Source organism: Apis mellifera, linkage group LG12, assembly GCF_003254395.2.
Source record: "Apis mellifera strain DH4 linkage group LG12, Amel_HAv3.1, whole genome shotgun sequence".
NCBI classification, from domain to species: Eukaryota; Metazoa; Arthropoda; class Insecta; order Hymenoptera; family Apidae; genus Apis; species Apis mellifera.
This window is the reverse complement of record NC_037649.1, coordinates 11324145-11396233: the sequence shown is the minus strand read 5'-3', so window position 1 is coordinate 11396233 and position 72089 is coordinate 11324145. Positions and strand designations below refer to the sequence as shown.

General features: G+C 35.2%; 5 protein-coding genes, 1 long non-coding RNA gene and 1 other non-coding gene across 17 annotated transcripts; 4 read left to right on the top strand and 3 right to left on the bottom strand.

Moving 5' to 3' along the window:
* Positions 1-8574: 8574 nt before the first annotated feature.
* Positions 8575-10223, bottom strand: LOC408386 (eukaryotic translation initiation factor 3 subunit G). The gene is made up of 3 exons (XM_391934.7): positions 10088-10223; positions 9261-9722; positions 8575-9173 (listed from the first exon to the last, which is right to left on the bottom strand). Exons 2-3 carry the CDS (start codon positions 9703-9705, stop codon positions 8761-8763), a joined length of 858 nt encoding a protein of 285 aa, XP_391934.3. The 5' UTR covers positions 9706-9722; positions 10088-10223; the 3' UTR covers positions 8575-8760.
* A 35-nt stretch (positions 10224-10258) lies between these two features.
* LOC410383 (calcium homeostasis endoplasmic reticulum protein) lies at positions 10259-16207 on the top strand. 3 transcript variants are annotated; one of them, XM_006566848.3, is made up of 8 exons: positions 10259-10430; positions 10941-11111; positions 11780-12381; positions 12458-12529; positions 12733-13129; positions 13210-13613; positions 13690-14055; positions 14138-16207. In XM_006566848.3, the coding sequence occupies exons 3-8, from the start codon at positions 11984-11986 to the stop codon at positions 14430-14432; spliced, it is 1932 nt and encodes a 643-aa protein (XP_006566911.1). In that variant the 5' UTR covers positions 10259-10430; positions 10941-11111; positions 11780-11983; the 3' UTR covers positions 14433-16207. The 3 variants fall into 3 exon arrangements, with proteins under 3 accessions (XP_006566911.1, XP_393863.3, XP_016771064.1); XM_393863.6 differs by having other exon boundaries at positions 10261-10430; positions 11718-12381; XM_016915575.2 differs by lacking the exon at positions 10259-10430 and adding an exon at positions 10506-10526 and having other exon boundaries at positions 11718-12381.
* A 5389-nt stretch (positions 16208-21596) lies between these two features.
* On the top strand, positions 21597-56227 carry LOC726204 (transcription factor cwo). 6 transcript variants are annotated; one of them, XM_016915518.2, is made up of 6 exons: positions 21597-21624; positions 23709-23820; positions 43241-43370; positions 54039-54222; positions 54303-54542; positions 54667-56227. In XM_016915518.2, exons 1-6 carry the CDS (start codon positions 21612-21614, stop codon positions 55248-55250), a joined length of 1263 nt encoding a protein of 420 aa, XP_016771007.1. In that variant the 5' UTR covers positions 21597-21611; the 3' UTR covers positions 55251-56227. The 6 variants fall into 6 exon arrangements, with proteins under 6 accessions (XP_016771007.1, XP_006566912.2, XP_001121958.1 ...); XM_006566849.3 differs by lacking the exon at positions 21597-21624 and adding an exon at positions 23170-23467; XM_001121958.5 differs by lacking the exon at positions 21597-21624 and adding an exon at positions 23172-23467 and having other exon boundaries at positions 23709-24350.
* Positions 25347-25456, top strand: Mir3781 (microRNA 3781). The gene has a single exon (NR_039479.1). It is a non-coding gene; the product is annotated as a microRNA 3781 (primary transcript).
* On the bottom strand, positions 47671-52640 carry LOC107965353. The gene is made up of 2 exons (XR_003305901.1): positions 51651-52640; positions 47671-49001 (listed from the first exon to the last, which is right to left on the bottom strand). It is a non-coding gene; the product is annotated as an uncharacterized LOC107965353 (long non-coding RNA).
* A 1601-nt stretch (positions 56228-57828) lies between the features above and the next one.
* On the bottom strand, positions 57829-64158 carry Ef-1a-f1 (translation elongation factor eEF-1 alpha chain). 3 transcript variants are annotated; one of them, XM_006566843.3, is made up of 4 exons: positions 64005-64158; positions 59895-60734; positions 59185-59678; positions 57829-58286 (listed from the first exon to the last, which is right to left on the bottom strand). In XM_006566843.3, exons 2-4 carry the CDS (start codon positions 60715-60717, stop codon positions 58218-58220), a joined length of 1386 nt encoding a protein of 461 aa, XP_006566906.1. In that variant the 5' UTR covers positions 60718-60734; positions 64005-64158; the 3' UTR covers positions 57829-58217.
* A 687-nt stretch (positions 64159-64845) lies between these two features.
* Positions 64846-68628, top strand: LOC410381 (popeye domain-containing protein 3-like). Of its 2 annotated transcripts, XM_393861.7 has the most exons (8): positions 64846-64959; positions 65851-66074; positions 66193-66327; positions 66426-66607; positions 66924-67163; positions 67228-67380; positions 67493-67637; positions 67761-68628. In XM_393861.7, the coding sequence occupies exons 2-8, from the start codon at positions 66020-66022 to the stop codon at positions 67931-67933; spliced, it is 1083 nt and encodes a 360-aa protein (XP_393861.2). In that variant the 5' UTR covers positions 64846-64959; positions 65851-66019; the 3' UTR covers positions 67934-68628. The 2 variants fall into 2 exon arrangements, with proteins under 2 accessions (XP_393861.2, XP_016771008.1); XM_016915519.2 differs by lacking the exon at positions 64846-64959 and having other exon boundaries at positions 65691-66074.
* Positions 68629-72089: the final 3461 nt, after the last annotated feature.

Sequence of the window (72089 nt, the reverse complement as noted above, 5' to 3'; positions counted from 1 at the left end):
GAAAGGGAAAGAAGGAGACAGGGAGAGAGAGAGAGAGAGACGAACGACGGAATAAACGAAATATAATCGGCGGTGGTGGAAAAGTGGTGGAAAACTGGAGAGTTTAGCCGACTAAATGAAATCCAAGTTGGAGGGCAGTCGGCTTAATAACGGAAATCTGGAGGGTGCCGATTCAGCTCGCCCCCGTCGCGCGAGCGAAGAAAGGAAGGAAAACCGCCAACTCCGTTGGGCGCGCTTCCCACCACCCCCTTTCTCTTCGCTCACCATCAATTATTATCGCGTTTCGCACGGGTTCGCAGGGCTGACGCCGACGTCGTAGGCGCCCCACGATTGGGCGTCGGAACGCTCCGCGTCTCCATGGCGACCGACCCCCTTCGACGAGGGTTGGCCAAAGGTGGAGGGGACGAATAACTCGCGAAAACACGTAAATTAAACGCACTATGGGGGTTGATGGGGCGGAATGGGGCCGAGTGGGTGTCTCAGACCGTGAAACATAGCCGTCATAAGCGGATATTAAAACGCGTTTCCGGGATAGGGAGGAGGAGGAGGAGGAGGAAGAAAAGAAAGAGAAAGGCACCGAAATCGTAATCGCTCTTTTTCTTCTTTTCTTTTTTTTTTTTTTTTCCCCTCTCAAATAAACGAAATTATAGATTCGACGAAAGGAGGAGTCGTACGCTAGGTGGAAAAGGAGAAAGAGAGAGAGAGAGAAATAGGAGAGAAATGTAAGAAGGTGAGAAAGGAAAGAAGGAAGGACCGCGCGAGGAGGACGCGTCCCGAACTCGCGCTACAACTTTCCCTATATGCGTTATTTCGTTTCGACGTCGCCGGTTTTTCCGCGTATCGCGCGCGCTGCTACGCCGAGGTATGAAACCAGGCCAATTACCTTGTCAATTACCTCGATTGATGGCCGTCGCCATATCGATTTCACGAGCGATTCGCGAGAGAGAGAGAGAGATACCGCTTACCTTCTTACTAGTCGATCGGATCCCCGCTCCCGGCCCGGAGTAAGCGATAATTCTTGCTTTTGCCACCGGATCCCGAACGCGCCTGCCATCCGGACCGGATCCCCGAGCATTTCTCGCTCGCGCTCCTACGGATACGCGTTTCTGCGCGTATCCTCGAGACTAAGATTTAGCGTCGTATCCGCCGTAAGTCACGGGCCTTAAAGTCTCGGGAAAAACTGTATCGGCTTCCTTCCCACCTGTGGGGACGCTTCGTAATCGTAACGGAGGGATTGGATATTCTCTCCTTAACGAGAGACGGGAGCACAGGTGCGCGGGTTTTCGGTAACGGTAACGGAGGAACAGGCGCATAGATTATCGTGGAGAAGTTGTCGTGTCTGTCGGGGATGATCGACGGGGACGGACGGACGGTGGAACGGGCCCTCCGCCAGCTGACTGCCAACGAATCAAAGCGTTGCAAGGTGTCTCGTTGTCGACGTTGTCCTCACCCTCGTTGCAACTTGCAAATACCGAGATGGCGAGACGTTATTTATTTCCTCTCTCGATCCCGATCTCTTTCGCGCCGTTTCCTCCGACGAAACGGTGTGCGTTTCCTACCTGTTATCCTCCTCGCGACGTCGAACGAGAGGAAATTCCTCGTCCTCTCCGTCCGTCCCCGTGCACGAGGTGAAATTCGTTCGAAACGAACGTTCTGAACGAGTGGGCGCGAAGAAAGAGAGCGCGAACGTACGAGACGTTTGCATTTCGAAGAAAATATGGACGGACGATGGATGGAGTGGAAATGGTCGGCGAGCGACGTAAAAACGCATCGGAGATATAAGCAGTGTTGGAACGTTTAACGCGCGTTGACCACATGGTTCGTGGGCCAAGTTTACGAAGCATCGCCGCCGCCGCCGGCTCGTCGAGGACGAGGACGAGGAGGAATGGGAAGTTAAAGGGTAGCAGTTACACGCATTCCACCTCTCCTAATGCCGAAACTTTAAACGGACGAGAAGCACGCGGCGGGATACCCGTTCGCCGTTTGCGGCGTCGATTCCTCCCGAATTAGTCTTCTTCCACGTTGACGATTTAATATTATTCGTCCCCCTCCGTTCTTGTCCTTGCTTTCTTTTCTCGCGTACAATAATCGGTCGAATTTTCACGGGGCGTTTCTCACGTGGGTGGAAATCCGAAAATTATTCATCGATGAGCGACGGTAAGAGGATGATTTCGATTCGAGCGAGATTATATTGGTATTAATTCGATTGTTATTTACAGCGAGAATGTGACGCAAAGGAGAAGATTTGGAAGGGGTTATTGAAGGAATATCCGTTTACTCGAGTTTGGACGCGGAAAGGGACGGGGTACACGTTCTAGATGGTAGGAATGAAAAATCGGCGTGTCGGGGCATTCCGCGGGGTGCGGTGCGCGCGCGGAACCACGATGGCCGGTATCCGCACGAAATGGCGGTTCCTTTGTGAGGCCCGGTCCCGAGCGGTGATCGCCCAGGGTTTTTACCCCGTTGGAATCCACCAAACACTTTTACGTACGCGCTCGGCCCATTGAAATGCAACTCGCGCCCTCGTCCGCTTCGTTCCCTACGCCCAACTCGACCCCCTCCCACGCTCGATACCTCCTTGCCTCCGAGATCGTTGCTCGATAAACCGTTAATCTGCCTTCCTTTCTTCCTCGCGATCGATCCTTACGTTTTTCTCGATCGGGACCGACGTATCCGACCGAACGGATAAACGCTTCGAAATGGCAACAGGAGACGGAGGATCGTCCACTTTTTACCGCTTTTCTCCAACTTTTCCTAATAATTCTCCTTTCGCCAATTCGATGCAACTCTAAAATTCGCTCGTTGATAAAATGTTGGAAAGGATCGACGCGCGTTTTCAACGAAAAAAACGAGTTTTCTTTCTTTCCCTTCGAGTTTGCTCCTCGAGGAACCCGGCTTTTTCCCGCCGCGGAACGAGAGGAGTCGCTTCGAAACCTAGACATACGGTTTTCTGCTACGAAGCAGAAAAGGTTGGTCGCGAAAAAGCGACTCGCGGTACGAGTCCTGGACACAATAGAGGGGAAAAAAGTTTATAGGTCGTAAAATAGGTGAGGTAGGTGGGCTCGGGTAGGTGGACGATCGCACGCGGCATCCTGAGAATTCGTTCGTATATTTTCGCGTCGAAACGGACCGAATTTTATCGCCGGCCGAAGCGAAATACGGCAACGATCCATCGAGCGGACGTAATCGAGGATGTATCTCGAGGTTTGCTCGATAAAAATCGAGAAATAACGATAGACGATTCCTGAAGAGAGAGTTACAACAAGTTGGTATTACATTGCCGATAGATGGATAGATTGTCGTTTATTTTCGTTATTTCTCGTGGAAAGAAGGCGCGTGGATTACCCGGAGTTGATTATCGGAGGGAAAAACACGACTGGTCGCAACGTCATCGGAGAAAATCGAAGCGGCGACGATTAGCGGCGCGAGAGAAAACGGGTGGACCGTTTAAAGCGGAATGCGCCGATCGATCGACGCGTATGAGAACCTTGGCCCGATTCCCGCGTGCCGCGTTTTCCTTCTTTTTCCCTTTTTTCCATCCGCTGGACGGATCCATCCGATAAAACTAGTTTCGTTTATAGGCAGGTGGTGATCGTGCGTGTCGTCGTCGATACGCGTTGCGGAAACGGTTTGCGATCCCGGTTTGGGGTAAGGAAAGGGAGTGACGAGCGCGTACGTTGGAAGGATAGACGCGTTCGTTAACCACGGACATAAGGTGTCTATACGTAGGTGACACGTGTTACGAAAATACACACACGGTGGAGACAGCGAGATAAAATTAGAAGAGGAGAGAAAAGCGCGCCCGTCGAAACGTTTGTTTTACGGTCCCGCCCGGTTCCACGACATTCGCCGCAATTTTTCTTCCCAACGTCCGCTAACGGAACCGGGAGAGAACGCACCGATTCGGTGAACAGGGGAGATCTCCTCCTCCTCCTTCTTCTTCTTCTCCTCCTCGTTCCGGGAACGTGTATTAATAATAAGCAAATTTCGACGAAGCGAACAACGATTCGATTCTCTCCTCTTTCTTTTTATTAATCGCTCTGGTGTTTGGATGGCAAATGTCCGATGTATGAATAAGTCGTTGCGCGGATTTGAGAAAGAATGGCAACGCGATCGATTGATGGTTTGATCGGATCGTGGAGCTCGTAAATTGGCTCCCTTCGCTTTTTACTTTTTGGAAGGGAACGGGACGACGCCGCGGCGACGCCTCTGAATGAGTTATCGCGGCAAAGCCTTGAAACCCACGCTCAATTATCTTAATGAGCAGAAACGCCAATAACGCGCAACATTTTCAGGGCTACGTCTTATTTTTAAACCTGTTCACGAATTTGCGAATGCCAATCGTCGTCCCTAAATGATACGGCCGTTCTTTAAAGGAAGTGTCAATGAGAAAATGCTTGGAAGACGGAGAAGAATTTCGAAAACGCGGGGAGAAAAAGCACGGGGAGGAGAAAAATGCTGCGACGCAAAATAATCGAAAGAATGCATAGCTCCTTTATGACAGACGCAGGGGCAAATATTCCGATTAAATCGATGTTTTTCTTTGTAACGGTATCCCAAGATGCGCAAGAATTGCGTACACGTAATGCACCGCCTATCTCGTGCATCCGCGTTTTAATACCTTCCATCTCGAGTTTTTCTCTTCAATTTCACCACGCATGAAATTTCGTTTCGTTCTGCTTCGATCCGTCCGGTATTTCCCTCGCGCCGTTATTAATTCTGATTAGACGCAATCGATTCCGTATCGATTGTCATCCGTTCGTAGAATCGACGATGCGCGAATATATGGAAACGATATGGAAAATCGTATTCGTATTGCGTCGATCGTAAAAATTTCAAATTTTTTGAAAGAGCGAATCGACAGGATCGAGACAAAATTTTTCAAATCGAGATTGGGAAAAGTGGAACTTTCGTTTATATCGATTGCGACGAGTTGCAAAAATTTGACTTTTCTTTTTAAAAATAGAAAGGGAACACGGAAATCTGGAAAGGCGTCGATCCGTTAAGATTCCAAAGACGAAAAACTATTTTCGGTGGAATCACGTGCGAACCACAATGCCGCAAAAGTCCCCGAGCTTTCCCTTTCCCGCATCGGTTAACTTAGATTCCTCAACGAGCCACCCATCAAAATGATAAACTTCTCTCCTCCCAGACGAGGAAAAAGAAACCGAGACGAGCGGCTCGGTGTATTTATTTTCGTATTATACTTTTTCCCGCGACGCCTCGAGTGGATAATGCTACAAACATCTCGTATGTATCTCGGATAGATAACGAGAAGCGTGAGTGAAACTTGCTTACTTTGCCATCGGCCGATGCTATAAATTTAATAAATATACCTGCTCGTCTTTGACGGAATGATTAAAGATCCTATTTTGTTTTTCCCGTTTTCTAAGATTACCATATTCTTTAACACTTGGAATAATCCTTCCTTTTTCTCTAAAAAATATTCCCTTTCCTTAATTTTTCAAACATCTCTGTCGAAAATAGATTCTTACGTTACGCGATATTTCTTAAACATGTATTTTAAATTATTATCGCATTCCTTCTTTTAATCATCTAAATCATAAACAAAATATATTTTGCCGATAAGTTAGGTATTCGAAAAATTTTTTCGGATCAGCGCCATCTCGCGTTTGGATCACCGAAGCTCCGACTTGTTATTAGCATAGCAGAATACGCAAGGAGGTATTCGAATCCTTGTGACGTCATAGACAAGGAAAGTAACATTGTGCGAGAAGGACAGAGAGCATTTCCCCCACCTCGAGGATCGTACGTGAAAAATTCACTAATTACTCGTTTTCTATGCAAAATTTCTGCACATTTAAGCTTGCAAATTATAGCTAGGACTTCGGACTGATTTCTCGTATCAATTTTAATGTAAAATTCTTCTTAATTAATTATTTATTAATAATTAATGCATCGTACTTTCTTCTACGTCGAAAATGCTATATGGAAAATTCATTAATTACTCGTTTTTCGCTTAAAAATTTGATACTTTCAAACTTGCATCTTATAACTAGAACTTCGAGCTAATTTCTTGTATCAATTTTAATGAAAAATTCATTTCTATTAATTATTTATTAAGAATTAATGTGTTATATCGAGCTAACGTATCATTAATACGTAATTTTTTATTGATCTTTCATTGATATGGAATTTCTTTTTTGTAAACATTATTATATGCATTTGAAACATTGCTTCCTCTTCTATTTTCATGTATAAATTTTATTTATAATTTTCCTATTGTTTGTAAATGAATAATAAATTAAAAAAATTGTTCATTACTTTGCTACGAAATGAATATTCATAACTGATGAATTTTTCATAATAATCATTGATAAATAATTAATGAAAATAAATTTTATATTGTAATTCATACGAGAAATTTATCTGAAGTTCTAATTTAAAGATGCGAATTTAAAAATATCAAATTATAAATTTTTAATATGGCGTTCTCGATAGATTAAAACATTACGCGTTAATCGTTAATAAATAATTAATAAAAATGAATTTTTCATTAAAATTGGTACGAGAAATTTGTTTGAAGTTCTAGCTTCAAGATAAGAGTTTAAAATTGCCTAAATTTTAAATAGAAAATGAATTATTGACGAATTTTTCGTATTCTAGAATTGACGATGGAGATGGTTTTCTATCCTTTTCACACAATAATGTTCTCCTTATCTGTGAATACCTTCTTACATATTCTGCTATGCTAATAAAAAGAAGCTGCGATGATCCAAACGCGAGATGGCGTTGATCTCTGACATTTTTCGAATCTTGTATATCTTATAGGCGAAATATATTCTGTTAATTTTTTTCAATCCGAAACGAGTAGAATATATATACGTTAATTATAATCTGGAAATTATATGTAATGGGAATAGGAATAATGAACAAAACATATTCTCGAAGAAATAAATGTGATTGGAAATGGATGCTATTGTACATGCTATACGTGTAAGTAAAAATATATCAATACGTGCTATAATATTTTTTTGATTAGGTTATGAATATACGATTAAAATTAATTTTTGATTATAAATAAATCTCACACAAATTTAGCAAAAATTCATTCATTCGTTCGTCCATTTATTATTGAGAATCAATGCAATAAAAATTATGTCATATATAATTGCTGAAATCATAAACATACGTATGCAAAAATTGAAAAATATTCTGGATCCTTACAATATATTTTTGAAGGTACGTCTAATTTTTAATTTATAGTAAATTAATTTAAAAATATAAAAAGAAAAAGTAATTAATTTAAGTAATTAATTTGAAAACATTGTATTCTGATTTTTAGGTTTTACTTGTAATATAACATAATGGATAAAACTAAGATTATATAAGACAATTAGAATATGGTGATTTCCTTGCATCATTTATATTTTCATTAGATTATGACGATTTAGATTTCAACCAAAATTTATCATTAATAAATTAGTATAAGATATTGTGGAATCAATCAGAAAAAATATAAAATTTTTAACTTGAAAGAATTTTTGATATGATGAATCATTGGCTTTTTTATATAACATAGATATCAGAAATAGAAATGATAATAAAAATGATTATATTTCATTTCAAAATCACAATGAATATGATGATTTTGAAAATTGAGATATAATAATCTTGACAATTTTGATTTTGATAAAAGTTTACGTATAATGAATTATAAATAAAGTATTCTCTTTTTTGATGAGAAACATCTTTGAGAGATAAAATCAGTTCTTAATGTTTCAGCATTCTTATATTTTTTTTAAATTTGCATGAGAATTTTATTAATGTTAATAAACAAGATAATAAACTTTTAAAAATTGAGTAAATTTTTAAATAAGTTTTTTATATCAGTAATATTGGGTAAGACACTCATTGTATGAGATATATAAATATATCTAAAAAAAAAAAATTAAAAGATATAAATTATTTTTTTTACTAATTAATTAGTAACGCCATCTCTTCGAAATATATTAAAACATATGGAATATCATTATTGATGATAAAGTAAATTTTACTAAGGTCTTTGATTAATACCGCCATCTCTTTGAAAAATGCTGAAATTTCTTTTCTTTAAATTTGAATATTTTGAGAAAAGATGTCACCTCTTATCAAGGACCATTAAAAAAAAATGTATTCTACTATCGATAATATTTACGATATGTTTGAGCATTTTGTTAAGAGATAGCGCTATTATATAAGTTCTATAAAAATTGGTTTGTATCTTTTTATATATATTACATGCAACTTGGATATTACGATGTGATTTAAGATCGGATCATCGACTCTATGTTTCATATTTTAATAAAATTTCAATTGCTTTTGAAACAAAAAGGAAAATCTAAGATATTTGGAATGAATATTATCATCTAATGAATAAATAAAAAATTTTATGACAATTTTATATTATTTATTTATCACAAGAATATTAAGGAATAGAAATTACATTTTTACAATAGTGAATACAAGAACTTGAATTAATAAAAATGGCAATGAATTATGATATCAGGAAACAAAAAAATTATTCTAATTCAATGAAATATAATTTAATAAAAATTTTATTAATACTATCAATAAAAATTCTTATGAATATATTTACTGTATTCATTCTTAATACATAATACATCAAAAATTGAAATAGTGTACATTGTAATATACTGTTCCTGATGTAGAGATTAAATAATTGTGTATTTTCTATATTTTTACATGTTGTGAAATCCAGATAATAAGAATTATTGAATTGAATATTTAAAATATTTTTTAATTATTTTGCTGCTGTGGTTTTGACCAATCTACATTCAAAATAAGATGATCGTAACCATAACCATTGAGTGTAGCAATAGCTTTTGCAGCTTCCATCCTATATTTGAAATGTACATATGCAAATCCTTTGCAAAGATTAGTTTGTTTGTCTTTAGCAAGATAAAACTTCAGTACAGATCCAAATGGCTTAACCAATTCATCCAAATCTGCATCGGTAGTACTTTCTGACAAATTAGAAATACGAATAGCGGTAGTATCGTCACGTCTTTGCATTTGCATAGAATCTCCACGTTTGCTTCCTCCATCACGCATACCAGGTGGTATGTATTTACTACCTTGAGGTTTCAATTCTGTCATTGTTCCAGGAGCACCAGTATTAACAAGTGGTTTCTTATCATCTGGTACTTTACCTGCAAATTAATTCACATTTTCCATGTATAAAATGGATAAATTTTAAATAATTTTTTACAAATAGTATTCATAATGATAAAAAATACCTCCAGCAAGAACAGTATCTTTATAAGGACATTTGGATGTCCAATGATCTCCATTGCAATTACGACATTTAACTACACCTTTGTCTCCCATATTCTTTAACTTTTCAAGAGTATCTTCTTCAACCTTATTTTCTTCTTCTTTACTGGAAATAAATTGCATAAAGACATCTTCACCGCCAACTGTAGTAGCAGGATTAGGTCCAGGTCTATCATCTGCAGAATCTCCAAATTTGGCCCAATTTTTACGAGCAGCTATAGTTTTTGAAACTACACGTCTTTCTATCTTGTATGTACGAACAACTTTGACTTTTTTGTTGTCTTGATTATATTTATATTCAGTAAGAATTTTAAACCCATTTTCATAGGATTCTGAAGGTGGAGGTAATGCTCCTCCTTCTTCTTCAACCTCATCAGCCCAACTAGATTTTACTTCTGCCACAGGCATTCCAGAAATTTATTCAACTAACATAAACAAAAATTAATATAAATAATATTTTTATATATTGTCTAATAATGAATGAAAAATTATATAGATTAAAAATTATTTTTAATATATGACAGACGCGATACAAGGTTAAATATTAAATTAAAATTAATAAATAAAACAAGAATATTGATGATATTAAAAAATTATTTAATCATAGTGTATAAAAAAAATAATTAAAATTTAATAAATAAACAATAAATAAAAATAATATAACAAAAATTGATTAATGTTGTATGAACATAATAACAAAAAATATGTTTAAGCTACAAGATTATAAAATTAATGTGCAAATAGAAATTTGGTGATCCATTTTAAATATATTTTGCTTATAAATACTTACCGTTCAAAATTATTGCACAGAGAATCAACGTGAATATGATATATATAAAAAATTAACAAGAAAGTAAATTCTATAGTGTAAATGAAAATGAGCCGAAATGGAGGAATTTCCGCATGTGATTGAATTGGTTTGTCAGCGGCTCTGGCGGTGATCTTTTGAAGCATGAATACTCCGAAATTAATGGCGACGTCTAGCGTTGTCGTATTCAGTGTAAAAAAATAATGTTTTCCGGATCCGTACAACGATCGTGTACGGAAAAGTATTAACAAAAGTAAATATAAACGTAATTGAATTCAGTGTGAAAGTAAAAGAGTAATCGCGATAATGGACCAGGCACCTGCAGGTAAGGAAAGAATGTTGTGATTTGGCGATTTGGCCAAGCGCGGTCTTGCACATTCCCACTCCGGGCGAGCATAACGTTCCATCTTTTTTATTAACCGTAATATCTATGATCTATCGTTCTAGCATTTTAGTTAGTCAGAATTGAGGATTTGAGAGTTTCCACACAATGGAAATAATGAGATATGTTTAAAAAAGACAAAATGTAGATTCTAAATAGTAGGTTATGTAAACCTGTGCAACGTATTAGGCTACCATTAAAAAGCTATTCACTCGACGAGTTAAATTCTCCTCAAGCGAATCTCCGTAGATATATTTACAAAGTGATAAGTTACAAAACAGATTCAATATTTCAGGTTACGATGGGCTGATTTAGGACTGCATACTTTAAAAATAAGAGATCCTATTTCAGTACTGTATTTAAATATTGCCTTTTATATCGTAATAATTGTATAAGTAACTCATTGTTGTTAGGGTATCATACTAATTCTTTTCATTTTGGTATAATACCCAGATACAGAGTTACGGAACATCATAGACAAACTGGCTCAGTTCGTGGCTCGCAATGGACCAGAGTTCGAGCAGATGACAAAAAACAAGCAGAAGGACAACCCAAAATTTGGTTTCCTGTTCGGTGGAGAGCACTTCAACTACTATCAATACAAAGTGACTACAGAGCAAGCCAGTAAGTGGGATACAGCCCCTTAACAGCTACAACAATTGAGAAGCATAATGGCCATGCTTTATTCGACGAACAAGGAATGACTTTGAAAAAGAGATACGGGTGAAAGGGTCTGAATTCGTCATAGTGAACATACAAAACTATTATTCATCGAATATGAGCACTTGATTTCAAGATTTTGGGATTACTATTTATTAAGCAGAATGCTTTAGCTAAAGACATATTCTATTTCTTGGCAATGGTGATTTTAAGAAGATGTAGTTTTAAGATTCTTACTGGAGCTTATCTAATATGGACTACATTATTGATATATTGCTTCAATCTATGTGGGAAGTATAACCCACTAATACCCTGTAATACCCTAGTACTGTAAAAAAAAAAGTAAAAAATACATGTATATATATATATATAAATATAATACAGGGAAAGATTATAGTGCTCCTAAAAGACTTACCGAATTTTCAATATAATTCTCTCATAAATGCCAAGAATTTTATTATGCACTGGTAGAAGATAAGACTCAACAGAAATTGGACTATTTGTATACTTTTTCAATATCCATTGAAGGAATCAAACATCTTACAATAATTCACCGTCATTCGTTTACAGTTTTAAAGCAAAAAGGAATAAATCCAATGCAAAATGCAGACCCACGTTTAAACGTTTCGCAGCAGCAGCAAACAGCCGTTACCGTCGCGCAGCCACTGAATAACGTCAATCTTGCACCTGGCCTAAATACTCAAAACAATGGATTAAACCCGGTTGTGGGAATTGGACCAGTGGGAAATCAAGGTGGTCCGGTTATACCTGGAGTACCAGGACAAATTGGAGGGCCAGGAAATGCAGGACCGCCAATTGGACCAGTTCCTGGTGCTATGGGAGGTGTGAATCCATCTATTGGTGGTGTGAATCAACCGGTTAACATTGGAGGACCTCCTGGATGGCTTCAAAATGAGTTGGCAAACCTTCAGTCACAGCAGACCACGTTACAGGAACAAGTTAGACAATCAGAACAAAATTTGGCTGCGCAACATGCTGCATTGATGGCACAACAACAAGGAAGGGTTGAGGATGCTGTGAGACAAGCTCAAGAAACAGCTTTACAAAATAGTGCACAAAGCACAAATACAGATCTTACTGCATTTGATGCAGTATTACAGCCTATTATTGATAGCTGCACAAAGGATAGCATAAGTGCAGGAAAAGCCTGGATACTCCAAAATTCGGTTACTCCGCAAAGTAATCAAGTCGTTGCGGATCACTTGCTGAAAAAGTAAAAATTATATTCGATTTTAATAATATAATATTAAAAATATACATATATATTAATTTCTATTTATCTTTTTCAGAGTGATTCAGGCAACAAATTTTAGTCATAAACTTCACATCATCTATTTGGTCAACGATGTCTTACATCATTGGTAAGTATAATTATTATTTGTAAATACAAATTTTTTATTTTGCAATATTTGTAGAGATCGAATTTTTTAAATTAAAGTATATTTTACTGATTGAATGCAAGATTTAATACTTCAATTTCAGTATAAATAATATTTGTAATTATAAAGTTTGATAATTTTTACGAAATTAGTCGTGCACGGTATTTAATTTTAAACTTCTTTAGTGCAAGAAAAAAATCTATGGATCTTCGCAAGGCGATGGAAAGTGTTGTTGTTCCCATGTTCTGTAACACTTCACTAGCTGCATCAGAAGAACAACTTAATAAATTAAATAAACTATTAAGTTTGTGGGAGTCAAAAAATAATTACTTTGATGAAGGAATTATAGATAAATTGAAACAACCAAGTACATCTTGGTCTGAGTATCAGGCTAATTTGGTTGCACAACATGCCAGCGCTATTACACCAATTACTACATCAACAAAACAAACTTTTGATAATTATCAAGCACAACATCAAGCATTTGTTACACATGCTTTAAGACAAATTCAAAATATCGAGCAACAAAAAATTGCAATTGATCAACAATTGAAAGCTCCTCCACCACCACCACCACAATTGGTAAGTTCATTTTATCTCTTATACATATTTTACATATATGTATATATAACATATAGTATAAAATTTGTTTTGTTTTACAGAATCAACAGAATATGTCTATGCCACCTAGTCATTCCGGTCCTCCAGCTCCAATAAGCACAGATGTAAATTTCAGTCAACCACCACCTGGATGGGGTGTACCACCTGGAAATGAACCTCCACCGTTTTCAAATGTTCCATTGCCAGACTTTTCAAAACCTCCACCTGGATTTGGTCCACCACCTGTTATACACGAGCCCTCTGTGGAAGATTTAATGCCTAGTATGCCTTATTACGAACTTCCTGCTGGCTTGATGGTGCCGTTAATCAAATTGGAAGATGCTGAATATAAACCTTTGGATCCAGAAGCTATTAGACTACCACCTCCTGCCCCTCCAAGCGAACGACTAGTAGCTGCTGTCGAAGCATTTTATGCACCACCAAATCATGACTCTCCACGGGACAGGTAAGATATAATGCAAATATAGACTAATATTTAAAATTTTTAAATTTTATATTATAATATTATATTATAATTACAGTGACGGTTGGGAAAAATTAGGTTTATACGAGTATTACAAAGCAAAGAATGCCGCACGTAAACGTAAAGAAGAAGATATAATAGCTGGTATAAGACAAAAATCAAAATCGCCATCACCAATTCTAAGGCCAAGATCTAAAAGTCCTAGTCCACCAAAGAAACGATATCGAAGTAAATCGCGAAGTAGATCACGCTCAAGATCTAGAGGTAGAAGTAGATCTAGATCTCCCGCTGCCAATCATAGACGTAACAGTCGTAACAGCAATCATAATAACAGAAGCAGAAGAAGGAGAAATAGCAACAAGGATCGAAGTCCTGATAGGAGAATGGATAGGCAAGATAGAAGTCCAACTCCGCCCAGTTTTCTGTAAGTATTAATATTAATAGAAAATACTAATAGAAAATAATATGTATAAAAGTTCGATTTTTGAAAGAATTAATTTTTCTAGCGGATCAACTTACAGTAAAGCTCCTCAAGAAATTAGCCTCGACGAAAGTAACAAAGGTCATCAGTTGCTCAAAAAGATGGGTTGGGGAGGTGCGGGACTTGGTGCCAATGAACAGGGTATTGAAGCTCCAATATCGGGAGGTGAAATTAGAGATAAAAATGATCAGTATAAAGGCGTCGGTATTAATCTAAATGATCCATATGAGAACTTTAGAAAGAGTAAGGGTCAAGCATTTATAACTAGAATGAAAGCGAGAGCGGAAGAACGTGCCGAGGAAAGAGGCGAACGGGACTGAATATAATCGAGATAAACAATTAATTTGTCTATAACCGTTTCGATGAAATATAATTATCGCATGCAGCATGAATTCGCATGCTCCCACAATTATAATCGACACAAGTTTTCAACAATCAATCTTTTTCAATCAATCATAACACATGTAATGTTTTTATTCGGTGATTTTAATATTTTTTTCAATCGCTATTAGGCTAACGAATAGTTTATATCCATTTCCCCATCGCGTTATATCAATATTATATAATAATTGTTTATTATTGAAATTGCAAAGTTGTAACTATATATGTTTTAGAATTTTATATTCTCGTTAAAAATAACGATCAATTATTTCATATTTTTAAATATTTCAAAAAAACAAAAAATAATCTAAATACCGTGTCGATCATTCGTGGGTGCAAACCATTTATCTGTATATTTCCAAGTGAGGAAAATACTACGAGTGAATGATGAAAGAAAAGAAGAATTGTTTATAAAAATAATTATGTACTTGTCAATTTATAATTAAGACAAGCGATATATAAGTTTATCATATATGCACCAGAAATATTTTATGGTGCATAATACAAAAAAAAAAAATATACGATTTTATGCATCTCTTGTACATTATGTACAAAACTACTACTCGATTTTCGGCAAGATTAATGATAACACATGATTTATCTATTACTAATTTGATAATTGATAAAAATAACAACCAAAAGATTAATCAAAGTCGACCAATCGCACGGTTTACGTCCATCGCGAATTAAATATGCAACATTATATATTATATTCCACATAACATCTACTAAAATTAATTCTGATCCAATGTAAAACAGTGATAAACTAATTTGCTAAATGTCTGTATAAGAGAATAAGAGGACCTTCATTGTGCAGTCATCATTCGCACGTGGAAAAAAAAAATGGAACTAAAAAAAGTACTTGTATTTAGTAAGTTAATATAATAAATGACTATATTGGATACATAAAAATAAATTGATAAATAAATACTGTATGTTCAAACACAATGATAGAAAAATTATAGAAAAAGAACGAGGAAAAGAAAGGAAGAAATATTGATTAAAATTAACAACTCTTCAATTTAAGAAAATCTCAACATCCGATGGTATTGTTAATTGCCTTCTTGAACTCCCCCAGCGGCAGTAGATATTGAAACCGAATAAATCCAACGTCAAACCGGTTTCACAGCGATAAGAGTCAGAAGTTACATGCTTGGTGGCGTAAACAAAGCCACTATGTATTCTTAATAGTTATCTTACAAAGTCGTCTTCAATTTTAATATTCTTTTTATAATTATGTTTTTTAAGTATTTTTTTATCCATATACATTTATATTAAAGTGTAATATGTTTTTATAGATTTTAACATATTAATGAGATGTTGGGATTTATTAGATTGGAAAGCGATAATTTATGGTTTTTAAAACGATTGCGTATTTTAATTTTGATTCAATAATCGCTTTTCTTCTTTCAAATACATCATTATATATAGTCGTATAATATCATTTCATAACATTTTTCAAAAGTTTTAAAGATAATTAGCTCTCGAGAACCGTAAACATTAAGATCAACGATGATTCTGCAATATCCAGCGCCCTTCTTGAGAAATAATTTCGTTGATGGCAAAGGTCGATGATAAAATGCAATAATAAACGAAAAAAGCAAACTGGAATTAATAAATTAAAACATTTGGTTTATAGGAGAATATTTTCTGTTGTACAATCTATGTAGATGGTATTATTGTATCAATATTCAGATATAGTTGTGTCAATGCACTTGATAGTTATATTATTCCAAAAAGAAAAAAATCAAAATAATTTTGATCTTATAACAATGCTATAATTAAACACAGTTCAATTCATTTTTTAAAAACTACGACCATATGTTATGAAAATCAAGATAAATGCAATAAGAAAGAATTACTAAAAAAAAAACGCGTTTTTTTACGAATCGATGCATTGCTTATTTTGAATCGAATGATTCGGCTATATTTAAAAAAATCGAATTCGTATATTTTACATATACATATACATTATATATAAATTGATATAGCACATTTAAACAAAAAATAATACTGAAACTAAAAAGTATATAAGATAAAAAATAGATTACGTTAATAATATTGGCATGCATCCACTGGATATACATATTTGTTGTAAAGTATTATTCTTAGAATATGTTCTTAAAAAGAAATAATTACCAGAATAAGTGAATTAATATATTTAAAAAGTGTATATATATGCATATATATATATACATATATATACATATACTGTATATATGTATATATGTATATACATATATACATATATATATATATTTATTTTTTCATTTCTTTTAAATTAATATTTTATCTATATGAAATTTGAAATCAATTTTTTTAATTTATGCTCGTTCATTCCGTTCTAAATATGCTAGTAAAAGATGAAATACTGGTTATTCATGAAACAAGAATTTAATTTTTTGAATTGTAAAATATGAATATTGATAACACATATAATTGTATATCGTATACAATTTGAACTTCGAAAACAATATTTTACACAAATGGAATTTATTAAATATTTTACTTCGTATTATCTAGGAATATCAACTTTAACAAAAAGTAACAGATTATGAAATTCCATATTGTGCTTTGATTTTTTCTGCTTAAGATATATATATATAAAAAAATCTAATTAATAATAAAATTATAGTTTTTGTCAGATGTCATTTTGATCATCATAATTTTTGTATTACTAAACAAGATAAATTTCATTATTATTTACTAGTAGACGCTATCATTTTATTCTTGTTTATCAAAATTTTCATGGATGTTGTCAAATTTAGAACGATTTACTTTGGATTACCCTATATTACGTACAGGGATCCATATAAAGACATATCACAATCTTGTTGCAATCAATTGCGACATATTACAATATTCCATTATGTTATACGATGAACGTAACGGCAGTTTATGAAATTAGTATATATAATAAAAATTTTCATTGAATGATTGAAAAACTTTCGAAATTTACATACAAAATATACATATATAGAGTAATTTTACAAATACAAATTGAATATGTTATCATTAACCATACGTTATATTTTTATATTTGATTAATGATTTGATGAATAGTGAATATGCAAAAAAAGTAAGTTCTTCTTATAGTCATTTATTCATCGATTCTTATCATTAGGTTATCTTTTGAAAATTAACTACAAATAACGATCTATCGGAGATAACAGATGACCTCAAAGTAATTAGAAACCGGATTTTGCATTCGAGCCGCGTATTTAGACCGGAAGTGCGTGTCTCTGGAGTTTGCTTTAAATAGTCACTCACTGTCGACTTCCTTATATATATAGGTATCGATAAGGAGAATTTATTATTAATTTCAAGTGAACATTCTTTGACAATCTATTTTTAATATTATGATAACAGTTATAATTAGCTTTGTGTTTTTTTTTTAATAGTGTCTTTGATATGGAATTTTATCTAAATTTAGACATAAATATCCAATGTTTCAATTTTTACATAGAAAAAGGAAAAATATATTACTTCCAGCAAATAATTTATGAATAAAAGTCATTGAGTAAAGTCGCGAATATGAAAAATATTATCGAAATGAAAATATAATTTTACTTTTACTTATAAATCGATTTTATTACAAATTCTGCATTTCGATATGTTATAAATATTATGTTATATTTATAAAAGAAAAGTCTTAAAGAACAAAAATATTTTATATTTCTCTTTTTTTTTTTTTTCGATTGCTTACCGCCTTCTCTTTTTCTCGCAACCGAAAGGTGCACGCAAAGAGACGCCACAACGAACATACATATCGGCATACCTACGTGTCGGCTGACTCGGACAGAGAAAACAGGTTAGCGTGACTTGTGAATTAGAGAGAAACGTGTGCATTCGCAACAACGGCAGTGGATCGTGGACGAAGATAGATAGTTGGAGATTGGTGAGTAGGACGAGGACAGTAAGAAGGCACCGCGTTGCATTCCACGTGATCGAGAGAAGGGCACGCCTCGGCCGTCGAGTCACGCGCTCAACCACGCGTTTACTCTTACCGACACGTGCACGCAATGTGTCCGACCGGGCATTCGGTTGAATAGAGATCTTGTTATTTTACGTGTACGAAGCGCAATGACATTTCTTAAAGGTTGATCCATTATATATATCGATTTTACGAAAGATATAATATTATTTTGTTGCTTCAATTTTAAAAATTTAATTTTTTCATGAATCTGTTTAAATAATTCTTCGATTGTATAATATCTCATCTATATGCTGTCTTTTCAAAATTATTAATTTCGATTAAATTAATAGAAAAATATAATAGCTCATACTAAAAATTTTTTTTAACTTTTTTTTTAACTTTTATATGTTAATTAAATAAAAAAAATATTATTAAGTTGATTTTTAAAGAATTGAAAATTTGATTCTACTATATAGTTGCATATATTGATTTTTAATTTATCATGGGAGTGTAGAGTATATAGAAAATATAATTTCAGAGTTATTGTTTTTCATTAATTCTTATATTAAAACTATTTGCATAATTTCTTTATGTATTTTCAAATATGTTGATTCGATTTATTTGGAAGATTAAATTGAATTAAATTTAAATACAAGATAATAAAATGTACTTGTATATTATTTAAAATTTACATAAAATTTACACGATAAAAAGGAGAGAAACATTCTTCGTGGGATTCTCAGGTTTAAGTATGAAATCAGTTCGGAGTTTGTTTCTTGGGAACGTGCGGACCTATGAGGATTTCTTCACGGGAATCGAAATCTACTCAGGGTAAGAAGGGAACATGACGTAATGTCTATAATTATGTATCGGCCAGGCGAATGTTCTAATTTGCCAAGGACAAATGAACGGACATTTCTGCGAGACGTGATTTTCAGGCGATAATCGAGGGGAAGCACCTCGATGCACTCGACGATGCAATCACCGTGACGTAATTGCTTTCACGTGCCCTCACTCGACCCTTGTGTAACGTTCTTTTTCTCTCTTCCTTTTTTCTTTTTCTTTTTTTTCTTTTTTTTTTTTTTCACCGTTCTAAAACCGTGACCACATCAATTTCACTTTATCACGTCATTATTAATTCAACGTTCTTCGGTTTTATGTAATGCGAATTACGTGTTCTTCGAGCATTACATAAAAATTAATACGAAGGGTCCAGAAAATAAATGGCATATTTCATCGATCGAAATTTCGAAAATAATAAAAATTTTAATCAATAATGAAGTTTATAATTGTAATAGACAATGGCCATCGAAAATATGCAAATATAGATGAATATTCATCGACATGCATCCAGCCACAGTAGCAATTATATTTCTAAAAATCACATTAGGATGATAATCACTGTTTGAACAATGTATAATTTAATCTTTGTTAAAAAAAAAGTCCGTCAAGTGCTGTAGAAAGAACTCAAATTGTTCCGTCTCGATAGAATTCGGAATCAAAAGTTAAAGATCTGACTATGATACTCTATCAAATCTTTTTCTATATGAATATGTACAACTATTCGAGTATGTATCGTTATTTGAACGGTCAATTGACTAACATTAGGTTTAATAATTTCGTTTCGGAACAGGCACGAAGACCAAGTCGATTAATTCACGACACAGGACACGTAATGGTGTACCAGATCAAGAATAGCACGGAGTTGCCACAGATTGAGTTTATTTTCTCCTGAGCCGTGTAGAAAATAAGACATCTATTTTCGAATCGGTCGCGTTATGCGCGTACTCATGCATACGTCAAGTTCGTAGTTGCTTTAAAGGGAGAACGAATCAAAAAGTTTATTTTTTTATTGATACACATATAACATAATATATATTGAATATATAAAATTTAAAATTTCTTCAATTTGAATATATTGATTGAATATGATAATGATTATAATTTAATATAAATAATGATATAATTTTTGTTTCGCGTAAACATAAAATTTCATCGTTTCGATTATTTTTTAAATTATTATGTTTAAATAAAAAAAAGGAATATATCATCGCATGATAAGCAATGTATGATAGAAAAGTAAGAAGAATCGTTGTATTTTCAATTTCCTAAAGTTGTAGACGTTGTGTTTACAGATTGGATCGTTCATCTTGAATTTACTAATCCAGTAGTAAGTTAACGTTTACACAAGCACAAATGCTTATACTTTCTAGTTCGTCTGTAAACGTTCAACATCATAAAAATGTTTCGTAATGCGTAAATCTCTGCTAACAAAAACGCATCGTTAGCTACATTCTTTTCACGCGTTCACTGTAATTTTTTTTTTTCAATTTTAATGCAGTCGCGCGATCGCGATTAATAAACGCGTGATCACTTGCACGTGTTCAATTGTGTAAGTATGTATATGTAATGGAAACAAGATCTGGATTCCACAGGTGACCCGCAAAACTAGAAAAGTATGTCGCTTATAATAAAGCATAATGATCAAGATTAAAACCATTTAATTTTGCAGTCGGTTAGATACTATACTGTTTCTAGTTCCCCCTCTTTTTTTTATGTTTCATTGTCCGTAATAGAGTCATATAATGTTACAATTTTACTCATAAAGATTGTCACATTGTTAAATTCTACTATTATATGTACTATATATGTTATGTATAAAAATATGCATGGTTGGAAATTAGTTTTCAAATCGTTGTGTTAATAATAGGTAATATAAAATATCGATTTTAATTATGCCAAATAAATTTATTATCCATTTTAAAAACTTGATCGTTCTAATTTAATTAAAATCATATAAAATACATATATAAAATTTTATTCATTTTCCATAAATGTGCTGCAATAATTGTTACGAATCCATAAATTTGTATTCATACGAAGTAGCATTGATGTTGAACAATTAAAATTTAATTATTCAACTATTCGTTGGATCAAAATGTCTGGGAGGATGCGATGTGTACGTATATAACGTATACATGAACGATCCACAGAGAGAACGCAAACGCCACAGTATAAACACATCATCGAATTGAGCGCGAACGAGAACTATCATTACCGCGTCCTCGTGTCACAGCGGAGCCTGAATACCCGTCGAGTTTGCGGTCTTGTAAGTACTCTGTTTTAATCCAATCGGAGGAAAGAAGAAAGAAAGAACTCACAACGCATAGATCGTGATCGAGAATAAACAAGGACGAACGGAATGAAACAAAAGGGTGAGGAGAGAGATGATCGATAGTTTCGAGTTAGGAGAAGGGATGCAGCCGTTGAAGAGAACCAAAGGAGAATGATGAGGGAAAGAGAGGTAGAGCGAGCGCGTGACAGAACACGTGACCGGGAGCACACGGTGCTCGCGTGACCGGCCCCGTGACGTCACGCGCACGTGTCACATAGCGTGGTAACCGCTTATCCCTCTCTTCGTTCGACTCCGCGTCCCAACGAGCGTTCCACACCTTCCGTGCCCCTCCACACATTCACCACTCCCCGCGTTGGTCAGTAACGTCTCAAGTCCCCACTTTACCCCCTTCATCATAGACTTTCACCGAGAAAGTTATCTTTTTTTTCTTGTATATCTTACCACCCCCGTAATACTTAACACTTTTGCCTTGTTTGTTGAAATGTTATGAACAAACGTGAATTTGCATCATAGTTACGTGACACGGCACGATCCTCCTTTAGATCGACTGAAAAGAATAAAAAAAGTAGTTAGTTTCTCTTCGACGAATATTATCGAATCGTATGGACAAGATTCCAACGAAATGGAAGGGTGAAAGTGTTGTGCGCTTGAGAAATTTATTTGATTTTATCGCATGATATTGGATGATATTAGTTTAAAATACTTTAGTATCGTGTTGTATGACGCTTTCGAGAATCGTAAAATAATTTTATCAGTGACATGATTATTTATCATTAAAGATACATATATTATTCGTTTTTTTATTGTCTTCAATGGAAATTTATGATCCTTGATTTTTGATATGATGAAAAGAAATAAGTGTTACCTATTTGATACGTTTAATATTAGACAGGGATACGAATTTATTTTATGTTTCTACTATGATGAATGCAATATATAAGTATTTTTCATTATTATCAATTATTAATTATTATTTTCATCAATATATAACTTTTGCAAACAAGATTTTAAATTATCAATGTGTTTTATTACTGTGGGTTCTATAACTTATCTTGAAATAATATTTTCATATTGAATTATGAAACAATGATCGATTTTTGAAATAAGATAATTGATAAGAGAAAAAAATAAGATCAATTAAAAAAAATAATGTTTAGGTATAGATTAATCTTTTTTGTTTTTGTTTTTGTACAATATACAGCACGCGAAAGTTATTTCGAGATCATCATATCGATCCACGCGTAATATTATCAACACGTGATGTACTAAGAACAAATTGTCTTATCAGAGAATTTCGCAAAGCTCCGCAAACGCACACTCATCGGTATGTTATCGTCGCTGAAAGATATCGTAGATTACGAAAAAAACTACGTAACAATTGCCCAATTACTATCTGTAATTTATATAATTTAATAACGAAGAATTAGTTCGATAAGAAGATGAAGATGATGATGACAATAGTATCTGTAAACATTCATTTCGAACGAACGGCAAAAATTATTGATTGATCGCATTAAATGTTTGAGTCGCGTGGTTCCGAGATCGATAGTTCCATGCCTGAGATGGTTCTGGATCGCTCCCACCAGTGGCTTGCGTGCCACACCGCGGACCATCGCGAGAATCGAACAGGGCCGCGCATTATACGCGTAGTGTAGCCTGCTAAGGAGACGACACGCGTTTATATATATACGTTGTGATACGAACTATTCAAACAAAATCCCTTTTATTTTTGTCAATCTGAACAATTGCAATTACGAATCTATATATGGTACGACGTATCGCGTCAATAATAAAGAGGACGCATACAATTGATCGAAAATTCAAGCGTGTATGTAACATAATTATTGGTCCAGGAGCATCGTCAAGGCCACACGTGAATCACGTGAAATTCGTACAATGCATGTATATGCATCTAAAGAAGGGTATCTATAAGTTCTGAATACGGTGATCGGGAATAAATGCGCGTTCAATTATTAATTCTGTCAGTTAGTATATTGTGAAATTTCGCGCTCGAAAACGAGTCAACGGCCTTATCATAGTTCACATTTATAGCTAGGTTGTGTTTCTCTGTTTTTTTTTTTTCTAGTAATCGCCTCTTTGTATGGAAACGGTTTATATACGGACAAGAGATCGAGTTTAAAAATTTGATCGTTATGCTTATAGGAGATCGCTGTAACGAGAGATCGATCTACGATCGCCGGTTCCAAAAAAAGAAATCGGGAAGTAGGAAGAAAGACGGAGAAGAAAAGAAGAGGGCGCCAGTACAGATATATCGGTGAGTGTGACTGGACGGAAAGACGTGGGCGATTCCCAAGTACCGGCCTCCTGATCCGTCGTGTCGTTTCGAGTGTGTCAGTGAGTTTGTGGAGGCGAACCTAACCTAGTCGTCGAGTGTGCACTATCGATCAAGAAGTCGGTTTAAAGAGAATTTAACTTTTTTTTTTGAAAAACTGGTTATGTATACGTAATTTTAAAATCAGTGCAAATACGTTTGTGCGTATCGTTCAATTTCACGTCCAATTAAAGCAACTTGCTTGTTTAACATACGTGTTACAATCATAAATTGAAAAAAAAAGTTTTCGGTTCCCGGTGTGAAAACGGAAACGGATTGAGATAACAAGGTGAAGGAAGGTTAATAATAAACGAGAAGAGGAAGCGAGAGGAAGAGAAGCTAACGGTGATAGTAATTCGAAATTGGAAGTGATCGTGTTGTGCATTGGAAACGATTCTATGCGGCAAGATGATGGAGACACAGAATTATTGGGAGGATAACTCCGCTCATTCTATGCAAGTAAAATACGAGAGGTAAGTATTGTAAATTAGTAGTATTGGTATTTTAAACAATAATTCGCAGAAATTTTTTAATTTATTAGAAAGTTTAATACATTTTTTTTTTTTTTAACAAAAGTAATATTAATTTTATAATAATTACAACTTCTCAAATATTAAGTAAAAAGGGCTTATGATTATTATTTTTTATGTTATTGTTATCGTTTCGGTCATATATAATATAATATTATAAAGCACTTCGCACGCGACATGAATCACCGCTGCATTCTAGATTCTTTCTCAACGGCAGAGGAACGTTCCACGCTGTCGACCTTGCCGGCATATTATTCAGTCTAATACCATCCAAAAATATTTACATGGATCTACCACAAGCTACATTGAGAACGCTCATTAAGTAGGGTGAACCATTGTTCGCGTGACTCGCGTTCGTACTGATATATTGGCAATCTTAATTGTATACACGTGGAACTGTTCAAAAATAAGTGATCATACAAATTTGATATTACACTGTATATAAAGTTTTGAAAATTTATCTTATTTCAATGTATGGTTCGTTGGTTATATAAAACTATAAACGTGGGATAGACAAAATAATACGTATTATTGTGATTACGCTCCTGTCGCGCAATCTTGTTTAATTAAATTATTTAGATTCATGATAATAATTCTGTTTAGGACAATTTGCGTAAAATTAATTTGATTTTTCGCAATTGATATTTATATCAGAAAATCTTACAAAAACCGAATAAATAGTGTCCCATTAATTTATAGGAAAGATTACTACAATCTATACATTGGCTGATAGGATAACTATACATCTTTCGTTATCATGAATATATAGGTGTCTGATTTTGACATTCTTGCTCTCCTCTCGCTTAACCCTTCTTGCTCAACGTTCTTTTCCTTATTTTATACGATGTTGATAAGACCAATACTGATATGACTTGTCTCGTCTCGAAAGTCCATATATTGTCAAAAATTCATGGCCGCATCAAAGATAAGATAAATTACGAAGAATTGGCTCTATCGTCGGTGATTGATGTCAATTAAACGCGTATACATATGAATATGGCGAGTTGTGTATAAGTGTAAGTGATTGATCGATCGTGGATTCAAATTCAAGGAGATTCAACGATCTGTGAACAGTGCGGCACAGTGAATTGAAAATCATTCATCAAACGCGATGTAAAAGTAATTATAATTTCATTATAATTTATTATTATTATAATCTATAAATATTTATATATGAATATAGTATTGCAATGAATGAAACGAGTAACAATTTTTTGACTCGAAATAAGCAAATTGCTATGTCCATTTTTTTATTTAAACGAAGCCAAAATTCGAAAACATTTTAAATTATATAGTGAGATGACAAACCACTTTTCTTTCAAAAATAACATCGTAGAAATCACTCGATGATTTGCCGCTACCTCAAACTCGTTTTTCGTATTTTCTTTCATTCTATTGGAGAACAAAAGCAAATCGAGCAATATAACTGATCGCAAAGAATCGCAACAAGATCAATCGTTATTAAGCGTCATTTAAGTATCTATCAAGTTTTTTATTAATACTTTTCACTTTGCACGAGGAAAAAGGATAGATATCGCTACATCGAGATGTAATTTGGTAAAAAAAATATCATTGATATTTATTTTCTATTTTCTTTATCAAGGAAAGTGAAGGAAAGTCGCGTTTACATGTATTCATGTCGCTCGTAACGAGTGACTTTCACGAGTATGTCAGCACGGTTGGTCATAACACTTGCGTGAGATCGAGAATAGACTGGAGACATAGTGTTCGTATACATATATCGAGACGAGGGGCACGCTGCGACGCTCGCAGTAACCGGACAATTTCTTCGAGCTATAGAATACGGTTTCGCATGTTGGCCGCTTGAACCGTTGCATCGGCCATTGACACTGTAGATCGATCCGTACGGATTTATTTGAGTACCATTTATACAGCGCGTAAACGTATGCGTATCCCGTACTGCATGTGCTCGCGGACGACTTTTTTTTTCCCCCTTCGTTTTTATTCGTCTTTGGAGATATTACACCGATTTCATTACTATATCGTTTCTTGCAGTTTCAAGCAGAGGTGTAGTCAATGGTTGAAGTAAATCAAAATGTTCGATCCAACGTTACTATTCGCAAGGCATACGATGAAATCATCGTTTTTTTTTAAAAAATTTGGAATAACGGAATTGTGGATATTGGATTTGTAAAAATTTATAGATTTTATATTTTCATGATAATGAACGCAAATTCTATAAATACGAATACGTATGATATTACGTGAAATTTGATTAATCGATTAACCAATTTCGAAAGAGCAATAACTTTTTATGCTTTTTATCGAGTATTCCATGCAGATAAAACTATGGTCTCGATTGGCTGTATATAGATACTTTTGATAGTACGAACCATTGTGACAATGACACCTTGGTTTTTGTGCCATGGAAGATGATCACGTTAATTGACGTAATCTGAGTAAACGACTGCGTCATGGAAACTAACGCATACTTACTCGAGAATGTGTGTGGGCGTATATTACGTATTCGAGGATTTTGGATTCGATATCATATGTACATACGCATTGCGGACGACAGAGAGTACGGTACTGGTAATTTTCCCAAAGCGGATATTTTTTTATAGACTTTTTATTTCGATACTTTTATATATCTTTTTATACATTTTATTAAAATTAAAATAAAATATTTCGTAGGTAATGTAGCGGGATTAATGTAAATAACGTAGAAAAATGATTAATCATATTATATTTCATTTATAAATATAAAACGATATATTTATAGAATGAATTTTTCATTAGTTTGATCTTATTAAGATCAACAGATCATTGGTTTTTAAATTTCTTCCACGTATTTTCTGGAAAATACGGCAAAAGAAAATCCTTGGATTCGCTGGTAAGTTGTAACGACCGCGTTTCTCTGCTTTCCGTCACGTAGGCACGGGTCTCTCCTGCTCGCGAGAATTCGCAAACATAGGCCTGCAATATCGATTGGATCGTTAAGATGTCTGCAAGTGTTCTATATTTATCCTAGGAATGTTATAATAATCGCACACGCGTATGATTTTCCGCAAGCTTTCCAATTTATCTTTTCCCGTTTAAGAAAAGTTGAGCGATTAAATGGAAAGATCGGTTCGAAAGAAGGATAAATTTTCGAATTTTTTTCGGGCACTAGAGATACGTAATCATTTTCGTAGCACGGATTTCTTGGAATGTGATGATGGAAACCGCAAAGCACCTGCATCCTCGAACAATAGCGGCGTGCATATGGAGGTCGATGCAATGGAGAAGGGGATTACATCGATCAGCGATAAATTACGGTCACAGGAGACAACGGCGTCAACCACTCGACAATGACCGTCGTTGCATTCTCGATGCAATTAATGTCTCTCTCTCTCTCTCCTTCTTACATTTATGCGTGAAACATAGATTCGATCTTACTGTTTCTGTTTCACCAGCATCTTGACACAGATAGTTTTCCCCCTTCGAGATGTCGCATATAGTGAAACAAAGCAAAAGTCCTTTCACGTACTTAAAATGCATCCGGCCGGTTTCTTTTCTCTTCGCGACGAGATGTTACGATTACGTGTCGTTATAAAATCACCATCATCGTCATCATTGCTGCCGATAATAAAAGAGAAAAAATTATGCATTTGTGCATCACAAACAACTTTTCATTTCGTGTACTTCGAAAAATCACGAGTATGCATGCGTGCGAACTGAATAATGCCCGAATAAGGAATATCGATCGATCGATATTTATCTTTCCCATTTTTCGATCGATCAGTGTGCAATGTTATGCTACGAAAATGATTACGTTGATTTTGATTATTGAAGATTTGTTAAATCGTATCGTCGATCAATCATACGATCCTTATTTTCTTCACGCTCCTCTGAACGTGATTTTCAACACGATGTAGATAATATAGCGTTGGAACGCTCGTGAAGAAGGCTAGGTGGAAAATTTCGACGATAAAGCGGTAAGTGTTGGTAGATAAGGTATTTAACGAATGGTGCGCGAAGTTCATGATACAATTCCTTCTCTTCTTTATGAAAATTCCGTTCCGCTAACGACTCGTCCATTAATTCCTTTTTATTGGCAATCGGATTGCTGCGGTCGGTGCATAATTCCCGAGGGACGTTCAGTGTCGTTGAAGAAAAAGTGAGAGTTACCTTGGCAATTCCATCGTTGATCGACCGTGTGCGTTTTCATAGGTGCGCGCCTCGGGAAGGTCGGGGGAGGGGAGGGGAGGAACGACTCCCCGCCCGATCAATGTGTGTATGCACGTGTATAAGCGAGCGTGGTAAATAAACCAGCGATTTCATTAGCGGTAGGGAGATGACTCGTCGTGAAAAACTTTGAATTATTGTGTCAGAAACGAAAGATAAACGTCACTCGTTGGAATACTCGTCCAATTTGAACTCGTACTTTTCTTCGAATAGAACTAAATATATTTTCTGATCGATCAGATCTTTAAAAAAAATTGCAAATTTTCTCGAAAAAGGGGAAATCGTTTGTACGGTGGTTGAACGATGTTCGATTTATTTCTTTTTCGTCTTTATCTGTGATTCATTCCAATGATTACTTTTCTCTAAAAATAATCGTTTGAACGAACGATTTTCGTATCAATTCTACATCGTTCGTTCTCTCCGGTCCGACGATATTGGTCGTTTTCGATGTTGTTCGAATCACGATCCGAACAAGTCAAGGTTCAACTCGAGAAATCGAGGTCGGCACGAACAGATTTAACCACACCGGTGAAACTATTTGTAGGATTATGAAATGTAGTTCGTGGCCGTTTCTCGCGGGATAACGAGTTGTTTTGTATCCGTGGCAACGTGGATCAAGTCATTTCTCACAATCTCTTTGATTATTAATTTTCGATTCCATTACTCGTCATCTCTTTTCTTTGCGATCAACAAATTTTTACGGATACCCGGAACGATGAGTTTGCGCCAGAATTTAATTGGATTTTTGAATTAGAAAACTGTTTCATTTCCAAAGAAATTTATAATTTGATTTATTCGGATCGAAGAAAAGAATGGAAGTATTTACTTACTTCGAAGAATTTCAAAGAATTTCATTTAAAAGTTTGAAACAAATTATACTTACGTGAAATTATTTATCTCGTGTGTCAACTATTTGTATATATCAAATTTAATATTAATCTTCGTTTTCTAGGCGTAGAATAGAAGTGATGCGTCGTCTATTCGAAGTACCTAGCAGCTGTGGATTGTGATTGAGAAACAAAATCTCGTAATATTTACGAAAGAATTCGATCTATTTCTGCAACTTATAAATCTTTCTTCAAGTTACCAAGAAAAATTTAACGTCATATTTATCATTCGAGAAAGAATATTATAACTTTACGTAGTTTCTAATTTTTATAAATAGGTAAAATTAAATCGAAAGATACAATATCGTAAATGCATTTGCAAAAGTATTCATTCCATGGATAAATTTTAACGAAGCTTCTACTTAACTTTTATTCTCGTAGAGGAAGAAAGAAATGTTTCAGTTTTCATATTTTACAAATAAAAGAAAATCTACCGAAGTTCCCATCGAGTTATTCAAGACGGAAAAACGTAGACGCGATGCATCATGGTCGCTAGCGAAAGCGTAGCAAAATTATGTCATCGCGTAGACATTTTTCGCGTTCGTCCAACTTTCGATCGCGTCACGATTCGTCCGATTCCTTCGAATCGCCAAGATATCGTTTCTCGCCTTCAGGAATCGAAAGAGAAAAGATCAGGGGACGAAGAACTGGAACTGCGAACGGTACGATTAGCTAGCACTAGAATCGGTGCTAGACAAGAGTCACGTTGCTTAACACGCGCTTCGAGCTCGATCCGATGTAGGTTAGCATTTTTACGCGGTCGTCCCGGTGTATACAAATACGACATACCGTGGCATGCAAAACAATGCCGGTGTATTATTGACCACGTGTCACATACCAGATGCTGTTCTTACTTTAAAACTTTTCCCAATCTGTTACGAGGAATTTTGATTAATTTCGATCCAAACGTTTTCCCTGATGAAGGGCGTGTCTCTATTTTTCCAAGAAAGATAGAGGCGAATTTATACAGATTTTTACGAATTAATCGAGTTCCAATAAAAAGGAATCGAGTCGTTTTTTTGTATCGCGCATCGACTCTGAAATTCTATTTTCACGTTTCCCCACTCGGACGTTTTAGAATTTTAATTATAACCAAAGTGTGTTGTGTTATTCCACGTCGTATCCTTGATCTTTCGTCGACCCCGGCCACACGTCATCTTCGTGTAACTATGCGATTTCGCGAGGGTTTTTGGCATAGTTGTTTACGCAATTTGCTTGAATTACATGCTTGACACGTGTGGGGAGGTTAATCAACGATACTGTCGCGATATCGCGCACATTGGCCAACCAAGCACTTCATTTTCAAGAGTTTCTCGGAAATGATTCCTCGATATCCGAAGCAAAGAAAAAAGAGACCGTGTTCTTTCGTAATATTTCGACTTTTTACCTTCCTATCGAAAAATTAACAATGTTTTTTTTACTTCGTTTCCATCGACGTATCCGAGAAACGATCGTTTATGATCGGAATTTAGTGAAATTAAATTTGAGTTTTTATCGTTAAATGATAAATCGATTTTGCGCTCAAATAGAAAGACTAGATAGAACGCTTCGTAATTGATAATTAAGCGCGACAAGATCGGTCCGCGTTCAATGTCCGCGATAATTCGTCAAATGTTCGTGAGAAATCGTGCGAACCGATCATTTCCCTCGGTTTAGTTGCTGGTTATATAGTTGTTTCTCTGCACGAATTAGAATGATTTATGGCGAGAAATTGGAAATCAGATTTTCCTTGTGAAACATACGCGAAGCTTGGATATTTGTGTAGAAAAAAAATTTTCATTTTATTAGTAACGTATCACGTTTTCGAATCAGTGATCGATCTTTTCCCCTCTACTCTAAAACTTTCAGAAACTTTCATTATCTCTATGATTTTCGCTTCTACTATCGATTCTTCCTTATTATTATTTCCAAAAAAAAAAAAAAAATTGTCTTCGTTATCTAATTCTCTTAATAAATATAACTCTGCAATTACTACTACTATAAATCGTTCTCGTAAGTTAAAAAAAGTCGAATAAATTTCCTATTTACCGAGAAGGCTTGCATCAAAGATAAAGCGTATCGTATTTGTCGTCGGTCAAAGGAAAGTGTTACTCACTCTCATTCCCGCTAGTTACGATGCTTCCGACGCTAGGTTACGCAAACGGTAACGAACCATCTAAGATTAGAGAAAGAGAAAATAGAGGAAGAAAGGATAGAGAATAAGAATATCTACGTGTGTCACGTATAGGTGGTGCGCAACGGGTGCAAATCGCGAGTTAGAAATCGAGTCGTATATCGGTATAAATTGCATCAGCGGACGGATCGTCACGTAGAATTTTTTTTTTTCTTTTTCGACCACCCGTTACGTACCACGTGTGCGTGCATGCAACACGGCGTACATTTATACATCGTGACTTTCTACTCGCGAGTAGACGTTCGTCCAACTACCACGTTCACGTAAGGCGCGCAATCGATCGAATTATACATACATACGGTTGCTCGCCTCGTGTAACGAGGCTACGACGAGGAGAGAGGGAGGGTTGCCCTTAAACGCTGCCCTATCGTCTGCCGTTCGTCATCGAGGTTCGTAATCGCGCGGGCATAAGCCCTATTTGCCCTACGATACGATACGCACGGAGGCGTAACATCGTCACGATGCGCGTATGCGAAATGTATTCATTGCTATTCACGTGTCGTCCGCCCGACACTGTCGGCCAGACCTCGTCGGTTATCGACACACGTAGCAACGATAATACGGACGATGGTATATGATGGAACGTTCTCGGTCTCGTGAAACCGTTCGTTCCTTCTTTCTAATCAATTATTTCCCGTTTTCGATGATTCATCATTCGTTGGGGGAAATTGCCGTAGATATGACGGGATGACTCGGTTAAATCAGTTCCATCAGACTGGTTTCGAGACTGTTAAAATATAGTATCACTATCGATCTATCCTGTTATCCCGAATTTGTTTCAATATATCCTTCGTATTTTAGATTTAATTTTTTTTTTTTTAATAATAATATACAATTATTATTAATTAGTTTGAAATTGAATTTATCGAGATCGATGATCAAGAACGATGACAATTTATTATTTTTATTTATACGTATATAATACATATAATCGTTGCATGACTATTTATTAATATATATATATATCTCTTTCTCTCTCTCAATAAACTTAACGTTCAAAAATAATTCTCTGCTCTTTCGGAAAAGCTAATATTTTCACGTGTATACTTAGGAAAAAATTAATCACGTCGAAATTTTATTTTTTTTCCCCAAAATCATTCAATTTTAGATAAAATATTTATCTACCCACTCGATTTATATGAGATTTTTGTACGTGGTTAGTGCGTCACTGAACGATCGAATGATTCATTCGTTGAAAATTAGGTTTACCGTTGATCGTGATTTTTTTTTTTTTTTAATCTCGCATCTTGTCGAGAACATTTAACAATTTAGTTTAACTTTGAACAATTTTTTTAATATGAAATAATCTGTATCTTGAAAGGAAAATTGCACGAAACCGAAATGATAATTATAATGTTAATTAATAAATCGATCACAAAAGTTTAACGTAAATTCACGAAATCGTTGTGCGTGAGTACGTTTCGGAGGGATTGCACGTTCAGAAACTGGAAATTTCTGCAATTTCTTCAACTTATCCCAAGTATTGTCACGTGTCTGTCTACTTTTCCACTTCGCGACACCATACTATGTTTGCAAATTTAAAACTCAACCGATTCGTTCCAGATTTATCGCGGGATTGCCTTGCTATTTGTGTATGCGTAAAAGTCGCTAACAAGAATGATAAACTGTCTAAAGAAATAATTACCGCGTCGATCGCTCGATAAAAATATCCTAGGTTCGTGTGGTTACGAACGCATTACGTACCTACTTTACGCACGTGAATACGTTGGTATACACGATATGATATAATGCGAAAGCAAATGCCGTTGATGATGCCATGTTTTAACAGAGAGATCGTGAAAAGATGTTGAATAACTCTCGATTACTTTGATCATTTCGAAGAAATAAAATACGAGTTATAATTAATCATCTTTGTTGACAAATCGTTTGATTTTTGAAATTTTAAATTATATAGAATTAATTATATAGAATGCGTTTAACATTAAAATTATAAAAGATGAATTGTTCGTGATTTTAAATTTTCTTTTGTTCGATTAAACAAAATTAAACTTGAATCATGTATTTCTATTTTCTTCATTTTGATTTATTTATAATTATTATTATTAACAGTATTATTAACAAAATATTGAGCGAGGAAATGATAGAAATAAAAGTGTCTGATTTGATTTTCAGAAATTTCAGCTATAAGTATATATATAGCGTGTGAAACGGATTTTATTCCATCATTGAAGAAGAATGATTCGCGATAAACGATGGATTATTAATCTTGAAACAATGTAGTTAACACGATGACACGTATGAATTCATTTGGTTCGCGGAGACAAAAATATAACATCACACTATTCATCGTTTTCTTTGTTTACGGATTCACGTCGTTCACAGTTTGTTGGAAAACGTAACGCTAACTATTTATTTAACCATTGCCAAATTTACGAAATTTATTTGCATTGTAACGAGTATTTTGTAATTGAGAATGTTAGAGTTGGAGGGAAAAATTTATACACTTGATGTCACTGTTTGTAAATTTGTCGTTGTATTTTCTTTGCGGAAGATGAAACGAGATCGTTCGCCTAAAATTTCCATCGTGCGACATCGGAAGATGAATAATTCGTTACATTTATAAAATGGTCAGGATCGCGAAGAATCGTCGGCATATAAAGAGAGAAAACAGGTCGTCCCCTGACTGGATAGCTGACGCACGTGAACACGAGGCAGCCAATAGTGTGGGTGCAACCATATGTGAAAGTGACAGCACGTACGGCGGGCAGAGCCAACTAAAGTGGTGGGTAGTAAGGTCGATGAAGGACGTTGTGAACTACGAGTATTTAAATTGTTGTCGGATCTTTTGTGACCCGGATTTCGTACCGATTAATAAAATCCACGTTGTAATTACGACTCGTGCGTGATTTCGACGATCGATTTGTTGACCAACAGTCCTCCCTAATCGAAATCTTTTTTTATATATACGAGCACGAAAAATGGAAAAATTGACTCGATCGTTGGGCGTTTAGTAAATAAACGAACGTTTATTTTTAATTATTTTGATGAAATATTATCTTTCGAAAGAAATATTGCTCCTCTTTTTTTTTAACGATCGATTTTGATTTTTCGACGACACGAACCAAACACGGAACACGCTCACTGCCAAAGTTCTTACAACGTTTTTATATCCATCAAGGTCCACTTATACGCAGAAACGTACGCTTACTCGAAATGTACGCTCCACTCCATTTTCTCGAGACAAACAAGGAAGCGTACCGTTCATCGTACGAGGATTCCATCTTATTCGACCTCCATTTTTGCACTTCCTTTTCCTTTGTTAATCGCCCGGTTAACGAGCATACAGTAACAGGACAATCGAAATTACTCGGTGTGCACGTACGTGACACGTACGATTCGGTTGTCGAGCGTAGTTTTCGCGGATATTCTTGTTCCAATGGGCGGATCCGTATAATTGTAGCCGCTATTAATGGAGAGTAACTCGTAAATCTCGGCTTACGAAATCGCAGCTTCGTGCATCCCGTGCTGTTGCGCGCGCAAGATGAATGCCAGTATAATTCATTGGATGGAAAAAAGGAAATAAATATCTCGTCGCACGTGTCTCGTGGAAACAGAATCAAGTTCAGATAGTGGAATTCACGGAGCATTTTGCAGTTATCATCAGTTTTGATATAAAATAATCGTTGCGTAACTTACTTACTTACTTAGCGACACGTGAACACGTATTAATTTGTAACGAGTATGAAAATACGATGGATTGATAAATTAGGTTAATTTATGGTATAAAAAGTCTTATAGTATCGTATTCTCTAAAAATCGCAATCAATCTTTTCATCGTAACTGTTTTAATTTTTTCCTATTGATTTCCATATTAATTCAAAATTATTTTCGACTTTGGCTCCGAGTCAATTTCGAAATATTATCGTCCAAGGTGCAAAAAATTTAATATTACTAATTATGCTTTTCTGATTCATCCGATTTTTTATTTACAACTGTCAAGAATATTCAAGATATTTCTTTTATTCATTTTTCGACCGTATTAATATCGTATTGTAATTTCGAAATTCAAAAGTCTGAAATTATGAGTCATTTATTTTTTTTTAACGTAAAATATTGTCGTAAATGTGGAATAAAATTTTGAAAAAAAAAAAACAAACAAGCAAAGTTTCCATTTAAAGATTTGGAAAGGAAAGTTTGAAAGTTTGAAAAATAAAATTCTAAACTTTCGACTTGATGAAATGAATCGACGTCAATGACGCATCGTTACGCGACCACATTATCGTTTATTTACAAGTGGTATAAGTACAGGTGACGGTGAGGAGATGCTTGCTCGTAGATACGGTTACACAGGTGTGCATCGTGGACGATGTGCAAGCGGTGCATGAAATAAAGAAGAAGGAGGGAAATCGAGTCACATGCCGGAAAATGTCAACCACGTGCAGGTACACGAGGTTCTCGCTTATAACACGTTCAACGTGATTATGCTCGTGCAAGAAACGATGCAGAAAATTGTTTCAGATAATTTACTTGCGTGTTACATCATTTACGGTTAAGCGTGTGGAGAAAAATATCGTGTAACATATTATGAACCACTCGCCACTCGTCGATTAACCCAAGGACATTGTCATTGATTTTTTGGATAAAAAATACATAATGTTATCGAACTGCAAAAAAAGTGTTATTCATCCACGTAATTATAATACGTATACTTTATTCTTGTGCAAATTTTTTATTCCATAATACCACTTGGTTCGTTTAATCAATCTTATATACATCTCCATAAGGGAGAGTTCAAGTTTATTTAATAAGAATGAAAAATAATATTTTCGCCGACATCTCGTCAATTACATAGATCTTTCAATCTTGAAACGAAAAATTGTTACGCAATTATTATTATTATTATTATTTTTTTTTTCGAAATAAATTCTAGAAATTTTCTTTCACAACACTTCCTATTATATTTACATCGAAAATCGTAATAATTGATTAGGTATATGATTTTTAAATTATATAATATATATTTCCTAAGTTTTAAAAAACACTTTCATTCGTTCGCATCGACGATAATCCAAGGTTTCGATATTGCGTTGCAAGATCGAGTGCGTATCAAAATTTTCTATCGTGTTGTCGTCAATATTGTCGTCACATTTCGGTACGGGACATCGCGTAAATAGTTCATAAATTGACGGGAAATGTCAAAGCAAAGTCAATATCATTAACGGATAAAGCGTTGCTGGATATTACATCGATAACGATACGTGGTTATATACGATAATCACTCGGCAATGACGTTCCTTTCATTAGAGAAATTACTTGTGACGTGATTAACCGTGAAATTTCCTTAACGCGAATATCGGCCCGCGTCTAATACAATGGGATTTAAATACATATATCCTTATATAACTATAGTTTAACGTGTTGTCTCTATAAATGATCCATCAAATTTGAGATAGATAAAGAAAAATTGTCGACAATAACGAGAAAATAAGATGACAATTATCTTTGGTATTTTTATTATACAATGTAAAAAAGTGTAACAAAACGTGGAAAATAAAATATCATCGTTTGTTATTCATCGAATATTTTTTGTTATCCGATAATTTTCGTCGCGCGATTGTTTCACATGCGTTCCATCCGATATATTTACATATATGTATATGCGCGCTGTTATTTATATTCGCATGCTAAACGATACGATAACTATATACTTTAACATGTGTTGTGTGCAGTTATTGCAAATATTGACAACGAATCTTTTTTTCCTTCTCGACGTACACGGCGCATCGTGTCCAATTTATCCGTTTTATTTACGTGTGAAAAAAATCATTAATTTGCATATCGTCTTAGAATAAACATAAGAATCGCGGTGTCAAAAACCACAAGCATCTCGTTAAACGAATCGTTAAACTTCTAAGAGATAGAAAAATAAAGCGCGATGCGTGTCAGTATCGCGTGTTCTTCGTTATTCGTCGGGTCTCATCCTTCGTGTAAATGGAATTTATCATTGTGCGACGATTATGCAATTCCGCCACAATTGCGTATATACGATACAACCATGGCCGATGCATTACTTTTTTCACTCCGTTTAATTCCGGAAAACGGGATAGAGGAGGAATGACATACACGGCCGCGATGCGATCGATTTGCGTAATTCCGAGATGTAATTATATAATGTGAAATCGAATTATGTCTCGTAGTCGGAATAATGCTATAAATAAAGCTTTTACACAACAAGTGCATTTGTACGAACGGGAGAAATGTGTTTCCGTTTACAATTAGGTAAACGATGCTTTCGGTCTGGGTAATGTCTTTTATAACACACAGAACGTAACCTTTTTTTTCCCTTTACAAGGAAAGCGTTATATTATCGCTTACGAGATGCTCGATTATAAAAATATGTAAAATTATTCAATGAGACTAAAAAAATCTACGAGGTTAAAAAACTACTGAGGTTAAAATTTCTTGAATTTTATTTATTTTCAATTTAGACTCAATGCACATCATGTTCCTGTAATAATTGCATAATTATTGAAATTTCGAAATTGCACTGAAATTGGAATGCGAAGAAACATTTCTTTAAAAATAAAACTTGACTAAATTATAATGTTGATTAGATGGACTGAAATTAGTACGATAATTTCGTACTACACTTTGATCCAATGAACCGAATAGCCTCTTGCTATTTTCAGTTACGTTGTTTTGGAACACTGTCACGATTATTGATGAACATAAAAAGTACTTTGCTCGGAGCATGTTTGTTACAGTCTAATTAAGGAAAGATATTTATAGTAAGATAAATGATTAATTATATATTACATATGTTAATTGTAAATAGTAAGTTGACATTGTATTTTCAATTTAAAACTAATTTAAAATTAAATCTTTAAGTTTTAGCTTAATGGATTCAAATTGTGTAAATTTTATATATAATTTTTCAATCGTTTTATTAAAGATTTTCGCGATTTTAAAAAATATATTAGAATTATTAAAAATCTATGTTCTTCTACATCCGTGTACACTGATTAAAAATATATTTTCTATACTATGTTTACCTACTCCCGATTACCTACTTTCAATTACAGGATAAACTTTATCAGCTAACATATCTTGCTTGATTTTGATAAGTAGTAAAATTTAAAATTATTAAAAAATTATTATTGCAAAAAATGGAGTTGTAAAAGATAAACGATATATAAACGATAAATATTCTACATGTAAGTATATATATTATATACTTTTATATTAAGTATAAAATTTTTGTTCTTAGAAATATAAAAATAATTTCACGTGTCGCATTTTCTTGAATTATATTTTCTTGATACAAAATTACAAAATTGATTGAGAATTTTAATTGAAACTTTGAAAATTTTCAATTTTAAAATTCTAAAAAAAAAATTTCATATGCCACTTCTTCTTGGATTATAAAATCGAATTTTTTTGAAACATTCAAATTGACATAAGAATTATGACATAAAAAAATATAATTAGAAAAAAAATGGCATGCAAATTATGATATCGACAAAAATTTTAAATAAATTGTATATTATATTACATCACGATTAATAAATTTATAAAATTAAACTTCCTTCGCTGCTCGATGATGATTTTTTATATCTTTTCATTTATGTCTTTCTTGTTTAAACAAAATCATTAATCCTAAAATGAAATTCAACTTTTTTGCCATTTTCGTTTCTTTCTTTCGTTCCTTAACTCCTAAAAAAATGTTATAAATATGTATACATTAATTTATATATATATTATTTTATCATATTGAGAAATTTATTTGAAATATAGAATCTAGAACATTTTTTCGATTGACCTTATGTTACACTGATTTATTCATAGTTTCATCTATGACGTGGAGATTGTGCTGATTTCTTAATTTTTAATCTATTTCTGTCCTTTCATAAATTGCCACGTTACAGCAAGTAATACACACGAATGCTTATTATTGTCAGACTGTACTACTCGCATTTTCAAATAAATTTATTATTTTTCTATTATAATTATTATTATAATCTTTATATATTTATATAAATTAATTTAATTTCAATTGTTATTCGATTGGGATTCAGTCCATCTTTGGAATTGCATTGAAAAAATCAAATCAAAATCACGAACCAGAATGATTTTTTCAGTGATTACTTAATTATGTTTAGTTTATGATTTTAACAATTCAATATGTATATATATATATATATTGTATCATTCTATTGCAGTAATTCTTAACAATAAATGGATAATTATTGTAAAATTGTCAGATTTATTATTAATTGAAAGTTCATAACCTAACCAAGAAAAACTACATATTTACTTACATATATAACATATATTTTCTCTTTTCATTTATTTCCAAGAATATCTTCTTTATATTATTTATATTTAAATAACTTTAATTGTGTCACATACTTCGATTAAATAAAATTCTAATCAATGTGTGTCCTTTTGTTTGAACAATTTTTAACGGAGTACATAAGTTATAGAAAGTTGAAAAAATTTCTGGAATCAACGCCATCTCGCGTTTGGATCACCGAAGCTCCGACTCGTTATTAGCATAACAGAATATGCAAGGAGGTATGCGAAGTCGTAGACGAAGAAAGCACCATTGTGCGAGAAAGATAGAGAGCATCTCCCACCATTACGAGAACGATACATGGAAAATTTATTAATTATTCGTTTTCTACACAAAATTTCGGCACTTTTAAGCTCGCATCTTGAAGCTAGAACTTCAAACAACTTTCTTACATAAATTTTAATGTGAAATTCTTTTTAATTAATTAATTATTTGCGATTAAAGCATACGGCTTAATACATCGAAGACGCCATATTGAAATTATTCATTAATTACAGGTTTTCTATTAAAAATTTCGACACTTTTAAATTCTCATTTTAAACTTAGTATTTCAGACAAATTTCTCGTATTAATTTTAATGTAAACTTTTTCTTAATTCATTATTTGTTAATGATTAATACGTTTTTTATTACATCCAAGACACTATGTAGAAAATTAATCAATTATTCGTTTTTTATTTGGAATTTCGATATTTTTAAGCTTATATCTTGCAACTAGAACTTGAAGGAAAATTTCTCATATGGATTTTAATATTCATTTATATTAATCATTAATAATAATCAATAAATAAATTATTCGTTTATTATTTTATTACGAAATAAAAGGGATTCGCAACGGATTTTTCACAACGATCGATGATAATTAACTGATTAAACAAAATTTTACATTAAAATTGATTCGAGAAACTTGTCTGAAGTTTCAACTATAAAATGTGATCTTAAAAGTGCCGAAATTCTGCGTAGAAAACGAATAATTAGCGAATTTTCTGTATGGCGTCTTTGATATTAGAACGTATGGCGGATTAAACGCGTCAATAATTAATTATTTAAAAAGAATTTCATATTAAAATTTATGTAAGAAAATTGTTTGAAGTTCTAGCTTCAAGATGCGAGTTTAAAAGTATTGAAATTTTAAGTAGGAAACGAGCAATTAATGAATTTTCCATGTATCGTTACCATAATGACGAGAGACGCTCTCTATCTTTCTCGCACAATGATGCTTTCCTTGTCTACGACTTCGCATACCTCCTTGCATATTCTGCTATGCTAATAACGAGTCGAAACTTCGGTGATCCAAACGCGAGATGGCGTTGATCCAAAAAAATTTTTAATATCTAACTTATCGACCAAAATATGTTTTCGTTTGTAATCTATTATATTTTATAGTCTATAATGCAAATACTTCCATATCATTGATTATAAATTACGATGAATTGTAACAATCTTTTGCATATGTAATAATTTTATATATGTATATATATATATATTCATAAATTTTAAAATAGCTTAATTAATATACATCATCAACTCGGTGTTTTCAATGTTTAATTCTGTTTTCAGAATATACGATACAATTTCCAATTTTAAAATTTTCATAAAATATTTACGCGATCGTGTCAACAAGTTATTAAAATGTAGAATCCTGCTTCGACGTGAAATTTTTTACATCGAAACATGTAGAAAAGAAGGAATAGGTATGAATATTTCTTTTTTTTTTCTCTCTCTCTCTCTCCTTGAACATGGAAATTTTACCTGACACACATGTTCGACACAATGTTTAACGTAAGCCGAGAAAAACGCAACACGTGTCGCATGGAGGAAATTTTACGTGCAATGTTGGAACACAAGGATGACACTCGCCTTTGTTTGAAATGCGCATCGTGTTCAATGTACTTTGCGCAAAGATTTCAAATAAGGCGTATCATCAGCGACGAGAATTATTACTCGATTCATTTTCTTGGGAACAGAGATTGAAAATATAATGATGATGATTTAAATAGTCGACGAGTTCGTACGATAAAACATAAAACGTGGGATAAAGATGAAAATTGATCTTGGATGCAACGAATTACTTACCAACCAAATAACTTATTTACTACACGATGCAAATAAACTTTTATCTCATTTTCAATTTTTACTTTGGAGAAGAGATAAACGTTCTTAGAAATTCATATTCATATAAGAAGAACAAATAAAATCGCGCGTTCTTAATGCGACACGGTTGGTAACGATATTTCTTGTTTATTTCTTTACGAGATTCTTCAGGTAGAACGCATCGAGTCATTCCCGACTTACAGATTTAATTATGCGCGCATAGTAATTAGTAACCGCATGTGACACAAGATAGACACGTTTGGTATACGTGACGTTGAAAAGTAGCGGTGTTGTAAGACGAATTGGCACGTTTCTCCGTCTACATACATTTGCAAAATTCGAGGTAAATATCGATCATCGGTACATCCGAATTTTTCGCATCGAGGCAAATAGTTAACGCTCGATCGATAAAAAGTGTAGATTGGAATTCGTGGGCAGCACAATACGTTGGCGAGAATGTTTGGGGATTATTGGATATCGAGGTGGAAATGGAGGGGATGGGAAGAACGGAAGGATGGTCAGATCGAAGAAACGAGCGGTCACCTGCAACTTTTACGAGGAACGACATTGCCGTGGCGTCGTTATCAATAATGCGCCGAGACCGCTGCTTTTTCCGTCCACTCTATTTATGGCGGAAAATCTATAACGGAGCGGAGGACGTGGACGCGTCGGGTTATTGACGTTGAAACGTTCTCTCGAAAACGTTACGTAAAGCGGTAGAGGTAGAGGTAGAGAGCGTGTGGGCGACGATCGTTCTCCCGTCTCGAGAACGTCTCATCGCGCGTCGATCGATGAGCACGTGGCCGTCATCCGTCGCGCTCCGCGACGATTCTCTTCCTTCGATCTATGCCCGTTTCCAACCGTTTTGCCCGTACTTTTACCTCGTCATATTTTACCACAGACGTATATATCGCGAGTAACGTAACTAACGCATTCGCGAATTTTCACTGGAACGAACTCGCGCGAATGTGAAAGCGATGATCGTCGCTTGCGTTCGTCGATGAACCTCGTCGCGGGAAATTTGTTTTCGCGAAGTGTGCGTGATGGTGCACTCGTGGAAATTAGAAAATTGTTAAGATGAGCAGGAATTTTGAAATCGTCGTTTCGATTTGTATTTTTAATTGAGAATAGAAAGAGAGAGAGAATCGGTATAAAGGTATACTTTTTTCTGTTTTCAGTTTGGACGCTAGATCTTGCAAAGACGAGATATACAGGATGGGGATAGGCGGTGGATATTGCGAAGGGAACTTGAACTTTGCCACGGCCTCGGAGGACGACGAGGTTTATACGAAGAAGAAAGTTTCGAGGGTAAGTTTTCGCAACGATTTCGATTTCCAATTTCCATTGGGAAATAGGAGAAGAAAATGGACGAGGGGGGAGGGAGCGAGAAAGAAAGGTAAAATTCGAGGATATCGTCGGTATTTAGGGCAACAGCGGCGGAGAAAGGTTTTCCGTGTGGTCGAATCGAATCGACTCGACTCGATGATGATGCAACGGTTGCTTTACCGTCGATGACAGTCACGTTTCTCGAAAACGAGGATTGCGACACACCGGCCGACCGGTCGAAATTCGATTCGATATCCACGATTCACAACGACGAATCTAAAAAAAACGTGTACAAGGATTTCTCGAATTTTCGATAAATCGAACGCGTTTCCCGTCCCGTTGGGAATCCTCGGCAAGAGAAACGTCGCACGATTACGTACCTCGAGGAATGCACCTGTTAAAAGTCGTTGACGAATTATTCGGATCGCTGACATCGCGACATATGGTTGGCATATGTCTCGAATTTAAGAGCGGCCCAGCTACGTTTCCTCCTCGACTCGGCAATTTCCATCGATGAAATAATCGATACGTAAAAATTTCGACTCGAGCGTTCGACCAAATCGTTGGACGTTGTTTGCACGGAGAGTTGGCAATTTTATTCGACGGTCCACGTTCCTAACGATCCCTGCGCTTCTAAGAAAAGCGTCGTACATATATATATATTTTGCGCGGTTCGTGTAGCGAAGTTTGAAAACGTTTCGCGACACGACGACAACAGGCCTCGATCCGTTCTCGTTTAACGTTGGTATTTATAGCTCGTTCTCTCTCTCTCTCTCTCTCTTCTCCGTCCGGGATGCCTCCGCTCTCCTTGGCTGCAATTTTTTTTCCCTTTCGACTTTTGTTTAAATAGAGACGGGACGTGGAAGGTTGCATTCCGCATTTTATATCGAGACGCGGCGCGAAAGAATGGAAAGCGACGGATACTCTTCGGATCGCGCGATCCACGAGGGGAAGGGAAGGTGGAAAGGCACATTTATCCGGATGAAAAATCGGCGGATGAAAGAGGATGGGTGGGGAGAGGGGAGGTGGATTCGGACCTCGTTCTGAATTAATATTTTTCGTTCACGCGACGAACACGCGACGCGGTCGTGGAACGATGCGCGGCGTGTGCAGCGTTCATTCTGCAATTGCATCGGATCACGTGCAACGCGCACGTTCGAATCCGTGGCGTGGTGTCTGGGTGGAACGCCGCTTTTGGCAATGGCCGCCCTCCGATTATTAGCGCAACGTGGCGCGGTTATTAGTCGCGTCGAGACGGCGGGATCATTCGAGCCGGGTTGCACAATTGCCTTTTGCCTGCGTCGCGTCGGATGCGTCCTTCCAACCACGCACGAGTGACTCGGATTCACGTGTTGCCGCCGAACAAACGCGTTCTCCATCCTTGTCGCGTATTCGCTTATCGAACTCGCGCGCCAACTCGACGATAAGATTTCTAAAGGTAGCAGGGGATCTAAGATATGGGGAAAAGCGAACGAGAGAGGGAAGATTCGTTGTTTTCAAGCGTGTCTTTCAGAAAATTTGCATCGATACGATTAAGAAAACAGGCCGAGAAACGATGTTCGTAACGTAACGCGACGAAAGGAAAAAGAAGAAACGTCCACGTTGGAAGAAACGTGCCGCACGTCTCGTTCGATCGTATCATTTTTTACGTAAATCCACGATGATTCGATCGGATATGCGCGATAACAACCCGTTATAATGGTTGGAAACAACGCGATTACCGAATCGATTACAACGATATTAGCCAACCGTGGCAATAATCGAGACCTCGTCTATTTTTACAAATTTGCCCGTAACGACCGTGCCGTTTCGTCACCGATTCGTTTTACGTTTAACCGATTCGATTCCGAGTTTAATAAACGTTCTCCCTTCTCTCTCATCGGAGAAAGTAGAAGTAAAAGGAAAAAAAAAACAAAATAATATCTATTGCCAAAACGTGGAAGATTTATATTTATATATTTATATAAACCGTTTATTTATAGAATCTAGCATCTATTCAGAATCGAGAGGGAATAAATTTCTCTTTTCCACGATTTCGCAATTTTTCTTTTTTCTCTCTCTCTCTCTCTCTTTTTTTAGCGATCGAGACGAGGCATCTTCTCGCGATCGCGTTAACCGAACTCGACGACGGATCACGCGGATTCGGCTTGCAAATGAATGGCCGCAGTTTACCGATTCGCTAGGAGAGGAGGAGAAGGGGAGGAGGAGAAGAAATGCCCGCTTTCGGTTTTCACGCGCTCGTTCGACCAATCGATTCTGAAAAGTTGGGAATTTCAAGTGGGCCGCTTTCATCGGTACGCCCGTTTTATGTTAATGCGTCGGTTACATTAGAATTTCAAGAGCGGCGGAAGGATTCGGTGACCCCTTTGATTTTCACGCGCGATAACTTTCCAATTTCTCGTCCCATTCCGCTCGATCCAGCCGAGGCGAACTCGCGCGCCAATCGAATCGAATTTGGTTCGCCTTCGATTCGTAATTAAATTTCCCTGAAAATCGAACGATCGGATCGGTTGCGAAAGCGCGGATGCGATTAACGATAACGTATGCCCGCGCTTATTTTAGCGGGGAGAGAAACTTAAAAATAATTTATCTCGTCCGTGGTCGAGGCAAGCGTCGTGTTTCCTATCCTTGACTCGATTCTACGGATCGACGCAGAATCTCTCTGTATCTTCGAAATCGTCGCGACTGCCAATTCGGCTTGTCACCGGCCGAATCTCGGGTAAAAATCCCCGACTCTTTATCTTCGGTTACGCAACCGAATAATTTCAGTTACGTTCTCTGATTACGTAATCTCGATCAATTTCTCGCCAATTGAAAACACCTGCGAAATCCATCATCCTTCTCGTTTCGAGAAAATATCGGTATATATTTCTCTCTTTACCTGTCTTCACAAAGTCCCGCGACGAGATATTACGAGAATTAAAGGAAAAATTGTGGAACGAAAGTAAAATGGTCGAAAAGTGATTCGTTCGAGGAAATAATACGATTTTTTCCGAGTCTCGAATCGAAACCGTTGAATAATCTGTAAGAACGTGTTTGCTTTATAAAGTATGGATATTTATAGATAATTTGCAAGATCGAATATTATGGTAATTTTGACTTTTTTATCTTGCTGTTTTTTTGTTTTATATTCGTTGTAATTATACGAAAAGAATTTTCTAAAATTAAAGAATCTAAAAACGTAAAAATATGGGCGACATTTTTCTTAAAAATATCTCCTATAAAGATTTAAATTAAAAAAAAAAAAATGGCAACGCAAATATAACTTCGAGAGAGAAAGAGATCATCCAATAAAACTTATCGTTCTTATCGTCAAGTGCAAGAATATTCGATATTTTTCTTTCACGAATTCCTCGGAATATTATCATTTATATCTCGCGTTTTTTATTTTAATCATTGAATTGATTAACATCTCGATCGATCGAGATTGTAATAAAAAACACGGTGATTAAACGGATATTGCGGATATAAAGATACGTAGATATATTTTATTCGAAAATTCGATATTTATACGATATTTCCCATACGTTTTTATTTTTCAATCATCCTGAATATTAAATAACGAGTCGAATAACCATCGATTTGTTTATTACACACATTTTCGAAGCCATGGACGTATTTACCAAACACAAGATATTCGAGTATGATACGAAAGATAAGGTACTAATGGATAAGTTATTTTTCGATGTTTTTTTTTTTTTTTTATCGAGAATTGTAATTTTCCATAATAGTTCCTTATCTAATAGTGGTAGATTTTTTAATGTTGAAAATACAATAACAATTATAATAGAATTGAAAATTATGAACAAGTATTATTGAATAAAAATTAAAAAAAAAAAAAAAAAATCTCTCTCTTCGATATTTCATCGATAAAAATGTCAATTATTGATCGAATTTGTTGAAATTATCTTATCTCTCGTTGCAATTATCGCAAAATCTAATATGTAATTCGATCGAATTCAAAAAATCAGGAATGTATATATATATATATATATACACATAAGCCACGTAATGATAATCGTGAGTGAAACTCGAAAATATTTCTACGAATTATTTCGTTCGCTCTCTTTATTCTCCTACGCACGAGGACGTGTCACGGATGTGCTCGATAGCACGAACGTGATTTTCACACCATCCCAACGATTCATGCGGGGAAATACCTGACTGAATTCTCGGTCATGGCTCCGGCAATGAGTCAGGGTCTCGATACAGCTTCTACGTCATCGGATGTTACTACAGGCCAATAACGATCTCTAAAACGCGTATCGCTTCGACTTTGCTGTTTTTTCTTTTTTTTTTTTTTTTTTAATAAGAGAAATATAACATATCTCGAACGATTTGCATACTATTAACGTATTAAACGTTTATCGCGAATATATATATTTTTTTTTACCATTGATGTATGTTTTTTTTTATAAGTATTTTTTTTTTTTCTATATAACGGAAAGAGTCTGAAGTTTACTTTGAGTTTTTCTGCCGTCTGGAATACCAGTATTCTTTTGTGCATAAAAAATCAATATTTGATCAGTATATTAATTTTCTTTTTTTTTTTTTTTTCTTTTTTTTCTCGCTTTTACTTTGTCTCTTAAATAACGCTCGTCATTGATCGATAAGGATGAACGATTGAAAAAACGTAATTGTCAACTTGGAATGTACGAGGATGTGATTTTTTGGCACAGTTTTGCCGACGCATTGGGAACACTTGGGCTTTTAAAGCTTTCTAAAGCTCGTAAAATCGATTAGCTGTTAATAATTTACACGTTCGAAGACTAAAACGTGTAACTTGAGACGTTTCATGAAAGATAAAGCGTTCCAGTTTTTAATTTAAAACCTGTACAATGTCAAAACTATTTTTTTTTTTTTTACTTTTCATTACTCATGTTTCTTTCGAATAGATATACATATGTCGATAAATACAGTAACGAATATATTTATTTTATTTTATATTATATGATAACTTAGAAAGTTGGAAAGGAGTAATCAAGGATTAATCGTGATTTAATCGATATATCATTACAGTTAATAGTAATCGTTTAATAATTACATTTTTTTCTCTCCTTACATTCTGTCTCTTCCACGTGGAGAAACGCGGAGCGTTCTTCCTTTAGTAATTTTCCCGTTTTGTCGCTCGATTTACACGCGATAGCCGAAATAATTCGAGTCACGCGCCGTTCGTGGCTTTCGAAATTCCGCGCGGAGTAAATACATACACGTGTCGTTTGATTCGTTATGTTTCAAAGGAAATCAACCTGTGCTGATATACGCGAAGTACGCGAAGCTATATTCGTTTCTCGATCGTTATATTTCGATATGATGATTTTTATCCAAGAAATCATTAAAATGGAGTGAAAAAAAAAATGGTTGATGCGTTAAACGTACGGGGAAAACGGTTATGAAACGATGATTACCGATGACCCAAATAATAATTGCAACGGCATAGAAACGATGAACACACCAAGTTATCCCTTATTCCGTAAGAGCACCGACCTCCCTCGCCGTGTTGTCCAAGTTATAATCGTGACACAGAATTGCCAATAATATACAATGCGCGATAAAAAAATCATCATCAATGTTGTTCCAAGTATTCCAGTTTCGCTCGTTCTTCAAGTTCCTCTGAAAATATCATTTCCTTCTGGTTCATGTTTAATCGAGGAAAGTATAAATTAAGCGAATTTGACAACGCGTTTGATCTAAAAAACTTTTACGTTTGCGAATCGTTTGCTAGAGTTACGTTAAATTTCTAACATGGAACGATAACTTATTTCTAAAGATAAAATAGCACGATTGAATAAAACGATCGTACGACGCTCGTTGTACAGGGATATATATATGTGTATATACATCTGTATGTATCTATCTGTATGTATATATAATAGTTAGAGGCCGAGTTACATTCGACTATAAGCGGGATCACCGCAAAATAACCTTACGTATCGTGTAATTTCATAACTGTGCTTTAAAAATAGTCCGACTGAATTAAAAAAAAAAAAAAGAAAAAAGAATCGTGAAATTACGATTATAAATCATTAAATTACAAAGGAATTCCCCTTTAAAGTTGAATGGAATAAAATCTTCGTACGATTTAATTTAAATATAGAAAGATACGTATTATCTCTTCTCCCGATTCGTCATTAGCACGTGTCGTGCGTTGCATGTTCATTGATTTGTCCGGCACGTGATGCCATCTAGTCACCGACTAGTTGAATTTCCTATTATTTTAATCGAATTTATCTATATGTATATATTCCGGAGAGAAACGATGAAAGTAAAATTATAAAGTAATTTTTTTTTCCCGTGTTTATTATTATCGCTTTTAACATATATGTCATAAACGTTTAATAAAAAAAATTATTACTTTATGAAAGATTATTTTTATATTTTATCTTCTATTCGTTTATTTTAATCGTCAAATAAATAATCACATTTTCGTCATTTCGATCGTACACAAACACATTACGTGTAGAAACACACGCTAACGATTCATTCATGGATTAGTTGTTTATTTTAATAATCGTTATTTTATGTACGTATATACTGTGTGTATATATGTGTATGTATATATATAGCGTTTAAAACGCGATGTAAACCACGACGTTACATCGGTGATCACGTTACGGAACGTCGTTTCGTATTTTTGCCTCCCTCCCTCCGTTATTCCTTATCGAGATACAAAAGGAGGAATTCGTATTCTCTTGTCACGTGTTTCATTGGAGCAAACGAAGCGTCACGAGGACTCGAAGTAAACGTAACGATTATTACGAGCTTTCTGCGAATGAGATATAAGTGCGTCGTTACGGAATATCGTTTTGGACTTCGCGCGATGCCATTAACAAAGTCGATAACAGAGCTTTCTCGATAACCGATCGGAGGTTAATCGTATTATGGACCGGTATGATTCGATTCTGGGAAATAATTAGTTTCGATTATAATACAAACGCTAACGTACTCTTTCTCTCTCTCTCTCTCTCTCTCTCTCTCTCTCGTAATTCTTTCTTTTCTTTCTTTTTTAAATTGAATATATAAAGGAATGTATATATAACGATGATATCACGATTCGAAAAATCTCGTTTCTTGAATGATACGATTAAGTGTGTACTTATACTTATCGTTTCTTTTTTCTTTTTTCTTTTCTTATTTTCCTTCCTTTCTTCACGAAATATCATTACGCCTTGATAGAAATAATACGTGATCATCGGTTGCGTCAGGATTGCTAAAAACAGCACGTGCCCATTCACACAAGGCGTTATTCGTAATCAACGTTGGTCACATGTTTGTTCTTATAAATGCATTTTTCGCAGTAAACGTGATCGTTTGTCCACTAGTAAGATATTAGATAGGTGGTGTTCTAGAATTAGACGACTTATGCGAAAAGGGATACTTGTCGAAAACGGAGAGAATAAATAAATAAAATTTCCGTGAGAAACAGAAGATTTTTTTCCCCTCTTTTCCGTGTCATTCGTACAAATCTTTTCTTTATCTTTGTTTAAATTTTGTACTTTGATATTTTTATCATTTTGACACGGAATTTTATATCGTTCGTTTCTCCTTATCAAGGAAATTCATGTTTTCTTTACGTGACGCCGTAAGCTTTTTGTGGGAAACGACGTTTCCAGGTAGGAGCGACGTGAAAAACACGTTTCGCAATATATCTTACGATCCACGACTCCGATGTATGTTCTTGTTTTTCCGTCCGTTTACTCGGATGAGTCGAGTCACTCTCGCTTTTAAAATAAATTTCCTTCCTTTTTTTTTTTTTTTTAATCCCAATATTCTTACGTGAAAAATTCGATCTATCGAAGGTCTCAATTAATTATCATTGTGCAAGAGAATGGATATAATATCTATCGCAAATTCCAGCTGTACGAACCGTTTATCCCTCTATTCAGTTTTAGATAAATACACTTTTTTTTTTTCATATGATAATCACGAAACGAAACGTAAAAAAAAAAAAAAAAAGATATCACGAGACATTATCGTTCGTAATATCGTATTGACGTTATAAGTTCTAACGATCATCTCGGATCGGCTGTCGATCGATACAAAAGAAGTCTCGAACGAGTACGAGAGAAATTTTCGCTATCGATCCATTCCGTGGCGAATCGTTCGCCGCCGTTGTTGGTTGTTGGTTCAGTATGCAAATTTTTCAAGCTCGTTTCACGTGATCGCCGAGATGAAAATTAGCATCGAAGGAATAATTTATAACACGTACAACTATATAGAAATGCAGAAACGCCGATAGGCGTTTTGTTTGTTGTTACTAACCACTCGTCGCAAGTTGGTAGATCCGGTGATGCCCGGTTATCGTTTGAAAAATAGCATGAGGTCAAGCGTTTGCCGATAAACTTTGGTCATAACACGGGCTTCGATGTCAGCCGCAAAGTTCTCCCTGGTCCGGTTGTATCCGGAATGCCGATAACTCGACCCCGTTAGTGCGGTTCCCCACTGATTTTTCGCGATCCGGCTCCTTTCCCGGATCGCTGTGATTTCTCGTCGTGTCTCGTCGTGGACAGCGAGCGAGCAGAAACTACAAAGTCGAGGGTCAACGAGCAATTCTCGATTACGGTTCGCTGTACCGAGGCTACCGCCAACACGACGACGCGACGTCGTCCGTTTACGAGGCCGGGCAACGATGCTGCGTGCACCGATCTCTCCTCGATATCGAATTTATTCTCTACGAAAACGTAGAGCGTATCGTATTTTCTCTCTTTTTTCAATAATATCGCTATAATATTTTTTTTCACGAGAAAAGGGGGAAAGGGAAAGGAAGAATTTAATTGTCGGTCGTAAAAAAGGAGGAAAAATAACGGACAGATAATTAATATCCGAACGTGTATATATTTTTTTATAATAGAAATTGCAAGTTAATAAGGAAAGAAAAATTCATCGTTTCATTTCACGAATTAAATCGATCAAGCATTTTAAAATTACGACTTTACGTTCGATCTCGAAATATTCAATGTAAAGAAGTTATGAAAAGCTACGTTTAATACGGCAAAAAATTTGAAAAATACATTATCTTTGTCTAGTACGAGAGAACAAGGGGAATTGATATGAAATATATCGATCGGAGTTAATCTATCGATGTTGGAACGATCGGTGAAATACAAGATAGCAATCGCGCGAGTATTTGGCTATACTCCACGATTACAATTTCGCGTGGCACCGATGAAAAATAATTTATTCCATCGCGTCACGTGCGTAGCTAGTCCCGGGCTATCTGGTTCAAGGCAGTATTCTGCGTGCTCCACGGCTAGAAAAAAGCGTGCTCCTCGTGCCTCGAACATGATTTTTTTTTCCTCGCGCTAATATCGCGTGAAATACGCGGTGCGAAATACGCGTGTGCAATCCCAATGTTTTACAGAGAAGAAGGAAGAAAAACGATATGGAAGAAGAGAATCGGTGGCCAGGTTTTCTCTGCGAAACGTGTTTCCCTCACGTGTTGGGCGTTATACATCGCTTTTACGACACGTGATCATCGAGCGCGTCGTCATCATCGAGCGACATCTCTCTACTCGTTAAAGGAACGTAAGCGCCGCCGGCCGTACATCGCAGTCGTGGTTGTGCCATATCGCAGCACGCATACCGGGTTATGAGTGCCGCATCGTTCGAATCGTATCGTTGCCTCGTACGATCGATCGTCGATTATTCATCCGAAATATTCGTCTGTTCGCGACGATTATGAACGATTCTCCGTTGTTCCTTCACGCGATATAATCGTCAATCGTCGTTATAATAGACCGAGCGTGCGAACGCGACGAACGCTTTTTACTTCGAGTGGGTAATAAAGCAACGTGCGTCAAGATTCGAACGTTAGTGACGTGGTCGGAAAAGGGGGCGATATCGAGGCGCGTTTCTAGGAAACGTTTGAACGTGCCACTTACAGAAATATTCTTGGACAGATATAGGATACGGTCTCTATCGTTTCTAATTAAATTGCTAAGGGGTCTTTTTATATCGAAGAACAATTCGAAGAAGTCGTTAGAGAGTGATACTTGGAAGAGGAAGTGAAGAAGAATATACAACGTATCGTGTTTCGCGCGTTTTTCATTTTGGAACACGATGGTGACGCATAGCATGGACAACATTTTGAATATGCAATATTATCCTACGAACAGTCAGGTCGATGCGGTACCGCAATCGTCGCCGTTGAGGAAGAGACGTTGTTTGAACAAGGAGGTGATATCTCTCTCTTTTTTTTTTTTCAATTTTCAAGTGATTTTTCTTTGAAATTGAAATCGAACCGTGATAGTAATGATAAATGAAAATTCCAAGATTTCACGAAGGGATCTTGCGCAAAGCTACGACGTCTCTCTTTTATTTTATGAGCAAAAAAATAACACAACGAGATAAAACTTACTGCGTAATGTAAAAAACTTGTCAAATGCAAATTTAAAAACTTTTAACTTTTAATAATATACTCGTTAAAATTCTTTATCACGGATTGAAACAAATATTAGAAAGTTTGCGATAATGACAACAGTATTATCAATGTGTGTATCGATGTAATACTTTTTAGTTGTTTATACGAATACTCGAATATCGATATTTGAACACCGCGATATTATCGTTTTATTGAGAACGCGATTAATATCGTTATCGCGCGAAAATAATTGAAATTTCTAACGCGTGTGTTATTATTGTCCGTTACAGCAAGATCCAATGTCCCATAGGATCATCGAGAAACGGAGAAGAGATCGCATGAATAATTGTTTGGCCGATTTGAGCAGACTGATACCGGCCGAGTATTTGAAGAAGGGTCGAGGAAGAGTAGAGAAGACAGAAATTATCGAGATGGCAATTCGGCATATGAAGCATCTTCAAGGTCTTCGACAAGGTATCGATCAAAATATTTCCAACGAGATAACGCGTTAACGAAATATCGATAAAAATTTGTATAAAAAAAAAAAATTGCAGAATCGAAACACCCTGCAGTGACGTCGGTACACTCGATGCATCCCGAGGACAGCGTGGATAGCGTCTCGCATTCGACTGTCGCCTCGACCGCGGCGGAACACTACAGGCTGGGTTTCCAAGAGTGTCTGAGCGAAACCATGCATTTTCTCGTCGAGGTCGAGGGTTTTTTCGCCAGGGATTCTTTGTGCGTTCAGCTGATCAATCATCTGCAGCAGCATTGCGAAAAAATCTTGGCAACTAGTGAGTCGGAATTGTCGAAAGAAATAATAAAAATCGGTGCAGTTTTTGAGAAGAGAAAGAAAGAAAGAAAGAAAGAAAGGAAGGATAAGGATTTGGCGTTACTTAGGATAATCGATGGTTGCAGGTGACAGGCTTGGGTTCCCCCATCCCGAGATGCCTACGACGAACGGTGTCGCGAACGGCAACAGCGGTTATCCTCACACCAGCATTCCCACGATATGTCAGCCGAATGGTCATTCGGATCACGGCTCGAGTTCAGGCGTGAGTTCGTTCGGCGATCCGGAGCGTCCTTTGCGACCAACGATCGCAATCCCACCACCGGCGATCGTGAGCGACGACAGCAATCACAGCACGCATTCGCACAGTACGCCGCCAACCACCACCTGCAAACCTTCCAACTACAAGTTCAAGAGCTCCATCAAGCAAAGGTTTTCCGCCGAGAGGATAAAATCCAGCCCGCCGCCTACCACAAGCACGGAGAAGCCATCCTCGTCTCACGGTGTGCCGATCTTTGCCCTGCACGACGCTGGATCCTACTACGTCCCGTTAACCGTCGAAGCGTCTCTGTTAAGGCCTCATCTGAATTTCATGTGGGACACAGGGCCAGACACGGTGCTCCATCCAGTCACGATATCGGTCAATTTCAACCATTCGAATCCGCCGGCATGGTCGCATCACCACAGTCCCACGCACCAACCGCAGACATAAACCGGACAATGGCCAGGACCCGATGTTACGTCTCTCTCGTTCGTTCGTTCGTTCGTTCCAACCGTCGATACGTGCGATACGTACTTTTTTTTTTTTTTTTTGCATCGTACCGCCGCTCATGTTCAGAGAATCACGTTTTCGAAGAGGAACGATGATGTCGCTCTTGGTGGGTGAGAACGAGCGACGACGCGCAAATCTATCGTTATGTTCGTTGTTTCCGGGTAATCGGTCGATAATAATCATCGAATCGTCGAACGATTCGTATCGCAAGCTTTGTGCTGCGTCCGATCGATTCTTCGTAAACGATCGTCGCATCGTAATCCCGATCATCATCTTTTTCTTTCCGGTTCTTTAGCCGTTGAATAATATCCGAGGAACGTTGGTATAGCGTGTTTACCGTTTTACGAAGAAAAAAAAAAAAAAAAAAAAAAAAAGAAAAGAAAAAAAAACGAAGGTCGATGAGGATCATTTTTCCTTTCTTTCGTATATTATATATATATATATATTTACCGAGGCTGTGGGTTGTCTTAGCATTTACGAGATATTGAGAGGAAGTGCGATATATAGAAGTATCGTTGGTAGAGATAGAGTATTAGGGCTTGATCGAAGCCCCGGGTTGCTTTAGCTTCGGTATGTTTTTTTTTTTTTCCCCTCCCCCTCTTTCGTCGATGTCGTCGCAATCGAAACCCGTTTCTCTCTCTCTCTTTCTCATTTTCTTCCTCTTCTTCTGTTCTTTTCTCATCAACACCGACCTCTGTTTTCTTCTATCTTCTTTTATCCTCCGTTTCGTCCTTTCCTTCGCTTTATTATTTTTTTATTTCTTTTTATTTTTTTTCGGCTGGGCAAATGTGTCGCGCGATGATATAAAAATCTCAAGTTTGCGGACAGGCGTGTGATTAACATTTGGACGACGAATGTTCCATCGAATGTGCGAACGAAAATTTGACGGATCTATTTTATTGTGTAAAAAAAAAAAAGAAAAAAAATGTCGAATTTCCGCACGAGTGTCGAAAGCCTGGAGTGTCGTCCGCAACACGTTCGATCGGCCGACGAAATTCCGTTTTTTGAAGCTAGCCGACGAAAAGTGCCTACAATATTATTGAGTTTCAACAAATTCCATTGTTGCGTGATCGTTTCCACGTGCGTGGAAGAAGAAGAAAGTGATTTTCCTTTTCCGCGGATAATTTTTGTGTCACGTTGTGATCGCGAAAGAAGATCGAATTGTTTGTTCGGCGTCCGCGAAAAACGGGCCTCGACAATTAAAGACTGATCAAGACCTGCATTACACTAAATTCTTATAAGATCATTGCATTAAATATATATATATGTATATATATATATATATATATATATATTTATACATACTACGTCTAGTTGTAACGTTAACGAAGAATTTATGCGGAATAAATTATATTTACCATACTCCTCTATCCCTTTTATCTTATCTGTCATAAATTATCCTCCTCTCACGAATTTATCATTGTACGGATAAACGGATCGAATTATTATCATTCGTTGTTTCGATCTAAGAATATAAAAAGAGATCCGAGGTGAGGTGATGCTTTTCCATTTCTTCGTTATCATTGTCGGAAAGATGGGAAAAGGAAAATGAGAAATTTCAATTTTAATACGAGATAGAATTACGAGAAACGATTCGACATTTGAATATCAATTTTCGATAAGGATTGAAATACGGGATTTGTTGTAAAGGAATGATTTCAGGAATTAAAGGAGGAAATAAAGAAACAATGCGATTAAAATTTTTTTTTTATTACATCAACATAATACTGGCTAAGGGTCAAAACAATAGTAGAACGCGTCTATTAGGGGTACCGAGATTAACACAGGCAACTCGGAATGGAAACTCGCTCTCGAGACCAAGGAATCGAAATCGATCGAGCCGATCTCCTCGATCGGGAGTAAGTTTCCCTCGAACCGCTAAAGGGATTGGGAGCACAGTCTAATGTTCCCTAACTAGAGATAAATACATTTCTTATACAAGTAATAAAATTATTCGCAGCGAGGCAACCAAGTCTTGGAACAAATCAGCCTTTAATGAATCCTTCGAAAAGAAATCGATTAAAAAGTCGGGGATGCGAGGCAGCAGCGGGAGCAACCAATTGCATGTGTCCAATTCTGAATCGCATCAGGTTCTTTGTGCCGGGTTTCTGATTGGTTAGGTATACGAGAGTGTGTGTATATATGTATGCATATATGTATATGCGCGCGCGCGCGCACGTGTATGTGTGTACAACATATGGGATGCATATACGCGTATTACGCATTCTCTTTCGCGTTTCCCTCGTAAAAAGCGAGAAGAAAGCGTGGACAAGAGCGTTATCGAGTCGCGGTGCGAGAGCGGAATTTCTGCTGATCTCATGGCCGGCCGCTGCCTCGTGTTTCGTTTCGCGCAATAAGCTGTGATAATCGCACGACATCATCCCGTCTGTGGTCAACTGTTGGTAGTATAGTAATGTTGTTGTTGTTGTTGTTGTTGTTGTTGTTGTTGTTGTTGTCGATACATTTAATTGAAAAACCTAACTACACAGAGTTCAAGGGAACTGAGTATTACGTTTTCTTTTTTTTTTTTTTTTTTTTTTTTTTTTCTTTTTTACTTTATATACGTTTATCATCTTTAAATGGTTGTTTACCTGTAATTGGACACATATTCGTCAATGTAAAGAATTAAGTAAAAACGTAAGAATCCACCTAGCATATGTGGGGTGTGCGCGGGGCATGGGTGAACTGAATGTGCAAATTCGGATAGATGCGCGGATTCAATACTACCGGATAATGTAACGGGGGTAAGCACAACATCTTTTCATTTTTTGTATTATTATTATTAGTCGAGTATGAGTTGAATGGAGCAGCCGCGGCACACTGCATCCTATCCAAGGACCTCATCGCGGAGGAGACACTCGTCGGGCACCAGCCGGCGGACTGCGAGCTTCCGAGGAAGCTTGATGGTTACTTTTTCTTCTGGGCTTTCTCCGCGGCCTTTGTGACCTTGCCCTGGGTATCTTTAAAGGTGACACTCTATGAAACATAAGAAATTTTAAATGTTAATATTTTTTCCCAAAATTTTTACCTTACGTATTTTTTTATATCGTCGAATATCGATGGAAAAGAATTTCCATCGATATATCACGATATATTTCAAACGTTTATTTCGTATCCAAATTATCGGTGGCATCGTTAAATACAGAGTATTCGTCCATCTATTTTTTTATCACAATTGATGTTGCGTTATCATTTATTTACCAAATATTTCACGTTATCGGACCAGGGTTGAACGTCATTCATTTTTTTTATATCCTGATGAAGTATTCTCTATATATACCCAATATTTGAAAAAATAATTCATCTTTTTCAAATTTTAATCGTACTAAAATTTCTTTGCTATAACTTTCTTCGAAATTCAAAAATATATTGGCAAAATATCAAAATTATTTTGAAAATTTATTTTTTTTTTTGTATAGAAATAATTATTAATTCCATTGGAAATGTATTATTATAGATTGTAATTTTTTTTTCTTTTACGACAAATTGAAAAAATATTTTTGTATCGCGGAAATGAAGTTCTGATGGTTTACTATATCCGAAATTAGATTGCATGACAAGAACGAAGAGATGTCAGATGCCTGGAATAAAACGAGAAAAGTCATTATACTTTTGTCATATTGCCATGACATTTGAGTCATTGAAAATTACCAAATATCAAAGGTGAAATTATCGCATTACGACCTGTATAGATTAATCTTTCCAATTTTTTCAAATTAATTACCACGAATCGATGAATTTATAACATTTTACAAACACGATTGAAAGCGCGAAAGATCTTTTACAAAAATATTATATTTATATCGATTTTAATTCATCGATGCGTGATTACGTTGAAGTTAAAGAAGAAAAGATGAATAGAAGAGAAGCGTACCTTAATGACGCCCACAGCGACGGTCTGACGCATGTCGCGAACCGCGAAGCGACCAAGCGGAGGGAATTCCTGGAAAGCTTCGACGCACATCGGCTTAGTAGGTTGCAACATCACGATCGCGGCGTCTCCGCTCTTGATGCTCTTCGGATTCTCCTCGGTGGTCTTGCCGGTACGGCGGTCGCATTTCTCCTTGATCTCCGCAAATTTGCAAGCGATATGAGCGGTGTGACAATCGAGCACCGGTGTATAACCGTTGCTTATCTGCCCAGGATGATTGAGGACGATCACCTGCGCTGTGAAATCGGCTGCCCCCCGTGGCGGTTGATTTTTCGAATCTCCCGCCACGTAACCACGCCTCAACTCTTTCACAGAAATGTTCTTCACGTTGAAGCCAACGTTGTCCCCGGGTAACGCCTCCGTCAATGCCTCGTGATGCATCTCGACCGATTTCACTTCGGTGGTGAGCGCTGCTGGAGCGAATGTTACCAGCATACCTGTGCGTCCAACATTCAACATTAATGCGCGATATCTGATACGAAAGTTTAACTTTTAAGAAAAAAACTAAGAAATTTCTTCGAGTGATTTTTTGAAGGGAAACATGCGTGCGACGAGCAATTAAAATTTCATAAATTTTAAGGATCCAAGAAACGAAAGATTCCTCGATTCTCTGAGCTCGCACGCTTAACACCGTTCCTAATATCGATCCATACCTGGTTTCAAAATACCGGTCTCCACCCGACCGACCGGTACAGTACCGATACCACCGATCTTATAAACGTCCTGAAGCGGTAAACGAAGAGCCTTATCGGTAGGTCTGGACGGCGGTAATATAGCGTCGAGAGCTTCGATCAGGGTCTTTCCGTCAGCGTTACCATCTTTGCGCTCCACTTTCCATCCCTTGTACCACGGTGTCTTCGGCGAGGGTTCCAACATGTTGTCGCCGTGCCATCCGGAGATCGGTACGAACGCGACCGAGGCTGTGTTGTAACCGATCTTTTTTATGTACGATGACACCTCTTTCTTGATCTCCTCGAAACGGGCCTCCGAATACGGAGGATCGGTCATGTCCATCTTGTTCACTCCAACGATCAACTGCTTGACCCCAAGCGTGAACGCCAGCAAAGCGTGTTCGCGCGTCTGTCCGTTCTTCGAGATACCAGCTTCGAATTCACCTATACCAGCCGCGACTATTAACACGGCACAATCGGCCTGACTCGTCCCGGTGATCATATTTTTGATGAAATCGCGATGCCCAGGCGCGTCTATGATCGTCACGTAATATTTCGCAGTCTCGAACTTCCACAGGGCGATATCGATCGTGATACCACGCTCGCGTTCAGCCTTCAGCTTGTCCAACACCCAGGCGTACTTGAACGAGCCCTTGCCCATTTCTTGAGCCTCCTTCTCGAACTTTTCGATGGTACGCTTGTCGATGCCGCCGCATTTGTAAATCAGATGACCGGTAGTCGTCGACTTGCCCGAATCAACGTGGCCGATCACCACGATGTTTATATGAATCTTCTCCTTACCCATGTCGACGCTCTAGCTACCTGCAAAATTCACCACCTACGTGAATACTCGCTTTTCGCTATCGATTTCTGCCTCGCCTCGTGGAAACCAGATTAGGCGTCGCGCGCGATATTCTTTTCACAATGTGTTAATTTACTTTTGATTATGAGAGAGAGAGAGAGGAAAGAGAGAGAAAAGAAACTTTAACGATATTTTATCCGTATAAAAATAGCCCTTTTTTTTTTTTTTTTTTTTAATACACCTTTATTCTAAACTTTTAAGATTTTTACTCTCGATTACAACTTTCTTTTGACACGATATAAATAAGCTCGGCCAAAGATAAAGGCCAGATGCACATATATGTTCTAATCGATAATTCATTTTAAATTAACTTTATACCGATTCCTTCGAAATTTGAAATTCTAAAACGTGATTATTATTTTTACGCTGATTTCACATAGTGAATATCATTTTTTTAAATAATATGCACGTATCATTGATTCGTTTTATGTAGCCAATTTTTATGACTGAACACGAACCAAAAGCGAGAAATCACTGGATTCACCGAATTAATCCTTCTCGTATATATATCCCTGTTCATTTACGTATAATTGGCGGTATATGTCATTAATGATTGATTGGAATTCGATATCACGGAAATTATTCGTTATACGCATGGGGATACGAAACATTGATTCGCGACCAACCAACCAAACCGTACGGATCACGGCTGATCGTACGCTTGCCTATACTACTGGCATACCAGATATTCCAGATGGTCGGCAACAGTTTTTCGTTAACAAACTTTGACGTGATCGCAATTGTCTCAATTCTGTGTTTCATTTTGCCACGCGATAGAAGTATCATATCTTAACGTTAAATCCGCTGTAACATTTATGCAAATAATATTAAACAATTGAACGTGATAAACAATTAATACATATCTCTATATTGAAAATTTAAGAAATTGAATTCGTTAATAAAAATATATAAAGTATAAAATTTGTCATTTAATAGAGTCTATTAAAGGATTTTTTTTCAACGATAATTTATTATCTTTTTATAAATGCAAGAGTATATATGATACGATAAACTCGAAATTACAGTCTTTTCTTTTTTCAGTACATGATTTTAAGTCACGAGAAATATTATTTGTATTCATTGAAAAAAGTACTCAAATATCGGTTACGTAACAAACGTTTCCTGCGTTGACACGTTTATGTGTACGCTTCACACAGTGACAAGGAGCTGTATCGATTGCTCGAATTCAACGAATCATGTAGCTATTTAGAATAATTTGCGTTCAATGAACGTATGAAATTAAGCTCGTAAAACATTCGTTATGATTCGAAATTTATCAAATTGAAAATTTATCTAGATGATATCTGAGAAGATTGGATAAATTAAATATATCTAATAATAATTTAGATGAAAGGCATAAAAAAAAAAATATCGAAAAGATATTATATGAAACAAATTCTATGAAAATACATGAAAATTTGAAATTAGATACAATTTTTTCTAAAACTTATTATACGAGATATTTCGTTTCGTATTACAAATATTTTGAAAAAAATTACTTCGTTGACTTATCTTATCTTATCTTAACTCTCTCCTCGCCACGTTGCGTAAAAGACTGTTGATAAAGACTTACAAATTGAATAGCAACCCTTCAAGAACATACTCCCCATACTGCTGCAACTATCTTTCTCCAACGAGCAAAATGGAAATTGTTCATTTTTTCCATTAAATTTCAAATATTCGCTCTAAGATCCGTTACATCTCGTTAATATTAACACCTTCTATGAAATAATTTGGCAAAATGATCGAATCTTATAATTTTCGTTAAAAATATATTATTAGAAAGTTACGAATGTTTGATTATTAAAAAAGAAAACGAGCGAAATTTCGTTGGCATGATCGATGGACTGCGTAACACTTTTCTCCTTAGGATAAATACTCGATTGGCGATGGACGGTCACGATTACAATCCGATTCCTCTAGGATTATTGCAGTTTAACTTATATCACTTCGTAATTGCTCGTTCGAACAGAGTTCGTTGTACGTTATCGACTATCGAAGGAACAATTAATATTTACGTGTCAACGGAGGCTAGCTGGCGAACCGCGAAGGGTATTGATTCGACGAAAGGGCCCCATGCGGGCCACATCGAAAATACCATCGGTACGAGTATGCGCGCTTATTCACTCGAGTCCTACTAAAAAAAAAAAAAAAAAAAAAAAAAAAAAGATCAGATTCTCTTTCCGTTTTAATTTTCACTCGACGAAAAATTGATTCTCGCGATCCAATCCCCACTTTCGATCGATGTTATTTTTTAAATTCTATTATTTATCGTTATCACTTTCTTCTTTTAAATTATTATACTTATTTTTTTCTTCTTTCACATTTTCACTTTTCCCACAAATTTTAGATAGAATAAAACTCGAACGACTCAACGATCCCGCAGAATCACGCTAATGAAGCGCACACGTTCGATAGCATGCAACGATTCGCATATGCCGGCCTCTTCTAATAATAGTCGGAGCGACCGAGCGAAGCAGCCATTTCGCGACCAACAATTTCAAGCTCGCGATTCTTGCATCGCCTATCGAACTACTTCAAACATTCGAGAATTTCTCGAAAGAATTACACGATTCATCGATCCCAATTTCCCCGATCGTAGAATACGTAGATCGTATACACGTTTCGCGACATTTCGACACGCAACTCGTATGATGCAACTGCTGTTGTTCGGGGGTAAAGAGGTTAAGGCGAGATTAAATAGCCGGTCCACTGTTAAAACGAATTCTTATACGCTTACCTATTTCCCAACAGGATTTTGGAAAATTGAACACAAAGTAAAAAGATTAGTGATGATTCGATCTCGTCTCGTGAACGCGAATCAAACTAGTGCAATATCGTCGCGCAACGATCGCCTTCGACCGCTCGCGTAATGGCCGCGGTAACCAACTAGTGGCGCACTTCTCGCCAAGTCCCCGGTCCCTCGCCTACTGCTACTCTACCCGACCGACCATTTCTTTCTACCAATATCCTTGGTTATAAAATCACGTACACGGAACGAATCAACTGGAAAAATATCGAATTGATTGATTACTGATGAAATAATGCGAAATATATGCACAGGGCGGATTTGCACCGAATCAATATGTCGGCAAGCGGCCGGCTCTGATTAACTTCCGCGTTGCTCTCTTATACCATATTCTATTCCAGGTTCAAGATGAATCTCTAGTGCGTCGCGTTATCTTGTGAAATAGTTTCGACCGAAGTTGAATTGGTATGATTTTACTTACCGGTATCGACGGGATGGAGAGGCTGGAAAATCCGCGTGGTATCGCACGTATTTCCGTGGTCGCTTCTAGCCACTAGGACGGGACACGGTGACAGAGAGAGTTGCGAAGGGAGAGAAGGAGAAAGGGCGAGAGGAGAGCGAGAGGAGGAAGCTGGGGTGAAATCGCAGTGTCATCTGCTGGCGTAGCCTCTGGCCAAGGGTGAAAAGCGCATGTGCTATCGAGATAGACGATGGTGGTCCGCAAACCCGATTGGACGGGCTAGTCTCGACCGTCTATTTTTCCCCAAACCTACCGTAGCGTTGCACGGTCTTGACCGATGATGCATCCGTGAGAATGTAGATTTCTGAACAGTCGGATGAAACCTCGGTCGGTGTATTACGACCGAGCGGCCGAGCGTATGCTTGCGACCTCTCGCGACGGATGCAATCTTCTATTGGGTTGACGAACGCGTATATTTGCTCGAACGATTGTTCAAGACGTTGACCCTCTTTCTACAACTTTTTCTCGATGGTGTCAGATATCGTTTCAATAATCATTGTGTATCTTGCTTCGAATTTTTATTTCGTTTATTATTTTCGTTTTATTTTAATATTTTCTTATTTTTATTTGTTTTTTTCTTAATATAACATATTTGTTACTTTGAAAAATTGTTAATTTTTCATTTTCTCTTCAATATATATATATGTATATATTTTTTCATTTTAACCTAATTTTTACCAAACGTATCATTAATTTTTTATTTGATAATTTTCTATAGATTTTCAAGAATGTTTTATCGATCATTCTTTAAATTAATTTCTGATCTAACGAATAATTATTCGAAGATTATATAATGATTTACGTTGTGTATATTAAGTCGAATAATAAATTATATTGTTCAATTTGTGCAGTTTCAATTTTGTTGATGTTCGTTTGATAATGCAAGATGCGAATTGGATCAAGTGAAATGAAGAAAGTATGATTTTTTTGTATTCTTAACTCGAAAAATATTTATTATAATTATAAAGAAAAGAAAAGATTATTAAATGATATAATATCTAATATAAAAAGAATGACAAAGATATAATATTACATAGTTCGATCACTTAAAGTTATCACATAAAGTTCAATTTCAAAATTCTGACCAAAGTAACGTACTTTTATGATATATTCGCGGTCTAAACTTTTCTATTTGTTAATAAAAAAACATATCCTTAGTAATCTTTGATATTCTACGTGATTTCATTCATTAGCCATTATTTGACACTTTTATTGATTTCAGTAGCATAGTTTGATGTAATATAATTTAAGAGTCTAAAAACAATTTAAGAATCAAAAAATAATTATTTTTAGACTTAAAAATCATTATAATATTCTAAATAAGAAAAATAGCTTTAAAATATATAATATAACGTTAGAGAATATAGAATTAGAAAATTTAGATGAGGATATTTTTAAATATTTATATTAAGAGATTTTCAAGAAAGAATCGTAAGATTTATAAAATCTTCTCGATCTATGAATTCTTAGAATATTGATATTAATGGTGGAGAAATAAGTAGAGAAATTGGACGAATTTAATTTTTAAGAATTTAATATCAATATTTAATAAATATTAATATTAATTTTAATAATTGGAACTTTATTATTTTCAAATAATGTTATTTTTTTTTTGCAAATATTTTCAAATAATATAAATATATATATGATGTTAATTTTTAAATTTATTTATGAAAAATCATCTAACTTATCGATGAAAAATATTCCGTACAATCAACTTTATCAACGAGTTTCTAACTTGCCTACAATGGATATAACTTGTTGAAAATTATTTGCATCATCAACACGGAATCTAATCGATCTTAAGAGTTGACGCAAGCGCCAAAGGGGGTGGCATACGCCGCGCCCCTGCTTCGAGACTGGTAAATTTCACCAAAACAAACCAGTGAGCATGGATGCTAGGAACGAGTAGCTGTTAGAGATTCATCGTTCTTCTCTTTCCCTTTACATCATTCATCGATAGCGATTTAGTCAACATGAGTCCTGGACTTGGACACGACCCTCTTCCCTCGTACAATATCACCGCATTAGGTAAAATTTAACGCTATATTTGTTTTCCTCCTATGTAATTTCTATAATCTGTGATTATTAAAGCGTACAAATTTTTTAAAACACAATTTTGTTTTTTTTTTTTTTGTACTATTTTCAGGTAACACAGCATTGTGTTTGTGGCAGCAACCGCAGCATATATTATTTCAATTGGCGAATTTTTGCTTTGCGTTGTCATATTCGGCGCCCTCCTCTAGAAAAGGGATATTATTCATGCATTCTGTTTTAATAATAGGTAAATTGATTTATCATTCTTTCAATGACCAGTGACTTTACAAGTATTTAGAATTTAAATTAAATAACACTTTATTTTTCGAAATTCATTTATTTCAGGTTTTATGTTATTATCTGGTTGGGCATGGCACGTGATTTGCGCACCGGATATTTTCTCTTGGAATTTTAGTTTCTTGGTGCTAAATATCGGTCAATTGGTTTATATCGTTTATCAAATGAGACCGGTCCGTTTCGACCCTGAATTAGAGGAAGCGTATCATACGCTTTTCTATCCCTTTAAAGTGAGTACGTTGAAAAGTGAATATACTAAAAATGATTACTCACGCGATTCAACTCCTTAATCTTTCGCGTGTCTGTAGATTATTATCGAATGTTCTTAACGTAAAATTCTTGTTTCCCTGTTATTATGTGACAAAAGTTTTTAAATATTTATTCTCGTAACAAAATAATATTTATGATGTACATTTGTAATGGGAGAACATCGTAAACATTAATTTTTTATAAAATGAAATTTCAAAGGAAAGAAAGTATATAAGAAATCGTTGCATCATTCAATAATTATAAATAAAAGTTGGCTAATGTTTCTTTTAAAAATAGGTATCTCGGCTGCAATTTAAAAGATTGGTATCTCCAGAATTTGCATCGATAATGTCTTTGCACGCTGGTGAAGCGTATGCAATGCAAAATTTAACGCGTACCGACAGATTGGGATTATTGCTGAGCGGCAAAGTGAATGTTCTTAGCGATTCGAATTTCTTACACCCTATTCTGCCTTGCGAATTTTTAGATTCACCGGAATTCGAAAGTTCTCGAGCATCCGTCGATGACAAATTTAAGGTAAATAAAAAATTGAAAAAAATAGAATATTATTTGAAATAATTGTAGTTTAATCGTTCTTTAGGTGACGATTGTTGCCGCAAGTTCGTGCAGATATTTATATTGGCAGAGATCTGCATTAGAATATCTTTTAGTAAAGGAAGCATATCTCGCGACAGTTTTAACAACGCTGGTTGCCAGAGACATCGCGACAAAACTGTACGCTATGAACAATAAGGTAACAGTAGTTGCTAATTACTGAAATTATTGATATTTTTTCATCTACAATCGGATTGAATCAAAGACTATCGTCTCGAGAACATCTCGTTCTCAGCCTAATTTTTGGTTAGATTGTTACAGATAAAGGATCACATTTGGATATAAGACTTCCAACGATCAGTGCAGGATTAACGATAAGCGGCGAATATAGAAGTCCAAGAGCATCCAGACAAGCATTGATTCGCAGAAAAGAATCATCTTTGTCTTCCGATAATGGTAATGATTTTTTTTTATTGAAGAAAGAATTTTTAATCGAAGAAAGGAGAAATAATAATTTGTGAATATGTTCTTTCTTTATTAATAATCTATAATTATCTAAATGATTAATAATTTTCGCAGGTATTTCTAATTTAAAAGATCGTCCAGCGAATAATCTGTCGAAGAAAGGAGTACCAAATATGGAACCGCTTCCTGAAATGCCGTCTTGTGACGATTTGGCATCCAGTGGTGTAGAAAGTTGGTTAGATTCATCGAGCAAGTATCACAGTTGCGAGATTGTGGACGAAGAATAGCAGGAAGCTTCCTTAACGCCGGACACATTTTACGAAGAAGATAGCGATTAGTGTCCGCGTTAAGGTATTGTAAGATGAACACTCTAGTATTTTTAACAAAAATTATACAACATTTCGATCTATATGAAAGAAAAAACTCTTTTTTAAATTATCCAAAAATTATTCAAAAGTGCTGTTTATTGCGTCTTTCTGATCTGTGAACGATACGAACGAACAAATCAATTAATTTGACAAACGAAATGTTTTTCACTTATAAAACCTTGGGAAATCTTTTCATAACATTTTCAAAGAAATATGCCGTTTCATTTGCACAAATATAGCTTGAAACAAATAGATTATATTTTACTTCATATAACAATATACAATTATATTAAATAGATAAAATTATTTAAAGACGTAGTATGGAAGAAAAAAAAAAAATCATAGATAGCCTAAGTGAATGAACACCAAGTGGAATAAAGATATAATCTCTAATTCGTAAAACGAACGGATCCTATAATGTTTACTCGAACAATAAAAGTGGGTCTACATTTACTGTATATCAAATCATGTGGATGGAAAGTGTTGCCTATTAAAATATAATACACGTTAAGATACACCCACCTTAAGACGCATCGAAATCTCAGGTGTAGTGTTCAAAAAAATGCATTTTTATGAAATTTATGAAATTTAATAAATTGACGTACGTGTTATTATTTCATTTATTTTTAAAATGAATTTTCAAGAAGCGTTTTCACGTAAATTTTTTAAATTTCACATATATGTAAGTTACAATTTTGAGAAATAATATTAAGATACCGCGAATATGGATGTAACTATCGTGATATTAATTAACAACTTTGTTAATCCATAATGGGTGGCTATATACGATTAACATAACGATCGAGCAACTACAGTTCTACACGTTAATTGCGTTTAAGTGCTTATTATACAATAAGATATTTAAAGATAAATTATTATCATTTAATTATATCGCGCGATATAAAGATTGAGAGTTTACAACTGTTCCTTAGATAAATGCACGAATTATTTTATAAACAAAATTTTCTACTAATTAGGAGCTTTCGTAGATCACTGTACAAATCGTTTGTTTTTGTCTATCATTAATGTATGTTGTATAATATGGTGAATATTTTTTATAGGAGATATTTGTTTGCGAAATTCATATACACATATAGCTAGAATTTTATAGCGATTTTAAAGTGTAATTGTACGTATTGCACATATATATATTATATATATATACATATAAAACAGGTGGAAAAATGTTGATACAAATTGTTGCAATTAAGATTAAGCGATTATACATATTATACAAGGATAAATGCACGAAGGGCTTCGTATTTTATAATGCACAAATTTATATAGAATGCATAAGTGCATACAATTGTATACAATCCTATATAAGAAAGATATTTTATTTATCTTTAATGTATTCTTTTTAAATATTTTAAATATTTTTTTTTTTCATTGCATTTTATCGTTCGATAAAGAATTTTTTTTTAAGATTTTGTTAAGATTCTTACATTTTTTTTTTCAAATTCTACGAGATATAGATTACTATTGAAGGTACTATTTATTGTGAATTTTTGATTAAAAATATTTACTCGATTTTATAATATCTGCGTGTTTGTAATTTATATGCTAAACTATATATATATATATATATATATATATATATATATATATATATATATATAAATAATTAATAAGAGCAGGGTCTGATGTATATATACATTGTTAACTTTGCACACAACGTAGCATCACACTGATGGCAATATGGAGGAACGATCGATATGATCGAGATAGTTTGTAGTATTTAAATACGTGTTTTGTACAAATTTTAATTACTGTTTTCTTGTTGTCAATGAATACAATGAATGAGAACGAAAATTTGTAATGGTTATTTATCGTCATTGATCATTCATCCGTCAATCTTTGTTTCTAATTAAAAAAATGTACGTGGTTAATCTGAAAAAAAATAATTGCATCGAAATTAATTTTTTAACTTAACACGATTAGTAAAAATTATCTATTTCATTTTTACAATGTTTTTTTAATATTTTTATAAGAAATAAAATTTCTAAAATTTCATCATCACGTTCATCAATTTCTAATATAACAATGAGAAATATTTATTATTTTTGGATCATAATATTTTATTTAATAATTTTTATTCTACATTATATCTATGTTGTGTATATATAATAAACAGACATTCTTCGATCGAATCGAATAAAAACAAGTGAAACTAACAAATTATTATCATTTGTTTACAAAAATTTACTCACTTGGAGAAGATTAAATAGATTGACAAAAATGATGATAGGTAATTAATATTTTCATTATCTTTTCTCTTCATTTTGTCCGATAACGTGTCATCATATCTAATTTAATTTTTTAGTTTAATTATTTTTCTAGTTTAACTGTTGTGAAAATATCTTGAAATAGCAGGGAATAGTTGAAACCGATCTCAAGCGGAAGATTTATCTTGACAGTAAAATATATATCGATTGAGCCATCCGTAAATGTACTACCAATGGAATTTATTGAAATAGCTCAATTATAGCAAAACTTCGATTTTACGAATATCGGTAGAAAATTTGCGGTTCATTGCACAGTTTATTATCCATCTGTTAAAACATGATTTATCAAATATGCAATTCATCTTTCTATGTCTCGATATAATCCTACCAATTTATAATTATGAATAATGAATTATAACAATATTTCAGATAAATATATTAATTGTGATATGTAAAGTAATCGATATATCATGTTGATTATAATTTTTTATTAAGATAAAAATATTATTTGGTACGTTTTCGGGTAGAATTGTTATCTAACTAAAAAAAAAATAGAATTTTAAATGGATTTTTGTAACAGATCGATTTTATGAAATGAAACAATAAAACTGACAGCAAGAATAATTTATTGCTTACAGAATTGATAGTTAAAACTTTGCGTGACAATATTCAATAGATCTTAACCATCAGACCGTAACATTTGGTATGTAAAAAACTTCATTATGCATTGGATCTAACAATAGCATTACGAAGTAATCTTTATTTGTCAAATTCGAGAAAATGCCGTATTTGATATATTTATTTCTATTTTATATAATAGGAAGGATTCAATAGAAAATTTTCATCTATTTTCTATATTACAAATTTAAATTATAAAATTTACATATCTATATTGAATATTTTAAAATCACTACAATTAAATAAATAATACAATGAAAATATCGATTATATTATTTAAAAGTGAAACATAATTTTTAAAGAATTTACAACGCTTTCAAATATTTGCCACTTCCGATTTGCCTCATTTCCGATTCGTTGCAAAGTGAACGAAAGTAAACGATTATGGAAACGCTTCTACAAACGTGTTCTCTACTGTAATATCGCAATCGAGCAAACTTGATCGTTTGTGGTATAAAACGCCGATTTACGTTTTTGCTTCAAAAGAATGGATAGAAACGCATAGCATTCACTCCTATCTTGACAACATCGATAAACGATCGATTTTTATTCGGTTTTCTATGCGAAATCATTGTCCATTACTTCTATCTCAAAAATAGTTTTAATTTCTATTACTGTTTCTATTACTGTTCTATTTCAAGAATTTATTTTGAAATTATTGACGATAACGATATATCAAAAAAGAAACATGGCATAACAAGAGATATGAAAAATGATGGAAATAATAAGAGATATGGAAACTATGGAATCGAAACAGAAATTAGAGATAGAACGACATTGGAAGCGCACAAGTAAACAATAGGGAAGAAACAGACATGAAATATTCTCTATTAAGATAATAGAGAAAGCGTGCAACGAAACGATAAATTCATCTCTAACGTAATGTTAAATTTTTCATTCTTTGGAATGAACAAAGAGGTTGATTAAAAATAATTGAAATATCGAATCGTAAAATTGTATAAACAAGTAAAAAGTTTGAAATCTTATTTGCGATTAGATTTAAACTATCATCGATAAAATTTTAATTCGAATCGATAAATTATAAAAAAAAGCAACGATTTATTATTATTAATAATTAAGAAAATACGATATTAATATAAGATGATAAAAAATTAAAAGAAGAAGGAAAAGGCACTAAGAGGAATGAAGAGGAAGGCAATGTTGAAAAATAA

Bases quoted from the DNA above. Each gene is read 5' to 3' on its own strand.
- LOC726204 (XM_006566849.3), top strand. From the start codon at position 23,311: ATGGTACGACGTATCGCGTCAATAATAAAGAGGACGCATACAATTGAT. The intron at 23,468-23,708 runs GTATCTATAAGT...TTATGCTTATAG, and splicing joins GTATATGCATCTAAAGAAGG to GAGATCGCTGTAACGAGAGA. The intron at 54,543-54,666 runs GTGAGTCGGAAT...CGATGGTTGCAG, and splicing joins CGAAAAAATCTTGGCAACTA to GTGACAGGCTTGGGTTCCCC.
- LOC408386 (XM_391934.7), bottom strand. From the start codon at position 9,705: ATGCCTGTGGCAGAAGTAAAATCTAGTTGGGCTGATGAGGTTGAAGAA. The intron at 9,174-9,260 runs GTATTTTTTATC...ATTAATTTGCAG, and splicing joins AGATACTGTTCTTGCTGGAG to GTAAAGTACCAGATGATAAG.
- LOC410383 (XM_393863.6), top strand. The intron at 12,530-12,732 runs GTAAGTATAATT...AAACTTCTTTAG, and splicing joins AACGATGTCTTACATCATTG to TGCAAGAAAAAAATCTATGG. The intron at 13,130-13,209 runs GTAAGTTCATTT...TTTGTTTTACAG, and splicing joins CACCACCACCACCACAATTG to AATCAACAGAATATGTCTAT.
- LOC410381 (XM_393861.7), top strand. From the start codon at position 66,020: ATGAGTCCTGGACTTGGACACGACCCTCTTCCCTCGTACAATATCACC. The intron at 67,164-67,227 runs GTAAATAAAAAA...ATCGTTCTTTAG, and splicing joins CCGTCGATGACAAATTTAAG to GTGACGATTGTTGCCGCAAG. The intron at 67,381-67,492 runs GTAACAGTAGTT...ATTTTTGGTTAG, and splicing joins TGTACGCTATGAACAATAAG to ATTGTTACAGATAAAGGATC.
- Ef-1a-f1 (XM_006566843.3), bottom strand. From the start codon at position 60,717: ATGGGTAAGGAGAAGATTCATATAAACATCGTGGTGATCGGCCACGTT. The intron at 59,679-59,894 runs GTATGGATCGAT...TTGGACGCACAG, and splicing joins GACCGGTATTTTGAAACCAG to GTATGCTGGTAACATTCGCT. The intron at 58,287-59,184 runs GTACGCTTCTCT...TATGTTTCATAG, and splicing joins TCGCTGTGGGCGTCATTAAG to AGTGTCACCTTTAAAGATAC.